This window comes from Sipha flava, unplaced genomic scaffold (assembly GCF_003268045.1).
Source record: "Sipha flava isolate LNK unplaced genomic scaffold, YSA_version1 49_pilon_pilon, whole genome shotgun sequence".
NCBI lineage: Eukaryota > Metazoa > Arthropoda > Insecta > Hemiptera > Aphididae > Sipha > Sipha flava.
In genome coordinates, this window is record NW_020273360.1 from 344662 (window position 1) to 416750 (window position 72089).

At 28.6% G+C, this 72089-nt stretch overlaps 1 protein-coding gene and 1 long non-coding RNA gene across 3 annotated transcripts; one reads left to right on the forward strand and one right to left on the reverse strand.

Moving 5' to 3' along the window:
• Window positions 1-14776: 14776 nt before the first annotated feature.
• LOC112690293 lies at window positions 14777-15399 on the reverse strand. Its single transcript, XM_025564273.1, has 3 exons — window positions 15317-15399; window positions 14982-15250; window positions 14777-14853 (listed from the first exon to the last, which is right to left on the reverse strand). Exons 1-3 carry the CDS (start codon window positions 15397-15399, stop codon window positions 14777-14779), a joined length of 429 nt encoding a protein of 142 aa, XP_025420058.1.
• A 3920-nt stretch (window positions 15400-19319) lies between these two features.
• On the forward strand, window positions 19320-45824 carry LOC112690347. Of its 2 annotated transcripts, none has more exons than XR_003149206.1 (3): window positions 19320-19469; window positions 44883-44954; window positions 45724-45824. It is a non-coding gene; the product is annotated as an uncharacterized LOC112690347 (long non-coding RNA). The 2 variants fall into 2 exon arrangements; XR_003149205.1 differs by lacking the exon at window positions 19320-19469 and adding an exon at window positions 43613-43733.
• The last annotated feature ends 26265 nt before the right edge of the window (window positions 45825-72089 follow it).

The window sequence follows — 72089 nt, forward strand, 5'->3', positions numbered from 1 at the left end:
GAAACCGACTGGCGCCAGTGGCGTCGCGACGCACCAATTACGACGCCACAGTTTGCCCCTTCAGTTATTATTATACATACGTACTGATATGGAGTTTTATGTATATGTAGGTCTGTCCCGGGCGTATATTACTCATTGCTTCTCCACTGACCCCCCCCCTCCTACCGGACCGCCCTTTGCTTGCCATACGACGTCATCCCTTCACGATCAGATGATATATCCAAACTCCATAAAAACCATGACTAATACTACTAGCCCCTTTTATCGGTATACAACGGTAATTCTTCCATTTTTCCCTTTTTTGAAAACCTTTTTTTTTTTTTTTTCAGAACAAGAAGTCACTCTGTGATGTCGCGGTCACGTGTAGTGGTAAAACTGGAATTATACGTTAAGTGTGAAATATTAACATTAAGCTATAATAAAAATATATATCGATTTATTTAAACGGTTTCTCAAGAAACGGTAATCGCATAAAAAATAATTATAACTTTAAACATTTTTTTTTCCTGCAAGTTATATTTCTTTTCGGATTTATTAAATCTCGATTTCAATGGCTAAACAAATGAAGAAACACACGTCACATCATGATTAGATAACATCTCAAGTTTTGAATAAACAATGAATAAACATAAACATTTGTATACATTATATTTTGTTATTAACATATGAATCAAAATTCGAAATAAAATAAAATGAGGAACAACTTTAATAGATGGTTCAAAAATTACATGTTCCTTATGTTTTAGTATTTTATTTTAATGAACGTGTAAATATGTATTAAATACAAGAAATTTTATTTGAACTACAAGCATTGTAATTATAATGTTATTTGATTATTAAAAATTTTCATTTTTAATAATAAATAGTTAATACATTATGATTATGATTCTAATGAATAAACTATGTAAATCTTGTAAGCCTTTATCTTTTTTCAGTTTTACAATTTTGAAATCATTTTTTATTATTAATATTATAAATTATTATTTTTAATTAAATTAAAATCAAAATAAATATTAACTACTGAAAATAGTTATTCATGTTCTGTAACATTTATAAATTCTTAGAGATTTTGAAAAATAAAGTAGAAACATTTAATTTTATTATTCCAATAATAAATGGTGCATGAAAACTAATTTAATAAATTAAATAAATATTTCACTTCAATATACATAAAATTGTATTTGTTTTTAATGATAGTGAGAATTTTACAAAAATAATTTATTGAATAGCAATCTCCATCGTCTTATGAAGTTTCTCTAAAGAATTAGTTTTGATTTTTAAATCAGTATATTAAAATAATATTGCATTTTAAATTTAAACTTAAAGTCTCATTGAAACACTCACGTCAATTATTATTATTCTATTATTAAAAAGTGTAGTTTGTTTGTTTCACGTATAACGCGAACGTGACCGGGACGTGCCTGCCCTAAACAAAACTAACTTCTTGATAATTATTTCACAGACTCTAATAGAAATTTCCAATTTTGACTTCATTCAAAAGCATTCCAAAGAGATAATAGTTGAAAGTTTTTAGTATAGTCATTTTTCCAAGTAAAATAAATCACAATGAAGTTCACATAACAACGGAATGAAGTGTCCCTCGTCTATAGTAGTTATGCTTTTTTCCCAAGACATCGTATATACGAAATTTCCCCACAAGTGTGAAATTCCACAAATTCGATAAGTCGTTTTAATGAAATAGCTTTACTGGTATAATTTAAAGTGTAGATATATTCACAAACTCTTAGGGAAAAATACTATTGATCATGAATAAGTAATTTACTTTTATATTTTATTAATTCAATAACTTTAACGAATAAAACGTTTATAAAAGTATATATATATCATTATACGAAAATTAATTTGATTTAGTGAAGTAAGTACATTCCACTTACCCATAGAGTAATATTAAATTTGAATTCTTCAATTTTATGTGTTTTTTTTTTACGTATATTAAAACAAAAAATAAAACCATAAATCATTATTTTCTTTCCATCATCGTTAAAAATATCCTCTACATTTATTTAATGTAAATATTATACTATCAAGTACAAAACGGGAAAATTAAAATTCGATAATTTGTAGTAACATTCTACAACAATTTCTTTCTGCAAGTAAAATTGTATTAAATAATCATATTATATATATAATATATGGCGACTACAGGTAAATACAATATATATAATATAATACAATAGACAATAGGTTAAGTAAAATTCAAAGAAATTACTAAAACCAAATTAAAAATATAGTTCAGATATTATGTTAAAGAAACCATTTTATAAAGGTAATACAAATAAAAATAAAACTAGTAAAATTAGAGAGCAATTCCTTCCACATTTAAATAACAAACATTACAACATATAATGTAAACAGTAAACAGAACTTACAATTTCTATTTTTAAATGTCCATGTGAAAAATAAATTATATGGCAGTTTTAGTATAAAAATTCAGTATTCACAGATTAATTTTAAGACGAAACACACTGACGGATATATATATATATATATATGTTTATTCACTATCAATGTTATTAGAGCAGTGATTTAGTAAGCACGACCAACCCAAACAAAAATAGTGAATTTGAAAAAATTAAATTTTACCGTCACTAAAAAAAAAAAAAATGATCCCTCATTTTAACTTAGCCTCTCTCCCTATTTTTTATGCGATATATTTACGTATAAAAATATTTAAATTTTTTTCTTTAAATATGTTTAAAGACCTAAAAATAATTTTTATAATTATTACTCAATACCTTTCACTATTGCTATCGGCATTCGCGTATACATAACTTTTATATGGTGGGGGGGGGGGGGGGGGGGGGGGGGGGGGGTGAGATCAGCTGCAAACAAATCGTTATGAAAGGAAAATTCGTAAACCTAAGTACCTGCACATTTAAATAATAAAAGATACAGTTCCGTGTTAAGGGATGGCAAAGGGGGCAGTTGCCCCAGGTGGCAAAATTTTAGGGGTGAACATTTTTTGACGGCGTCAACAAAAGTTTTGAAATTTTCTATAGTATATACTACTTTTTAGGAAAATATATTAATTTATTATTGAAAAATATTAATAATAAATAAATAATATTATATATTATTATAATGTAATATATATATATTATATTTATAAGAGTTATTTTATATTATATTAAACTGCTAAGTTATTTCGTCGATGGGCGTTTAGCATATTAAGGGTAAACCATATTATTATTATTTAGCACTCGAACCTATTCATTTTTATTTTCGTTACACTAACATAAAATTGTGTTTATTGTATTTCTTATATATCTCTATGTGTGTATTATAATTTATGGTTATAAATTAATCAGATTATTAAATTTGATATTAATAGTTTCAAATAATTTATTTATACACTGCCAAGCAATTGTTTTTATTATCTCTCTCTGTCTCTCTCTCTCTCTCTCGTCTCGTGGTCATAGTTGTCGTCGTTGTTGAGTTCGATTTACGAATAACGATTGACTGGAAAACAAATATGCCTAATATTTTATTTTCAATGAATATGAGTGGAAATCGCATACAAATGAGTTGTTTGGTTTTTTTTTTAAATTTAGAAGGAATTGACGACGATATTTTACGAAAAAATCAAAGCAATTAGTAAATATTTATAGTGTTTATTACCGGAACTTGAGAATGACATTATACAATATAAAACAACAATGAAGTATTTTTTAGAAGATGAAAAATTATCCATGCAAAGTTTTCTTGAAGAATTAACAGTATCAAAGTTAAATGATTCATTTCCTATTGTGGAAATAGCTTTAAAATTTTTATATTTATTCCATGTTATAATGCTAACGGAAAAAAGTTCCTTCTCAGTTCAAAGAGTCAAAAACTACCAGAAAACATAATTATCTAAGGAAAATATGTCATAGTTGTCTCTAATATATATTGTAAATATTTTCCTAAAAAGTATAGGTTGGAATGATATTATTAAAGAGTTTGCTGCACAGAAAGCTAAAAAATAGTTGTAAATGTTTTATATTGAATACATTTGTATTAAAATGTTTATATTTAGTACCTACTAGGTCTATAAATTTAAAAACTACCGGTGTTACAATATGTTTATAAATATAAATGAATTAAACAATCTCAACTATGTTATTACTTGTTGTATACATATATATATAAACATGCACTATACATATTTATATAAACATACATACATACATACATATATATTTTGGTTTGTGGAGGGGGTTAAAATCTGCCCCCATGTGGCAAATTTGTTAATCCGGCACTGTTTACAATAAATCTTTGCAATATTTTTTTGTTCCCTTATTTCCTTACAATTTCCTTACATAAGAACACTATTTTATACAATTTTAAAAAGGCTTATGGGGCAGTGGCGTAGCCAGGATTTTTAAATGAGGGGGGGGGGGGGGCTAACCACTTTTTTTGGATAAGAAAGGTAAGAGAGCATATGAGAATTCACCCTTAACCCCCCCACCATCTACCACCAAGCTTCTAAACGTAATTCAAGCATTTTAATATAGTTTTAAAAATATTTATTAATATATAATTTATAATTATAATAATAATTTTGGTTTCAGTGTTCAGTCACTTGCTCCACTCTGACAGCTGCATCTTCTTAGGCGAATTTCTAGCAAATTCAGTTATTATTTCACTTTCATCGAATTGCTCTTTTTTATTTATATTAGCCATAGCTAACCCATTCAGTCTGTTTTCCGACATGGTGCTTCTTAAAAAAAATTTTAAGCGATTAAGTGCTGAAAACGTTCTTTCCGGAGTAAAAGAGGTAACTGGTAACGTGGCGAATAATTGTAAAAGTATTTTAATGTTAGGTCGAAGATTGGTGCGAAGAGAGAGTGAATCAAGAGCAGAATTCAGTTTTGGAATAGTATTTTGACTCCATTGTTGCCTCCATATGAACAGGTCAGCTCTGATTGTAGATGAGGTATCATCATGGAGACCTTGAACATATATTTTAGCACCTTTTATAATATTTTTATCGTTATACATATTTAAATTGACTGGAATAAGTCCTTCAAGTGGCATACCATCAATAAGCCTTTGATTAAAACGAGCATTGATTCTATTAAATAGTCAAGATACATTATACATATAAACACGGCCCATGGGGGAGGCTATAGCCCCCTTAGCCCCCCCTTGGTTACGCCACTGTTATAGGGGATCTGACCCCCATATCCCTCCTTGTATACGTACCTGGCTATCGCGACTATCGGAAATCACAGAAATATGGTTATTTATATTTTTGGAATAATTGAAAACGCCCAGCATAATAGGCCTTAATATAAATTAATACAATAACTTTAGAGAATATTATTTTATTATATAGATAAGTGGTTTTTACGGATACATTAATTTTAACATTTTTCTTATAAATGTTTCTTATAAAATTTTTCTTATTTTATTTCCGATAAAAATAAAAAAATGTACAAAGCAATTTTGAAAATGCCATTCCTACTAAAGTGCCGCTCTAGGCAGGTGCCTAGCTCACCTATACCTTGAGCTGGCTCTGATAGTAAGCCATAGACAGTTGATGAATGACACATAGAAAAATAAAAATATTCTTAATCAAGACCCTAAAAATAACAGTAACGCTTGAAAAATATAAAAAAAAACCATAAAAACAGCTAGTTACACAAAAAGAAAGTTTTATGGATATTTTTAAGGAAAAAAAAGATTATAAGAATTGATACACAATTATAGTACACTTACTCAAAAAAAGGTATCATAAGGAATCATAAGAAAATTTTACATAAAAAACGTCAACAATACAAGTACAATAATACACAAACTACGAGTTTCAAAAATGCTATGTTAAATTATAGCCTATCAGAAAAATTAATTTAAATACAAATAAAATAACACTAAAAATATATAGATTTTAAACAAGATATCAGAATGAAAAGACAATAATGAAAATTCTATGACCCAAAATAAGAAGAAACAAATTATGGATAACGGAAAATAAAATCTGAGAATATCCGACAACCTATATATAAAATAAATAATGCGTGGAAGCAAAATTATTCACCAAACAAAAATAAAAGATGAAACGAATCCCATCGAAACAAAACTAACAATATACCAGATACAAACCATAACAAAAGACACAAGTGCAAATTGTAAACATAGAAAAGAAAGAACAAAATACACCGAATGTTTTTACTATAACTATATGTTTCTATTTTCAAGTATGTGTTTTAATATTTCTGGAAATCAAGGTGAATGACCTACAGAAGTTTCACAAACAAAAGAATAAATGATCGACGCTTATAATCACAAGAATATACCTTTTTTGAAGCTATTAGTAAAGTATTTAATAGTATAACTAGTAGTGTCTATTAAATAAAGATAAAAGACAAATAAAGTACAATACATTCTGAGAATGAAAATGTCAGCACATTATACTGAAGACATGCATGTATTCAAAAAAATATATATAATGCAGACGATAATTATATATAAAATCAATCAATGAAAGATTAAACCAATTCTATATTTTTGAAGTATCCGATGTGTTCTAATACATAAATTTTATTTCATTAAAAAAAAAAAAAAAGTAGTGTAGTAGAATAGTTGAATTTCACACATTAAAAATAAAAATATGATTATTTTATCAAATACAGGAAAAGTAAATTTACCTGGCTGTCTGTTTGATGATGTATTATTTTTATCCATTTGGGTGTAAATATTTTTTCATTAAACTTTAATACTACTTGGAATAGAATATTTATACAACAATGCATAATAACATAGCTTTAATAAAAAAAAAACCAATTCTTCTTCGGACTATGGAAACAGTTATCGTATTGACAGAAATGGGTCAAAAAGCCGTCAGTCGAACGGTAGACGGACGACAAGTTATAATAAAACTATACATCACATAGAGTGGACGACATCTCATTGGTCGATTGTACGAGATAATTTATTACACATATATAATATGCATTTCTATTATTCGATCTACCATTATACTACATTGAAACACTAATATGAACATAATCGTTTCTTGTACACTGCATTTTTGTAGACGGTATATAAAATATTAATTGCTCATAATTAATGAATAGTGAATAATCGCTTTCATCGTACTAAATAAATTTCATTCATTCATTCATTCTTATTCATCATTATATTATTATATTATACTCAAGTAAAAATAAAATTTACCGGAATAAACTTTTAGTTTTCAACTGGAATAATATATTATGTAATTCTTACGACTCATGACTCATGGTCATATTTAAGTTGTAATTCGTTTAACGGAAAACGAACTTACCTTTGCATTGAAATACATTTTAAGTGTCTTGCAAATGAATTACGTTAATTATTAATCATTCCGTGTATTATTATTTTATAACGAATTAGTAAAAAAAATAAGTACAACGTATAAATCTACTGAATGTGATAATATTGTACAACAAATCAAACTCTATCTCCTCTAAACGCATTGATATTAATCGCTGTTCCATATGCAAAAGTAACTCTCTTCAAACTTTAACACAGTCACACCAATAATATGTCCCATACGATGAACAATATCGTAGTAAACCAAAGCAGACTGAATTGTGAGATAAACCTAACGAGTAAGTAGTACTTATACATGCACTATACATCTGACGCATTGGGAAACGGCTTTTGCGTAAACATTTTCCCTGACCTTTATTGTTTTAGGTACGAAAAGAAAAATGTGAAATTATTAAATGTCACTGGAATAGTGTATAATTGTGCACTGCCTATATACCTATGTATACCTATATAAAAAAATTTAATGTTTTATCAAGTAGTGGACTGCTCACATTTAATACTCTAGGTACTTTATATACCGACTCGTATACTCTAGCAAAGATATTTGAACTTAAAAACTTCAATCTAGCGAAATTATCAAAATATAATTTGTCAAAAGTTGAATACAAAAAGTTCTAACCGTTAAATATAATGTATAATTCATTGGTTCGTAACTTTTATATATATTCACATGGTGACTTTGTACAACAAACGAAACCAAGAAATCCCATTACGGATTAATAATATAAATAATATTATTATATTATATTTACTTGTTCTTAAAATTAAGCTCACCTTCGTAAACCCTCAAATTTGTATGGAAGTCAGAAGTTCTACATATTATATCTAAACTATAAAATTATATACGACGAATAATACAACAAGTTTAAAATATGTCGTATAGGAAATAATTATGCGTTAGTTACACTTAAAATGAATGCGCACACAGACTCGCAAAAAACAACCAAGCGGTGATATATTATTGTCAAAGATATTAGCTTTTATTTTATGTTCGTGAATCTGGTTGCTGAATCTTATGAAATTATAACCACAGTCGAAAAATATTATAGTATCCTTGGTTTTGGTTTGGTATTGAATTGGTATCTATCAATTATAACCAGTGGTTAATCTAACCTAACCAGTGTTACCAAACTTTTTTTTCGACGGGCCACGACAGGTAAACAATTGAGCGGACTACCAAATATAAAGTACGAATTATCACTATTACATCGAACAGTTATTTAATGATCAAATTGAGTGTAGTGACTTAAGAATTTGAAAACTACCAACAATTAAAAAATTAAACACAATTCTATGATTGTGTTTAATTCCAATCAATTGATTTACAGAAATATTAAAAAAAAAAGTTGCAGAACTGTACGGAAAATTTTCACGTTTAATTAATGATTAAATTATATTAATTAATGAAAATCATATCAACACTTTCACTTAAACGTGAACCCATTGAGCTGAAAACTATTTCCTTTTATATTGATAAATTTAAAAAAATGAAGAAAATTGATATTTTACAATTTTTTTCAAAACATTCCACCAAAATTTTTCTGCATTATGAAAAATTAATATAAACTATGTTTAGCTCAACGTATATGAGTTTATAAATGAAACATACAAAATCAATTCATAGATTGTGATTAATAAATGAGCATCTTCATTTGATTTATAAGAGTTAGGACAAAAAAATGTATAACAGACTTTTTATTATTAATAAAATAAATAAAATAAAAATAAATAAATAATTATTATTATTATTATTATATTATTATTATATTATATTATTATTATTATTATTTATATAAATCTACATTTTCACATTAAAAATAAGTGTAAAACATATTTATTTGTAAATATTATTTTTCTTTTTCTTACGTATAAATAAAATAGTAAATAAATTAATAAAAAAAAATGTTTTTCTTAAATAATTTTACATTATTAACATACCTATTAATAATTATTTAACATGTCCTAGAATTAGACACACATAATCCATGTGGTAATTCAAACATTTTTCTTTTTCGAACAATTTGTTAGTGTTTAAAACATAAGCTCACTACAAGTATTCAATTAATCTTAACAATCTTTTTAATATTGGTCTATACTAGTTTCCTTTTAACAATTTTTGAATTTCAATGTTTTAATTTAATTTATATTATTTAGAAAATAAATAAGTTATGAACATTAAAAAAAATTTTACTGTTGTTACAAGGAAACCTAGAACCAAATGTAGAATTTATTACATTAAATACCTTCGAGGCCAACATATCTATATTCTAAGAAAAAGAGTTAATAAAAATAAGTTATGGTTAAATTAATTTAGTAAGTATGTTGCTAATGGAAACTGGTCCTAGGTTTCCTTATAACAACAGTAAAATTTCTTTTTATGTTTATAACTTATTTATTTTCTAAATAATATAAATTAAACTAAAACATTGAAATTTAAAAATTTTTAAAAGGAAACTAGTATAGACCAATATTAAAAAGATTGTTAAGATTAATCGAATACTTGTAGTGAGCTTATATTTTAAACACTAACAAATTGTTCGAAAAAGAAAAATGTTTGAATTACCACATGGATTATGTGTGTCTAATTCTAAGATATGCACCTTTGAGTTCATACACCGAAAGAATAATCGCCACCAATATACCAATAATAATACCTAGAACAGATGAAAAGAAAAAGAAAATTATAAAAGATATTGCCGTTGTGACCGTTAGATGAAATACTACATCCAACAAACATTAGAAGTTTTATATTGGAATTAATTTCGAAGATCTCATTTAATTTTATCATAATATTTTGCAGAACAAAAGTATATTTCAGAAGTATTTGCGAAATCTCTAAAATTTCGAGTCTACAAAACACTTACGTTCAATTTGTTATAAAAAATTTTGATAGTAAATGTTGTTTCCTCTTTTAGACAGTGCATCGTATTCTTAGTTTCAATTCAAATTGAATTTTTCTTTAATAATATAATAATATAATATTTTATTATTTCCTTATTGTTTAGCTGTAAAATGTACGGGTGGTGTTGGATTTAATATACTCGAGCCCATATTGAAACATCTGACTCCTAATAAAATATGGACAACAGAGTATCATAATGAATATTTGATAAAAAAATCTTGGCACACTGTGAGAATAAAATTGCAATAACATTTTTTGCAATGAAACCCAAAAACAAATGAATAGTGGAAGATGTTTACATAGTATTGATATTAACTGTTTTACTCTGGAAAACTCGTTTTTCTTAAATAATAATTTATTTTGTTATGCATGAACTGAAATTTTAATTTTCTATGGTAATACAGATCCAATCAAAAATAATTTTTTTCGATCAGAAAATATTAGATCACCGCGCTTGACAAAAAAAAACATTTTTCAAAGTCATAATTATTAATAAATGACAAACAGTTACTTGTTACTCAGTAACATATTATTTATGAGATAGTTTTGATTATGAACAAGACTACAAATTCTGATTTGTTATAAGTGAAAGATATTACAGCTGCAGTGGCGGATCTGAAGCCTGGTTAAGGGGGGAGGGCGAATAGGAATATTTATGAGTGATATAGAGCAGAATGAATACTTGGACTTTATTTAACCAATTTATTGAAAAATAAATACAGTGCATAGTATAAATAATTAACTAGATATCTTTATTTACGTACCTATAAAAATTCACTATTCAAAAATATTAATTACAATAATAATTTAACATCTCTTTTTTCTTCATTTGCAAACTTATTAATGATTTCTTTTATATATGCAATAATGTTTTCATGTGTGTGGTACACGTAGTACAGTACACGGAGTATTTCTTGTGTGATAAGCTATTGATTATACAAATCTACGTTTGGTTATTGATGTCTATAGGAATTACATAAATCTAAAACTACAGTTTTCAAATATTCCTATACCTTATCTATATATTATAAAACCAATCGTTATAGCTAGGTCGCTTTATCACAACCTCGGTTGTATATAGAACCGTGGTCACAACTATTATTTATTATCATGAAACATCCTAATATTACAAATATATACATAATTTATAGGTATTTATAAAATTATTATATATACCTATATAAAAAATATTAAATAAATCTGTAAACAAAAAAAGCCCAAGGGGGGAAGCGATCGCCCCTCCCCCCTAAAGATCCGCCCCTGTACAGCTGTAATATTTAAATTCAAAAACAAATTACAATTTTAAATAATCATAAAATGATTAACTTATAGATATTATAATAGTACTAAGAATGTATTTTTTAAAACTCAAAACTACACCAATAATCAGAAGATATAGTTGTGGTAGGGGGTGTGCTAAGAACTTTTTTTTTGGGAGGGTAATAGGGGGATGGTTACAATTTCCACTTGACAGGGGAATACAATAGTCAATATACATCCGAAATATTATCCGTGATCATAATCACTTTTATAATAAAATAACCTCGATGAAAGTTCATGAAATTTGATTTTAATTTTATTAAATTTTTAAATATTTATTTAAATTTCGGGGGAGTTTCAACGCTCAAAACCTCTCCTTCGGCACGCCTCTGGTTATGGGAGAAGATAAAACCCAACTTATCAATTTAATATGTTTTTTACACTTTGTTGTGAATATGATACATTTAATTACATTCTTCTCTGCCGTTATAATTTAAAGCCACTGTGGGGGTATGAATGCAACTGCAATGGACTCCTCAATACGATGACGTAATTAATGAAGAAAATCCATTACATCGTAGTGAAGTAATTACTATTATTCAATTGAACAACTCAATGTGTGCTCGTTTTTTGTGTTCCGTCTATATACTAGTGATGGGAAACATCTAGATTTGCCAAAATTCGAATTCCGGAGTTTTCTCTAAAATTTTATTTTAGATTTTGAAATCCAGATTTTATTCTAAATTCGAATTTTGAATTGTGCAAAATATTAAATATTCTTATAGTATGACATAATAAAGTTTTGATAATTACACGTGTTTTATAATTAATTTAATTTTTAATTAGAATACAAAATTCCACAATGTTAAGCCCAAAAATTCCCATCACTACTATTTACAACATGCACGAAACTCTTATCAATTAATGAATAACAATGATAAGTCAACGACCACGAACTCGTAGACGTCAACAGCTGCAGTTTGACGGATGTTTATGAGCGAAGCTTGAAAATCTCTTTGCTGGCGGAAAACGTGATTCTCTTCGAGACACGGTCCAACTATGAATCAGATGTTTAACGCAACAATAACGTAATATTTCCCTCGTTACGTCCGGCACGTCTGCTCTCCCTATCACTATTTCCACTATTTCACGGTTGACGACTTCATTATTGTATCACTCTCGTTTCGTCGCAGTCAGTGTACCTCATGTATGTTCTCGGCCCTTAGTCAATTATTGCACGCGTGTGCGGACGTCACGTAAATGCACGAACGTACAGTTATTTTATTATTAATAGACAAATCATTGCGTTCCGACGTGTTAATTTTTAATAACATGTATGGACAGATGTTACGAGGATAATTTTTGTGCCCACCATCGGGTTCGGGACAAGGTAGCGTTAGCAAAAGAGGTACATTGTATGTACTTGCACTATTTTTTTACCTCTGATACAGTATAAACAATATAATTACTGTGGTTTTTGACGGGATGTTATTTTTTCTTATGTACAGTTTTCGATAATGTTTGAGACATTAAATTGATCAACTTGATGCTATGCTATATTACTATTGTGTCGTACACACTACCATGATTTATAAATTAATACGTAAAACTATACTCGTGTACATATATTAGTTATTTTATTTTGACGTGCGTTCCTATATTTTTTCAGTCCACGTACTTGAAGGATTCAACGTAGGCATTAAATGCTAAAACGCGATGTTGGATACTTGTACAAACTTATTATAATATAAAATGTTTTGAAGTATTTTATTTCATTTATATTCTATTATAAATATAAACAAAATAAATTTAACAAACGGCGATCATTCAATTTATCTATAAACCACAGACGTGTATACGAGCCGTGTCTCTTCAACACAAAATCGGATTTAATTTAAATTATCAATTTATGATAATTTAAAGTTATGATTCTAACAAAACAACGTTCAGAATTATAGTGAAAATTAAAAACAATTTTAATTATATTCGTATTAAAGAGCAATAATGATATTTTCATGATTTGAAGATCGTATTTTCTTTCCGTTCTCATAACCCAGTATTACATTTATATATTTGTCTTGTGTACTACCTGTTATTAAAGTCTGATCACGCATATAGTATAACGTACATTGATGAACTGTTATCAAATTTCCAATTTTTCTCCTAACAATGGTATATACTACGTATTTTAATTATAACAGTTGATCTAGATATTATATACAGGTTTGCCAGATATTAAAATCCCTAAAACGGGACATCATATCTTCTTCTTGTCGTATCGGTCTTTATATTCCCTTCCCTTCCCAATAAGCCGCAATATGTATTGTCTTGTCTGAAATTTCATGAGTCAATAGATCTTCTTTTTTACAAAGAATCTTCTCATCTTCTTTCAATCCCCATTTTTTCATATTACTCGCAGTTCTTCTAATTTCGGTTTGTAATCTATTTAGTGTCTTCCATATCGACCATGGTAGATGACTTCTGGTTGGTAGGCTTTCCTTCGAATTCTTCCATAGCAGTGAGTTATGGTTTTTCATTCCCTCCTTCCATAAGTTTATTATTGTTGCTTCAGATTTTTGTGATAGGCTAATTGTTGTCTTCAAAAAATATTTCCTTGACTTGAATCGTCTCCCCGTGAGATTACTTCCATTAGAGGATGTCTTAAATCTAATTCTTGTTTTGTTTTCTCTACCCTTGCTGGCACCTCTCGTCTTATGTTAGGGGTGCTATATCGCATAGTACTTGTACTTTCTGAACTAGTGTTGGCCTCAGACACCCCGTAATTAATCTGTTAGTTACATTTGGGGCCACATCTACCTTTTTGGCATGTGCTGAGTTTTTCCATGCAGCACAAGCATATTCACCCGTCGAGTAACATAATGATAAGGCTGTTCTCAAGATATGAGGGTCTGCGTCCCATTGAGAGCCAACCAGTTTTTAAAGTAAGCAGTTTCTTGTTCCTATTTTATTTCTCATGTTTTCACAATGACTTCTATATGTCAGGGCTCGATCAAGTTTAATGCCTAAGTATTTTGGTTCTTTGTAGTGCTCTAATTCTGTATCTTACCAGTTAATTCTCAATTTTCGCTTAGCGTCTTTGTTTTGTAAGTGGAAAGCGGTAATTTGTATTTTTGCTGGATTCGGTTTGAGATAATTATCATTATAATATTCCTTCATAGTATTAAGTGCGACGTTCAAACTCTCTTCCACCTCCTCGAATGTTATCAGCGTATATAAAGTACTTCGTTTGGTTTCCAATTGGTTGATCATTAGTATAAATATTAAATAAAATTGGTGCTAAAACACTTCCTTGAGGTAATCCATTGTTTTGTATTCTTCATCTGCTACTTTTGGTCTACAGTGATACAAAAAAACTAAAGAAAAATAAAAAGACTAATGATTTTTATAAATTTCGCATCTTCAGTTAGCTCATATATTTTCTTAAACAGTAACCTAAGATTTACCGTATCATATGCAGCGCTGAAGTCGATAAAAGCTGTACCTGTTATTACATTATTCTCATAACCTTTCTCTATTTCTTCAACAAGGTTGAGTATTTGCCCTGTGCATGACTTACCAGCTCTAAAGCCAGCTTGTTGCTGATTAAGCTTCCCATCTATCTTGTGGTTTATTCTATTCAGTACCATTCTCTCAAACATTTTATATGTATGACATAATAATGATACGAGTCTAAAGTTATTTGCATTTGTAGGAGCTTTTCCAGGCTTCAATAATGCCAAAACATGTGATTTGAACCATTCTGTTGGAATACTATGGGTTTCGATACAGCTATTGAACATATTTAATAGCCATTTCTCGGCTCAGGGGCCTAATTGCTTGATCTGTTCTGTCATGACTCTTTCGATGCCCGCTGCTTTCCTATTTTTCATTACTCCGATGGCCATATTTAGCTCATCCATCTCGAACAGTTTGTTGATGTCACTTGCATTATTTTTCATATCATTTAAATTTTAACTTAGTTTTCTTCCCTTTTGTTTTTGTTTTGCTATTCATTAATAATTTGTGTGCAATTTGGTCTGGTGTTATATTTATGTGTTCTTTTGGTTGTTGTTTTTCATTGTTCATGCTTTTTATTAGTCTCCAGGCTTTGTTGCTGTTATTGACCATATCTAAATCTTCAATTAATGTTATCCATTCTTTTTTTGCGTTCTTCGGCTATCCTCTTCATAATAAGTTCTCCAGCTTCAATTGTTAGCTCAGAAAAGGTTAGCAAATGGAGGTTCCTACCATGTCCCCGGGAAATCATATTAAATAACTTTTTTTTTTTTTGTAATGTCCATGTGGAAACAAAAATAAGTATATAATTTCTTAATTTAAATATTTTTTAGCTAATACAAAAATATATAATTATTATTTATACCCATATAATAATATAATAACATAATGTACAATATTATTCTATGTTTTATTATTAAATAATAGAATATTAAATATTATTTTCTCTCAGATTCTATTAACCGGGAGAAACTGAATGATCGGCTGCAACACCAAGACATGATTTTAAAACCGGGACAAATGACAAGCCTAATAATATAGCTTACTTGTTAGTTACTATAAAAGATAATCACTTCAGGTTTCTAAATTGTTATTTGTCTTGCGTTATACCTACTTATTATTTTTTAGTGTTATTAAGTGTGTTGTTTTATTCGTGTATAATTACCACAGTTTATTTTATGAAAATGCCGCTAGTCTGTAGATACTACAAATGTATTAATACTAACAATACAAATTTGTAGGTACTACAATATATATAAAGTTTTATGACTTTAAAATTAAAGGTACAAAGGTACTTACACAAAAGTAGATTACTCAAGAATGGAAGTGGCTTCATACCTATTAAATTAAATTAACACCGATGAAGTATGATTTTAATAGGAAATAAAATTTAAGGGTCCAGGGATCAGAATAATTTGATTAGATCCTTCAAATATTGGCACTAAGTAGATTATATTATAAACCCTGGCTTTCTGTTCATTCAATTTTGATTATAATGTTTAAATGAACTTCATTATATTATTATCGACATTTGCACTATACTTACTGCTACTTAGTATTACATTAAATTAATGTTCTAAGGGTGCGAGTTAAAATGATATGAACAAAATAATATTCTCTTGATATGTATGTGTTTGTGAAATAATTAAATTTTCTATAAACAAATTATTCGTTAGTACAATTAGTAACTACTAAATAGTATTAAAACCAAAATATCGTAGAGTGCATTTTTTACTTATATTATTTTCAATGAACAAATTATGTATTTGGAAAAAATCACCTTCTGATATTTATATAAATTTCTTAATTTAATTATTTGGAATATTCTGTAATTAATTATAACTTAAACGTGAATAAATAGTAGTAACTTTCAAATATTTTAAAAATAATCAATTTAAAAATCACTCCAATGAACAAAAGCTTTTATCACGTATGATTTCCAACGGAATAGTTTTTTTATGTCATATATTGGATTTTAAGTAGTGTAAATATTTTTTTATAATGACATATTTTATACCATTAATGTACTTAATTAAAAAACAAAATTACTAGATCTTAATTTTCAAAAACAAGACGATTTTTAATCTTTAAACTATTCGACACATCACTTATATGATTTACCTGATAAATGATTTTCCTAATAAAAAATTTTTCTTTTAATGTGGACCTAATATGTTCGATTGCTAGCTCCTACATCAGTAGATATTACAGTAATAATTTGTTTTTAAAAACAGTCGTTTTACATTTCCATAACTATCTGATCACAAGATTTTTAATTAAAAAAATATAATTCAATTAATTTTGAATCAATCATTTGGATTATGGCTATTAGCCATGAACAATTTTATTACGAATACCTTTTTAAATACATTTTTATTTTCAAATTAAATATTAATTAATCAATTTGTTGAATAAAATTTGCATCTTTTTTGTCAAATAGTATACTTTGATAGAAAAATTTAATTAATATGATGCAATTTATTTTACAATAATATATTTAATGACCTACCGTCTTGTTAGTTTATAATACATAATCATGAAATGCAGTTCATTCTATACGACTTCAAATTAAGTTAATTAAAATAAAAATCAAATTGAGGTTGGTTTAAGCGGTATGGAGGTATAGTTTTTGACGATGTACAAAAGCAAGGCATAAACAATAATATCCCGACTATATAAAATTGGAGTGTATCATTTAATATTGGTGATGTCTAATGCAAAAGTAACTGTCAACAGGCATCGCAATAGCTACCTTATTGAGTTGATAAATTATAATTGGTAATCCAAACACATTATGTTGTGAAGTACTGAAAATGCATTAAATATTTCAGAGTTTATCGTGGGCACCTTTAGTTGAATACATGAGCTCATCTTAACATCCTAATTATACTCAAGTCTCGTAGACGACTGGGCTGAGTAGAATCCGGTAATCGTTGTGCGATAAACAAGGCGCTTGTAAATATACCCTTCTGCATACATTTTTAATGATTTGGATAACTTGTATACCACGCTACAAATGTTCATGTAGGTGTCAGCGCTTTAAATAATCTTAAAATTTAAGTTTAATATATTTATCCGTAGAATCACGAACCTACTCCAAACATAAAAAATGTGAATTTCTTCAGCTGTTATACCAATATATCACGATGGTGATTTTTTTTTTTTTACATTTTTAATATATGCACTTTTGATTATGGTTTGGAATGGTTTCGATCTATATTAGAAGCTGGATTGGCATTTACTGCGTTATGTGTTTAATGTGTGATCTGTAATGATAAAGAATATAATCAAACAGATTGATTTCGTTAGTCACATTTATTTGGAAAAATGTAGAACTCCGTAAACAGTCAAAACACGAACGCCTAACAATATGGATATAATGCCTTGCCTTATTTTTTTTTTTTTTGTAAATTGGTGACATGTTTCTTCAAAAACTCCATTAAAACTGACATTGATCGAAAGCCCTACAAGTAGTCTTCCTTTGGGTGGTATTTCGGACAATCAATCTCGGACTCAACTGTGGGCTAAGTCGAACGTTGTTTCCGGCCATTGTGGATTATTATAAATTTTAACGTAATGTGAAAAGGTTAAGTTTATTAAACCATAGTTATTCTGTTGAAGTAATTTCAATAATCATTTCGAGAACTTTCTGAAAATGATAACGACAAGAGCATTGGCGGAAATCGGAGGGGGGGGGGGGGGCGTGGGGGGGGTTAGGCCCCCCCCCCAAAAAAAAAAGCCCACCAAGCCCCCCCAAACAATCTTGCAAACATAACAATTTTTTAGTTTTATTTTCTTAGGTATATTATATTCTTAAAAAACAAGAAATATAACACATAATAATTTTTTATACTATAAATTTGTTCGTATAATATTTTACATAATATTTTATACGAAAATTAAAATTATAAGTTGTTTTTATAACACTTCGAATACTGTCCTACAGTGATTTGTTTTATCGCCCGTCGAATAAAACAAAATATATAAAATTACCTATATTAATTTGGAAAACCAATACTGCCGATTGTCGATACAATGATAGTGTTGATTGCTGCATCGCAGCAGTAAAAATAATACACGATAATATTTTATTTATAGTTTAAATTAATTGTACGTTGTAAGTTATAACCATTTATCACTCATCATTATTTTATTTAGTTCATATCCGTTCGTCGTACTTGTATATAATATTATATACTATTTATTATTTTACTATTGTCTATTGAGTTTTGTGTGTAAAGTGTTTAAGACAGTTATTCCGCATAGTATATTATTATAATATATTAATATGTTTAGTATTTTTAATATAAAGAATAAAAGTAATACTACTAATACAATTGTGAGTTAAAATGATAAAAATTATGAAAGTATTGTGACCGTCGAGCCCGTCGAAACAGAAACGTCTGCAACAACCAGTGAAATACTTAATGATTTAGGAGACATAAATTCGGGACCGGCTCAACCTAAAACTAAAGTAGGTACCTATGATTTTATTATAATATTTTATTTATCTAAAAAATATATTAATTAATTATACAGGGTGATTCTTTTATCATAAACCACTCATTATTTCAAAAAGTTATTCATGTTTTTGAAAATATTTTTTTACATTGTTTCAAGTTGTTAAAAAATCTACGTTTTTTTAAAAAAAAAAATTATATTTTTAAATATTTTTTGATTTGAACATTGACGATTTGAAAACAACAATAAAAAAAGAAATTTTTCCAAACATTTATAAAATGTTACAAGTAGCACTTACTTTACCAGTCAGCTCTGCAACATGTGAGCGATCTTTTTCGGCTATGCGAAGAATAAAGACGTGGGTCAGAACTTCTATGCATCAAGAACGCTTTACAAATCTTTCTATTATTTACATAGAGAAGGATGTAACAAAAAATATTGATACTGAATTTATTTTGAACGAATTTTCTAAATCCTCAAGGATGATAGTTTTAAAATAAAGCATTTATTGTAATAAGATACATTTAATTATTCAACAAGACTGTTATTGTATAGTATTTTTTTTCTAATACAGTACCTATACTACATTATTAAATTTGAAATATAAAAAAAATATAATTGAACCGTAATTTTATATTTCCGTTTAGTTGTTTAGTAAAATTTTTTTCAATGTTAAATTTTAAAATTGTGTAGGATTATTTATGGGGGGTGTGGGGGGCGTAGCCCCCCGCGCCTTTGGTTTATGAGAAAAATCGTAGCCCCCCAACTTTTTCAATGGATTTCCGCTTATGGACAAGAGGATTAAACCTTCTCCCCAGCACGATAATTTCAGTCATTCTTGACACCGTTGATATAAGATTAAGTTATTGGTTACAATGATAAAGTCTTGTCTTAATTATTTAATAATTTATAAGTACTTGTTGAATATTTGTTTATATATCATTTATATTATTATTATTATTATTATAATTTCGTTACCATCAAACACGATGCTAATAATCCGATTTTTAAATATTTAATGCTGTACAACAGAAGAAAATATAAACGCTAATCAATTAAGAATTCAGCAAAATACTGGCATACGACAATACCCTTCATCGTGTTAATAAGTTATGGTTATTGTAATGTATAATTTACTGAGTCCATGGTCCTTGTCATCTATGGATATGACGGCACAATGTTAGTAGAGCAGCTTCGGCCGTTATGTATTCTTTGTCCTTGCTGACTTCAGTTTATGATGTACATTAGCATAAATTCAAGTTATGCCACCGAATAACTGCGATCCGATAATGCTCTGTAGATCGGGTTGGTCCGTCGCGTATTTCGAGAAATCCTTTAAAACACTGACATTTGGTAGTTGTTCAACAATAATATCTCTCGAACGGACACTTGCTGCGTTTGTGATATTCCTCAAATTATGTTCAAAGGCCGTGTACATGTTTGTTGGCACGTTGTTTTAAATAAACATGAGTACGCGCGTGTGTACAATGTCGACGGATACGAAACGGTCACGTGAAAAGATCAACCGCAGTACAACGCTGTATCGTTGCCATACAGAACACACAAATGACAGACGCGATGATTCATGTTTATGTACAATTAACTAGAACTGTTGTTTAGCTAATTAATTCGATTGGAAGCGATGACGAAAATATACGTATAGACGTGGATCAACGACAATTAATACCGGACTGCTAATATTATTCAGCTCATCATTGTGTTCACGCAACTGTTGACCTTGCATGCTATAAGACGATTTGATGATTTGAAAACAGTTATTAGACTAAATAAAAAATAATGCACGCTCTCGATTTAAAGTTATACAAAAACTTTTTCATGGACTTTTTCGAGAGAAAAAAAACATTTATCTACGATGACGAGATAATTGTATTGCATTAAAATTTTTTTGTATCTAGTCGAATACCTGAACCGACGAAATTTCAACCACCAATCGAATGTGATCTATTTTGATAACGAGGTTAGACCTATCTACGATGAAACACATACGACGGCATGCATAAAAGTCAATTTCGAACTATTTTCCGATCCCACCGAGTTTCAAATCTTTCAAGAACCTGACCATTTCAGTGGTTGTATTTTTGCGTGATGAAATTATGAAAAATATTGGTGCATATATGATCGACTAAAAATCAAACGAAACAATGATTGTTCGAGAACTTTTGTGGAGACGATTTCGTACAATATTTATAACCAAGAACCGATTGCACACGTATTTTTAATAGTTTTCAATGGTTTATCGTTAATCTTGCATTAAAGTATTGTGAATACCTATAAATATATTATTACACTGTGTACCAGTGGCGCCGAAGTCCTAATCGTTTAGTCAAGCGAAAAATATTTCAAAAGGCCACAATATCTAAATATCAATCCCGTCGGCATACCGGGTAGGGGGATGCGATAGTGGTTTTTACCTAAAATATATTTGATCTTAGGCTTTAAATTCGTAATGAAAATTTCATACAGTTTGACAGCCAAACATCAGGTCGATATAAAGCGACCCCATCCTAAATTTTCAAAAAATGTCAGGTCAAGGCCCGACTTCAACATAGGGTTCGGCGCCATTTCTACGTGCATATTACAATGTAATACACTAAATGACCGTTTTAAAATGGTGGCGGCGCCAACTATATCGGCAGCGTTCGTATATTTGAGCCCGTGTAGGCTCACATTTAATTAATTGACGGTTGATATTGATATTTTTTTTTTTTCTAAATCAAGAACGATTAAATCATCATAAAAACATATTATAATATTATCGACTTCAATTTTATTGGCCAACACGTCCGGAGCTGTTTAAATATATATATACACCATGCATACCAAAACAATATATTTAAAACTATTAATGATAATAATTAATATTTTTGTATAGCTACAGGGAAGACGTGGTAAGATTTATTCCCGTCAAGATAGAAACAGATATATGTATCTCATTTTTTTTTTCTTTCCTCAAAGTTCATTTGTAGAGCAAAAGTAAATAAGTTATTTCTTAGTTTCTGACTCACTTAAATGACGAATATAATATTGTATCTTATTGCCTGTTAAACTTGTTGGATATTAAATTTAAAATAAGTTTCTTATGTAAGTATATTTATATTACATATAAATACACTTAATTATAACAAAAGTATTATTATTCTTATAAAAACTATTTTCATTATTATCGATTTAAAAATTATCTATACAATTTTCATTACTCATATAATATTACAATACAATGATAGTTATCAAGGAAATATTATGCTGCCCATTCTTAATTTTTTAGGAAATCATAAAATCGTATCTATATCAAATTAATTATTTGTGTCCATTATAAAAACTAATATTGAGTGCGTAGAAAGGATACTTAATAATAACATTATATACATATTATATATATTATATTACTCCTCATTTGTTGTATACGTTCTTTAAATATAATTTCTTATTTTGATGAATGATTAAAATAACTCATGCTCAATCTTTGAAGGATTTTTTTACATGTTGTAAAATACATCTACTAAGGTTTAACATTTTAATTGAAAGTATCGGTTCATTGAACAATGGTCGATAGTTTAAATAAACCTTAAAGTATTTGAATCCGGTAAATTTTTGTATACTAGAATAATTTTATGTGTTCGTCAAAAATGGAAGGGTTCGCACTAAGAAACGTACTGTCACTTACAATAGTGTCATACGTAACTTGATAAGAATTTTAAAAATAAAAATACAGGCATCTTTTCATGTATATGATTTTCTTTGGAAAATTCACGATTTATTTACACGATAGCAGAATATATCTCATAAATAAGAGTGACTAAGAATTTTTAATGTATAACAATTCTAACACTCCAGAGTTTAGATAGAGCATCCTCGAACTTGCTTTAAATTCGTTCAAAACTTTATATTATATGATATCGACTACACGTCTTTAGGGATCTGTTTTAGCTATTTAATAATAATCAACAAGCGGAGCTTGATGCAAACAAATATTCAAATATCTTAACGTATTCACGTGTATTCGTGTGTTTGTGTGTTTGAACATAAACGAGTAAATTTCAACTATTATCAATGCGCACATTTAATTAAATACCATACTTAAATACCATCCTGTAGAGGAAGGAACAATTATATTTAAACGTGGTATACGGCGGTCTTAATTTACTCGTATAGGCTGCGGAGATAAATTTGTTCCAATTATGTAAGTGAATATTTTATTTTATCTTAGTTGCGTTATATTTTTTTATCATATAATACCAGGTACAGGAAAAATAATTTTTTTATAGAATTGACACATTTTAAAGGGACAGCTAATAACAATAGTTTGCCATTTTACGCTGATAAGACATTGCGTTATTATTATTTTGTTTCTCTGTTTGCCGAACGAGTTCATCGCTTGCACAATACACACGGCGTTACCTTACTGCTACATTAATTAAATTAAATTACAATATTATGGTGCAAGCATAAAGCCCTGATTAAAATATTGTCGGTACCGTGCATAACTTTTCAATAAGGGCCCTTAATAAAAACAAAAAACTTGTGAATTTCGTATTAAACTTTTTTGTAGTACATTATATGTCAATAAAGAGTTAATTTATTATTATTTTAATACTTGAAAAATACATTAAAATCTCTCTCTTGTTTTTTTTGTTTGATAATTCTTATGAACCATTCTATGGTCTATGATTAATATATTATTTGCATTACATAATTTTCAGGCACCTTGTATGCTGGCTGTTCTGTGTTCTAATTTATTATCCTCCTAAATTTAGAAAAAACACTTTGAGCGGAAAAATCGGCACTTGGAAGTCGGTATATTTAAATATATTTTAAGTGCCATATGTGAGCTGGGAAAAATATTTATTAAAATTTTTCCGTAAAAGTATTTCCAAAGTTAATCTTTGTAAGTATACTAAAATGTTAAATGGCATTAAATATTGATAAGTATATTATTGGGTTATGTTAAAATATTCTAACTATTTAATTATTTTATTTTTTAACTATTTAATTATTAATAGAACTATTCATATCTTTTTTATGTGTAGAGTTCTATGATGATCTATATGTAATATTAACGGCGAGGCGATGGCCGGACGGAAGATCGTAAGTTTTAAATACTTGGAAAATAAATTTCGGTCAAATGACGCATTTTTCAATTTTTAATAAATCATAATTCAATACTTAAACTAATTTAACTTATTACTAATTTAGAATTTAGAAGTAAACTATTGTAAAACAGGAATCCCTTAAGATAATAGCAGTCTAGAAGCACTTCTACACGCTTTAATCTTGGATTTTTCAATTTTAAGTTTTGTTAAAGAAACTTAGTATTCAAAAACTTATGAAACGTTCAAATATTTCACAAAGACACATGGTTTTTTCACCTGCACATTCGATGACCTTATTTTCATCAATATTTATTCTTGATATCATACATTACATTCCTTATACAGTCTTAAATATCTATACATATTTTATGCAGGTTAGGTCAATAAATATAGATATAGTTACATACAAATGAGTTCCATCGTTCTTGGATTTCTTTGCGACTTAAAAAAGTGTATAATATTATGTTAAAAAAAAAAAGTTGGGAAAAAATGGATGTAATATGATATACTAATTCAGAAGAGTCCATTAAAGAAACTGGAGTTCAACATTTAAATTTATTTAATAATATGGTACGTTTATTTTCAGAACCAACTGTTTTCAACTCTACTGAGATCATATTTTATCTTAATTCATGCCTAAAGGATAGGGTCAGATATTTCCTACTCAACAGTGCTTTGCAAAAATATTGCATATTTTTAGTTGACTTGACCTTAATTTGACAATCGATATCAATTATTATTCGATCTGAGATGCAATGAAAACGAACTCGAATTAAATTTTTAATAACAATTCAATAATATATTTGGATAATTATTTAAATATTCAACTACTATACATAATATATGTAAGAATTATTACACTGTTTATTTATTCTGTAGCAATTTTCATTCAAAAATGTGCATGCTTTCTAATTTTGAAAAAATACTTGGCCTGGTGAAGCTTTATCACACCGAAGATAATAGTTATTATTAGGTACTACCTTTATAGTACAAGTATTTTTTTTTATTTGAAATAAATGTGATTCGACAGGTGGAAATATTTCCAATAACTAGTGGTAGGAAAATTGTTCGATATCATATCTCCTGACTTATAATGCTTTTGTATAACATGCTTTATCCAATATAAACCTGAAATGTAAAGTAAATCTCTAACTCATAAATTATTAATTTATTAGTTATTATTGACTTCATAAAAGTTTGGAAATATTGATGGTAGTATTTTTAAAATTTTATCGATAATAACAATTTATTAATCCATACAAATTCATATAAATTCTAAGATTCTTTATTTTTATTAGGTTTATTTGGTTTAGGAAAAAATATTTATAATTTGCACATAAAAATGACTAAATAACTCAATATTAGCTAATAAAAGTCTGTCATCATGATACCATTTTTTAATAAATGTTTTATAATGTTTTTGTTTTTATTTTAATTCCAATAAGACGACTAAACAATTAATGGAGGTAAACTGTTATTATAAAACAATTTTTGTTTTAAAAAGGGCCTTCACACGAATCTGTTCAATGGGACCCATTATCTTTTAGAAAAAATAAACGATAATAACAATAAAATAACGATAGAAATTTTAATAATGTAATACAGAATAGGCCTCTATGCTTTTCCATTTCCTGCACTTACTGCGCTTATGGAACTTTTGTACAAATCCGTAATAGATATTTAAAATTGTCTTCAACTTACTATCAAAAAACTGTTTATAAATTGCAATTTCGAATGATCCAGTTTTTAGAAGTAAGTACTATTAATAAAATCTAATGTTATAATAATTTGTATTTTCAAGGTTTTATTTAAATTGCAATACCTAAAATATTTGCCAACGGTAAATAGACCGTTTTCAAATTTTAGTTAAATGTAGAATGAGTAATTATTATTTATTTGAAATTTGTTTTTATATTATAATTAAAACTTTTTTCCTGTTTGGCATGGTTTGATAATTATAAGAAACGTACAACTGGATTTTACCAAGTTTCAATAATTTAAGATAATTTTTAAATATCTAAAAACTTTTTTAAACTGTTTTAGCAAAGGGAAAACTTTTAATTATTATAAGTATCATTTTTCATTATGCGATGTCAACAATAATACGGTAAACAAAGATAATAATTTAATTCGGTCTTGCAAATTACCTTTAAATTATGCGACAGAGTTCAAGGAAAAATGTAATATTTTTTTATTTTTGAAAAAGATTTCGTCGTGTATACATAAAATATTAATTATATGCGTATAAGAACCTCAATATGAAGTTTTCGAGTTAACAATTGTACTTTTTTCTATAAAATAAATAAGAGTACACGCTATTTAATTTCGTTCACATTTTAATGACCTCTGAAATCATAATTTCATTAATGTTTAGTTTTTGTACGAATTTAATTGAACTGCATTTGGGGTTGGATTGAACCAAATGCAGTAGTAACTTTTGTTCTGAGTGACATAGTAATAAATAAAATATTAATAAATGGTCGTAAATATATATTATACATATAATATAATATAGAGGGTGACAACATTTAAAAGGGCAAATATATTACAATAATACCTATGTATTTAAAATGAATTAACTGAGGGGGTATGAGGGATGATGGCAAACGTCCTACTGCTCTTCGGCATAAAAACCCGCGTTATACTGCGAACGAAAATACGTTTTGTAATAATTACTTTCGATGGCTATACAATAATATGAGATGACACACGTCTCCACTATTCGTTATTATTCGTTATTTCATTCCTCGAGTGAACAAAAGACAAATAAATAGCCATTCCCGAATACTTGAATATATATATATAAGCAGTTCATTGTACTGGAAATACGATTTTCTTGTCCACCCTTCGGTAACTCTTATTATAACATCACTCACATATAGTATACAAACTATAGAAATAATAGAATGTAATACGAATATAATATTTTAAAACTAATGGACCATGCATGCTTGCGTAGGACGTGAATACGCTCTGTGCGAAAGAATAAAAAATGTGTAAAACGCTGATTTTTTTCAACTGTAGAAATTTGATAATCTAAGTACAAATAATTTAATATAAACATGAAAGATCTTAAAGATGTACACTCAGTATCCGTCCCAACAAGGTGTGAGAGTGCAAATCGTAAGTAATGCCAAAAAATGAACATTCGTGGAACACACCTTTGAAGATCTCCATACACATTGTTTGTAATGTAACGGTCTGGTAATATGCGTGCAATTTTACTTGTTTGTTATTTGTTTTAAAAAATAAATAAATACATTTCCCGGTTAATAATCACTTGATCAGTGGATTTTTGATTAGATTCACTTATATTGTGGGTACGCAGTATACTACTATGATGATATTTCGATGGTTTCGATTTTCTTTTGTTATCAAACTGTATTACATTATAATACATTTAAAAAATAGTTCTAGTTAAAACGTAGACTGATTATCCGAAAATGATTTTTTCTAGAAAAACTTGATAAATAGCTGATATCTAAGGTTCTGCGTGCAATTCGATGAGTTTTATGAATTCGTGAAAAAGTAAAAGGTGTAGCGCTATAGGATTCGTCGGTCTTTTAAGAGTCTAAGAAAATAACAGGACGTACTGAGAAGAGGATGCTTCACTGCTACTATCCTCTCCCTTTTTATACATCAATGAATTACGCCCCAACTTATTCAAGTACAATAGTGGGGTCGTGGAAAGTACCTATATATCATGTATGTATAGTGCACGCTGATGCACGCAACAAAAATATAATAATTATTACACTAGTCTTCGTGTTAAATTCATTATTATTTTAAATGGAAGGAAAACAGTCACTTTCCGTGTAAACAGGTATTATCCACTTGGTGTGGTGTATATAACAATATTTCGTATACATGTTACGGGCAATATGAAATACTGGGCAATGAACAATAATTGATATTTACGATTAACCATTCAAGTTTTCGTGTTTTTTGAGAGAACGACCTTTCACAGGTGTCTGAATTTATAAGAATAGATAAAGCCACTTGTAAAAGTTTAGAAAGGTTTGGAAATATTTGTTTTTCGACTTCATTAATATCATTTATACTGAAATTTTTTTTTTTACTATTTAAGATTAAATACTACTCTAATTTCTGCTTCTAAGCTACTCTTTGAAATATGTAGTAATTTCTATAGTTATAATTATTATAATTAATTAATTAATTAGTTATCATTAATCTCTTATACGATTAAAATGTATTTATATACATATTACCAAATTACCTTATAATGATCAACAAACTTCATTGAATCGGTTGTATCTAATTTACAAAATTAACTACAACCGAACTGGCCATAGCCAAGCTTTCATCAGAAAACCTATATTTAAGTTTGAAAATAACACTGTCCATAATAAAAAAATATGTAAAAGTTTTCCAATAATTTTCTACATAATTTGCTAATGACGAATATGAATCATTTTTTGCCGCCATGGTATTTGTTAATACATAGTCATGAAGGCTCTCTTTGACTCTCTTCTGCGATACTTTGATCCTATATTTGTATGTGTTATTTAGGTTAAAAAACATAAAACAAATTATCAAAATCACAAAATATATACACCAGTTAATGGAGTTTGTAACCATATGTCATTTTCTTCAGCAAATATTTTTATTTATTCCCATATTTTCTTAAATTTATTTTCAGATCTTAGAGTTTCAAATGTCGTAATTATACCAAAAATTACATTTTTAGAAAAACCAAGAGTTGATGTTTTATTTTGTAGTGAAACTGAATGGGCTACGGACAAATCTGGGTGAGCTAAACCCACCCAAGCCTCCTCCACTTAGTTGCGCCTATGATGCAAGTGCATGTTTTTGTGTGTGTGCACATACCTAGTGTACACGCATGCACGGTTCATTTGTTCGGCCAACACCTTTACGAATTAATAATTGTACTCTCGTAACGGAAAACGATATAACTGACTGGTATGTACATATACGTAGCAGCTAGATTATTTGCTCGATAATAGCTCGTAGTCTGATCGAGCGTTGTGTATATTAAATTATAGCCATATATTAAGGTTAATTACTGATTTTATTTGTATTTCTTTCTACGCAAGTACAAAATAGTATATGCCTATGCTTCTGGCCACCATCGAATTTATAACATCGGGTCAATTTGGAATTGTGGCATAAGAGAAGAGGGGGAAAGGAGAGAGAGAGAGAGAGAGAAAGTAAGAGAGCAAAAGGTAAAAAGAAGGCGAAATATTATTTTTCGTTTTAATTTCTATATCTGCTCCTCTATCCTGTACCGTTTAAAATAGGTTATCCCGTCACGATATTACTGCGTTTGTCGATCTCTCGCTATGCTGCCGTGGCAAGTGCTATATATTTGTGAGTACAAAAAATAAAATACATAATTATATCGCACACAGCGTTCGTGCGCGCAGACATTTTTTCCCCATAAAACTAATATCAATGACTACTGCTGATTTGTGTGTAAACCATTTACACTCATACATTGTACCTATATATATATACATACATATATACATTTTTCTGTGAGCATTTACGTACAGTTGTTCTATTTTAAGTTTTAATTACATGTAACACGAAACAAAATCATTTTTGTAAATTTGTAGTCAACGCAAGTAAGTACTAATAAGTACTAAGTAGTAAGTACTAATAAATTTAATTTAAATTTCGCTTTTACCCATTAAAGACTTGTTCTCCGGGCGTTTATCTTATTTCAATCGACTATTATTAATATTTAAAAAGTTCTTTTATCGTCGTCGAATGAAAACATTTATAGTTATCGACCTTATATAAGTTTATTGTTTTTTTTTTTTTTAACACATTGCAAAATGTCATACTATATTTTTTAATAATAAAAATGCTTTTTTGTATAATGTGAACTCGTAATATTATTTATATATATTATTATATTTAGCTTTCACATGATCGCATATAATTTTCACTTCGAGCGAAAAACTTTTTATTATACTTAGACGATATCGATGTTATTTTATACAACATACAGCCTGCTGCAAAGGGGGTAGTTTGAAGTAATTTATAACGTACCAGGAATCATGTTTCTCGAGTTCGAATCTGACGCGTTGTTACTATTGAAATATCGAATAGCGTAATATTACAATACTTACAAACATGAATATAATATTTTTTTACATGGGTATTTTTCTTGAAAATTAATTTTCAACAATTATTCGGTGATCATAATTTGTACAGTCTGTACAAAACTAAACATTATAATTACAGTCTTTTTTTTTTTTTTAATTATCATTTAGCTTTCATTGAAAAAATATTGCGCTGCGCACTTCGATAATCATGTTGGTTAATTCGAATAATAATATAATGTAAGTATGTGATATTATAACATATTGCTATAGATGTACACGTCATATAATACGCTGTTCGGACATTTCTAGATTTATTTTTTCCAATAAGATATACTTAATTATGAATTTATATTGATATTGATTAAAATTAATGTTTGCGAGATCAGACCGTAAATGTTTATTGCTTTAATTTATAACGAATTATGTATACTCGTGGTAAATATAATAGACAACTTTACTCCTTATACACGGTCATAAATTTATCAATACGTTGTACGGTATTCCGTTGTTATCAGTTTTAAAAAATATTATATTATGTATTTAGTATATATAGATATATATACTATATATGTATATTATTGTTTTAAAACAAATTATTATTGTTTTCAAAATTGTTGTTTTTTAATACTTATATGCTGTTACGTGCAATGCTTTTTTAATGCTTTCCTACTTTTTATGTAAATATTCTACGTGTACACATGCGTGTGTGTAAGTGTGTATGTTTATCGGAAAAGTTTAACGTGTATAATAACTTGAAAATCTACCAAAATCGCGTTTGTAGAACTTTATCGTTTATGGTATTAATAAAAGAAAAAAAGTTCGACCATACAAGCGAAACACGATTTGATTGAAAAAAAAAATAAACGATTTTTATCGTAAACAACACACACACACACATTATATGACGCGGTCATAGCGACTTTTTCTCTTCCACACCACATGACGCAATGTCATTGCACTACTTACGAATACTTAATAAATATATTTACATAAGCACTCTGTACAGTAGCATAACTTTCAGTGTTTTTCGAACTTTTCACACTAGAAGTCAAGTTAAGTTATACAAGTAATCGACTGTATACTAGTTCTACTCGCAAAATATATACTTTTTTAAAAAAAATGGGTAAATACCCATAATTACAACATTATAAACGTATAGAAATAAAATTATGATACGTTATAATAACGAGCATATTTAAAGGAATAATAATCGATGTAAATAAATAAAATAAATTCGTAACGGGTGTACTAAGAGAATTTGCATTTTTATAGGTTTGAAAATTAAATAGATTTACGGCGCTTACGTGTACTTCGGTTGGTCGTATTGCTCTCGGTATTGTTCGATCCTCTGCGTTAATTTCTTTGGTGCAAATAGTTTATGTGCATGGGTGTGTCCCTGACGTTCTTTTATCCTTTGTTGTAACTGAAAAATGTATGAGTTCTCAAAAATGGGGTAATTTTGCTGTTTAAGTTTCCCGATCATGTCTTCGATCATAATGTTGTATAATGTTCTTCATAGTGCCGTATCGAATAAGGCAGTACAATGGTGAAGATATTATTTTGGAGTAATTGCTCCTTCAACATTTGGTAATATGGAAAGTGCAAGCCCCGTTAGTGAGCCGTTTCGTATGACCCATCACTACTCCGCTTATGTACATACGTCGTATCTACATTGAATTTTTCATTATACCGTATATGGTATTAAACTTAAATCTATTAGATTTAAAATATACAATAGGTTGTAATATTTTAACAGTAAAACAAAAAATGTAATTAAAAACTATTTGGTAGTATTTTGTGTAGGTTAATTATTTCACAGCCAACCGAAGTATAAATATAAGTGTAAAAGACACGTGATTATTTTCGGAATCCCTACGAAGACAATCAAACGCACGCGTTGGCACTTCAGGCGAAAAGGTTCTCTGCTGCCAACGGTTAACTTCAGTGTACTCTTGTTTGAAACTAGTCCAACAACTCGGAAGTTAGTGGTTAGTTATTGTTAGATAGGGCTAGGATATTAATGACCTAAACCACCAATAAAATTGGTCTTACACTTAAAAAAAAAAAAAAAATTCCTTATAGAATAAAAATGACCTATAAAAAATGGGCAGGAAAAATCATCTTAAAAAAAAAATTACTCTTAAAGCAACTGTTTTAAACATTTATACATGATATATTGTACAATATTATAATATAATTATATTAACTAATATTTATATAAGTAATTGGTATTTTATATAACTAACTACAGTGTAGTCTCTATTATTCGTGGTCTTCTGCAAAACGAACTATGTACATAACATTTTTTTACATATTATAAATATATATATATATATATAAATGTATCATTACGATTTGACTTGTTTTTGGAAACATTTCAATCGCAAGTTAAAAAGAAGTGTTTTTAAACAAAAAACAACTTGTTACTGATTTATTGTTAAAAAATTAGTATAGTATTAATATAATACTTCATATTATATGAATTTTTAAATAAAACTAAAATGTCTTCTTATTTCATTTTACTTAAATATTATAGAACATTACAAGATTAAATTTTTTCAACAATATAATTATTGAATTTTCGTTTCAACTTTGCGGACTACCCACGCAGAAGTGTTCTTAATATTTTTTATTGGGAGAAGGATATGAAAATGTATTAAAATGTGAACCATGAGGGCCAAGCCCCCACGCCTCATTTTTTATATAAAAACAACATACAACACTTTACATTGGGCTGCACAGACAATTTAATTTTGTCTACTTCACCTATACCTTTCTATATCAGTACTACTTGTAGGAAGAACAAACTTTTTTTTTTAAAAATTATTCAGTGTACTTGAATTACTTCGTTTAATTTTGATCAAAAATAAAAATACAAGTCAGTCGTAACTCGTCAATACACAATATAATTTTCGAAAAACAATTGATAAACATGGCCGTCATTAATGGTAGGCAGGCAAGGTTAGGTTAGCCTGGTAACCTGGCAATTGCCTAGAGCCTCGTGCTTGTAGGGGCCTTGCAATTGCCACTTATATTTGATAGCAAAATATTATTCAAAATTATTACATATTTTTAATTTTGTATTGATATTATTTTTTAATCAAATGATACAATGTACATTGCAACATTTGTATTTTGTATGGTAAAAAACATTATGCTGTTGAGTTTGAATTTATATATTGGGTATTGTAGTATAATTTAAATTTAATGCAGTACCTACCTAATACATTATTTTTAGTATATTATTATCATTGTAAACGTCTTGTAGACCATACTCTACCAGTGCCAGGTCAAGATAACATAATATTATCGCTGTAATTAATGACTAACCAGTACGAAAATATGGCGCGTTTTATGCACGTGGATATTAATAGCTGTTAGCTTTATATATTTATCTACATAATAGTATATTACTATAATATAATATTAAGTCAATAGAATTCGACAAGTTGTTTCACATTTCTATTTCGTCAGTCACTACAAATGGATCCGGGCTCATTATGTAAGCAAGGCCGTGCCTAGGGGATGCTAGAGGTGCGTGCCCACCGGGCGCCACGAACACTGGGGCGCCAAAAACGTTTTCATAATCTAAGTAATATTACTGAAAGTTAACTATATTATTTAACTCAAAATATTTAACACGTTTAACGCCATGGTATCGACGCATAGTCGACATCATTAACATTGACTTGATAGTTAATTTTTTAGTATTGGTATTTATTTTTACCTCGAAATCGGGGAGATAATAAATTACCAATAATATACAATTTACATTCTATTATTATTGTTACTTGATATAATTAATATATAAATATATAAATATAGCGGACTGCTCACTTTGTGTGTTGCCTTACGACACAGTTAGACTAGATTCCTACAATGGGGATTGCTAACACTCTTACCTCCTGTTCCTCGTTTAGACATCGAGTTCATCGACGTTTTAATAGCGTTTGTGCACTTACCACTTGAGAGCCCACCTTTTTTTGATACCCAAACGTTATTCGTGGTACAACTGCCATGCCATAGTACGCCTATTCCCCTTTGTCTCAACTCTTTTCACTTATTGAATTCATCGCACCTTAACTCAGTGAGAATCGCGCGTGGATTTAGGCTGGTTACGGGACCTAAGCGTGCACGAGACTGTACTTCTTCCTAGCGTAGATCGCGAACTACTAGCAGGTGTGGGTCTTGGACGAACGTTAACTTTTGGGCGATGGCGATATGTTGGATAGAAGCCTCCTATGTCACTCTTAATATACCGAGACCCCGATATTTTCTTCCCATGTTGTAGACCGGAATCAGAGTGTCAGCGGAGAAAAAAAATATTTAGAGATAGTTAATAATAATAATTAATAGTTAACCGCTTGTAAGTTTAACATTTTAATTACATTTTTTATTAAAGAAATTTGTTTTTTCTTTTAAATCTATATATATTATACATAAAAGATGTCCAGACTAATTGACTTATCATATTCAACTTTGCGTAACTACCCGTTTGACTTAATTCTCTGAGATATTAGGTATAGTTACACATTTTTGATCATATAGGCCGCAGGTTTATAATCAGAGGGCTATGCTCCCTAAATCCTAAACGCTATCCCCGCTTTTGATTTTCATAGTCTTATTGCTATTAGTGATAGGAAATCTTATTAGTTTTATTCTACAATAAATTATGGGGCCTCGCATTTCGCAATTTAAATATTGCCTAAGGCCTCGCAATCGTAACGACGGCCCTGGATAAACACAAATATATTATCATTTTGTTTAATCGATGGTATGTTGAAACTATTTTTTACACTTTACATCAATATAATATTAGATTGCAGATATTAATCTGTAACCCTGGTCTGTAATCTTTTATTTGTATACCGATTGCATATTTGCATGGAAAATTATAACGAATCGAAAAAATATTTAAATATATAAATAATAATTATTTGTTTAATTTTCATTAAAATATTAATATCACTTATCAGTAAATCAAGCAAATCGTTATGAAAATATGCGTAAAAATATGAACAAATAAAACAAAACGAACAATGCTTACCCCGAGAATCGAAGCGGGGGAGAAAAGAAAATAAAATAAAAAAAGACGGTCTCCAGTATGGCACATACCATATACGAGTGGGGGATACCTGCACGTTGTACGCGAGACGTGCGCTCGTTTAACACTGCCCCGACTATGTCATACATTATCGTACGGAGAGGGATTTGTGTACGCGTGCTCGTATGATGCGTTTTAAATAAAACGCTTTCTTTTTCCGAATAACGAAAAAACACTGAAATAGGTACGAACACACATGAACATATATGTGTACAAAATAAATCCGAATTTTCCGCCGTTCGCCCCATCCACCCAGAGCCAACACACCTCTTATACACATATTACATAATAAACATGATATTTCACCGCCACGCAGTTTATCCACGTCGCGTACGTGATACGATTTCGTCGCCACCGGAAATGAGAGTAAGCCGAATTCCGCGACTGCAGCGCACAGATTAGGTATACCACCGAGCGTACCTCTTGCGAACATATCGTATGGACTTATTAAAAACCGCGTGTTTGCGCGCCGCCAGTCGATCGAGCCAGTGGCGTATTTTCAATTTTTTCTGGGGGGGGGGGGGTACACAGTTTATACATAATTAATATAAACTATATATTATATTGTAATAGTTACGTCCTTATGCAGTTTTTGGAGGAAGTTGAACAAAATATATAATATAATAATCGTATAGTTTTATATAATATTATATATATGTACCTATATATTGTATTCAGTGTTATATATTATAAAGTATTGTTATAAAATAAATTCCAGTTGTCTCGATTTTTTGGCCAACTCCTCTATCACTTCATTAACAGTAATTTCAACTTTCCTGTGAATGTTTAACATAGCCAATTCTGCAAATATGTAAGAATTTTTGTTAATTTTTTATTTTTTGGAGAGGTTCTGGGGGGGAGATCCAGTACCCCTTGACCCCTCCCCCGTAAATATGCCACGGGATCGAGCGAATAAAAATGTAATGTATGACAATACAACAAACGCGTTTTATGGAAAACCATAGGAAATTAAATGCAAGAAGTGTATAAACGACGGGATGGCTGCAGAAATGCGTACGTGTCACTGATCGTTTGCGAGGGAAAACATTTTTTAACAACAGTATTCCGTCCGACTGCACAATATGTTACGTACATCCACATTTATCGTCGTTCATACACCGATATTATATCTATGTGTAGAAAATATCTGGACGCAAAACACGATTATTGTGATTTTGAAAACGAATTTTTGGTACAATCAATTATGCAGATGGATACCAAATTAAAATTTAAATACAGTTTTGTAATAATATTGAAATTGACGTTTCGGGTAAACACAAATTGAACAAAAACTAAAGCAATCAATTTTTTTTTTTTTTTATACCCCATAATAAAATGTATTTTCAATTATGTAATTTCGTTCACGTCATTTCCTCTCCTAGCCGTTGAATTAAAAACTATATTTATACGAACTCACATACAAGAATATTTACACTACTTCCGAACATACGAGAGGTATTAAAAACAATGAAAATCCTGAAATTTATAATAATTATAGTTGCGCAATATTTATGGTAGTTACATCCGTTGTAATGGTATCAAAATGATCTACAGATAATATACGACCTTCTGGATATAACTAATTACTATTACTAATATTTTTTCGCTGTAGAATCATATGCGTTTGAGTCAACGCTCAACACAATGCAATATATTTTTGTTGGTATTAAAATAATATCTGATTTTCGTGTACAACCTTGACACTCTCATCAATTTTCGTCAAAAGCTTGGTGTTTCTGCAACGGAACAACAAAAACTTATTATTACTTTTGGTAATAATATTTTATGCTGTTCTTAATCTTTCGAATGGTTCAAAACACTCAAAAATTGCCATATTTCGATTAAAGACGTGCCGCGTTCAAGCAGGTCATTGACATCTGGAAACAAAGTTTTATTATTGAAGTTCGTAAGAAACTTCAAGGAAACATCAAACGGACTGTTGGCTGCTAACGAATGATACTGGGATTTCCGTTAGATCTGACTTGGTCAGATAATAACAAAAAAAGTAGATGTACAATGAGTAACAGCAAATTCAGTTCCCCGAATAATTTCTATCAAAAGAATATTGATTGCAATTTTAGAGCTCAAAAACCAGATTTCTAAATATCAATTCTTAATCAATAGGATGATAAAACTTTGATATATGGTAATAAACCCGAAACCAAAACTAATTATTTGCAATGAAAAGTAAAAAAACGTCTCCAAGACCAAAAGAAGCACAAGTTCGTTTAAATGTTAATAGTTCTTTTTAATTTCAAAGATATTATGCATTCTGAATTTATTCTGCTCAGTAATTCAGATTTTTCATAAAGATTTTATATCATGATTAGATAGTTCAATGAAAACGTAACAAAAAGTAGTTCATTACAAAGATCACGGTTCCTTCATCCCCATAATGCACCTACACATTCAGCTCTTTCAATTCGTATATTTTTACCCTCCCCCTTTCATAAGACCTGTCTTCGTGTGAATTTTTCATGTTATCTCAATCAAAGACGTACGTAAAGAATATAGTTTCCAATAAATAAATTAAATTATATGGTACAATTCAAAACAATAACTTTAAAGAAAATGCATAGGTATGTCGGGAAAATTGCAAAACCGTTGAAGCCAATGCTTAGTTTAAGTATGGTAATAAATAAACGGGATTAACTTTATTCATTTTTAGATTAGTATTAGAAATTTTAAAAATAAAGTCAAAACATTTTGAACATACATGGAGACGTATAAAATATATTATTTTGGTCAGTGGGGTAATTATACATGAGAGGTCTGGACACCCCCCAGTCAATTGGTTATGATAAATTATATTTTATATATTTCTTCTTATAACTAAAATACTATGCTATGTTTTTTTTTTGTTTGTGTAAGTATTACAGTTTAAGACTTTGAGTAATAAATTATTGTCATTATTGCATTTTTGTCTTAATATATTGTAAGACAACGTAAAAAGACCCCCCTCTCAGAAAAAATTAAAAAAACCGCTAATGATTACGACAAACATGTATGTATAACGTTTTGACTACGTCCATCGAATGTTATTTATGGACACAACCACACAACTCAAAATGAAAATATAACTCATGCATAGGCGTACAGGATATGCAACTGCATACCCTAAATATAGAGCCTTCTTTCCAAAATTACATAAAATAAATAAAAATAATGACATATTTGGTCTTATGTATATTATGTGATTATGTATTACATTATGATTTTTATTATATTTTTATATTCAGTCCCAAACAGTTTAATTTATTTTTGAAAAACAAATCATATGCTATAATAACGATTTAATATGTTAATAAAATTATGAAGTACGATAATTCAAGCGAGATCAAATAACTATCAACTACAGAACAAGAAATGGCTATAAATTAAAATCCCGAAAACATTATTGGTGATATTAAAAACTCAACTGTACGCAGAATCTTTTTATGATTAATTTTAATTATTTATTAAATTTATTTTGTTTTTTGTTTAAGTATATAATTACGTTTTTATTTATTTACCCTATTTAAACGTTTTACTCAAACTATTTCAAGTGTTATGGATTTAATTTTTTTTTTTTTTTCGTAATTTATTTTAAATTTTAATTATGAAGACAGTTATAACAATTAAGAAATGGCTATTCAGTCTCTTTTTTCGGGAAAAAAAAAAAATTTAAATTAAATAGGTAGTTATTAAGATCAGAATTTTGAATGCTTAAATTAACTTTCAGTTTTAGTGGGTAAGGGGTAGGCAGTGGCAACCTTTTGCATACCCTGAAATAGAGGTCTGCGCACGCCTATGAACTCATGATACATGCAACGTTTCCTATGGTGTTGAATCGCATGACCACTACAGAAGTTCCTTTATTCTCTAGTTATCGTTCTTTTTCAGTGTAACTTAACCTAACTAAACATATTCATATTGTATAACATATTGTTCTGCTTAGTACTTCCTACGAGCATTATTTAGTATATTTAGTATATACTGCCGTATTTGCTAAATAGGTTCATCTTGATTTAGTAATTGTTATCCGATTTTTATTATTTAAATGTAGTCTAAATGTTATATTAACCTAGTTCATATTACAATATATTTAATTTATGGCTTATACTATAATTTTCAAAGAGTTTATCGATTAATTAGCCCTATAAAAACTTCTGCCAGACGACTTTTTTAAGAAATAATTTACCAGATAATTTACTATAGACATTCATAATATTCAATCGCTTTCACTACCTACTATACATTTTGAAGAGATCCACTGAGAGAGTATCGTGGCAAGTCGATTCGAATGAACTTGTTGAATGAAATTTAAATACATATACTATGTATTATTGTCGTTGGAATACGATGAATTTTCCGTGAATATAAATTATAAATATTAAACAATAGTTAATTAATAATGTTCTAATAGTGTTGAGTGAAATGGAATACAATACACTCTCTTTGAGGAATTTGCTTAGCAACCAACAGTTTATTCTATAACTACGTGTCAGCGTGTGAATTCTCTGTAATTTAGTACGTAATTAATATTCAAATGCTTTATTGTGTATGCTGTAATTGTGTACGGTAATCAAATGTGAGCTAAGCGTAAATTATTTATTACAGAAAACGTTATTTTGTAATATACCTAATAATATTTTACGTCTACCATATTTTCAAATTTTTAAATTTATTACCATTACGTGTTTAACCGCTAAATAATATTTGGCTTAATCATATTATTACTCAATAAATAGTCGTGTTTGTAAGTTCTGAAAAATATTTGCCAAGTTTTTAAATTAGATACATTCAGGTGGGTCATTTCAATATTTGCTAAGATAGGACATAACAATGACCGGTTCAATAAGAATACATTTTTAACATTGCAAAATAAATACCCCTTGATGAATCATCCAATTATAAATAAATGCTATTTAATAATTTATATTAAGCAAACTAAAGCTACTTTAGTTAACATATTCTATTATACATAATTCTCACTCATATCAACTTATATTATAACCTTCGGTAAACTGTACACTGAAAAATTAAAAGTATTAATAACAGTTTCCAAATAAAATATACATCAAACACCATTATTTCACTAATATAACAACTATAAATTATAGTCATTTCATTTAAAATTAATACATATGACAGAAATAAACAATTATGAGATACAGTAACCTTTATTTTTTTGTAGTACATTTAAATCAAACGAAAACAATAACCATATCTACATGCATAATATGTGTAATTAATAGGGCTAAGAATTTGTAAGAAAGTGCATTTTTTTTTGGTGATTGTAAAATGTAGCTTTGTAAAAACATAATTTAAATTATGTAACTGCGAATCCATTTATACAATTTTAATTTTGCATTTTTTTGCATTTTTTCATGTTTATAATTTTTTAGGTCATATTTTCCTTTTTTAGTTAATTTTCTGGTATTTTTAATCAAATTCTAAAGACTAAATAAGGTACCCGAAAATAAATATATTAAAGTTTTTTTTAATTATTTTAACAAAATAAATACTAAAATATAGTACATACAGAAAAGTCAAATTCGATTATTTTTCTTAATCATCGTTTTTTTTTTTTTTTTTATTAAATAAACATTTATTTACGCATTTAATGTACTAATGTATAATATCCTGTATCTAATATTAATATAAATATAAAAATTAAATTAAAAGCCATTTTATACTATAATTTTTGGCATTTTATATTAAATTTTTTTGCATTTTAAGTGTATATTTATTGCATTTTTTGGAAATTTTTAATGCATTTTTTAATGTTCTTTAGTGCATTAAATTCACAGCCCTAGTAATTAAAAGCATTATCAAATAATAAAAACATATGAAATCAGTAGTTTTAAAATGTCAATGGATATCGGCGATATTTCATGTTTGTAAAAATGTCGAGTACTTTGCTTAAATTAATTATAGATGTTTCATCACTTTCCACAGCAATAACCAATATATCATTTAGAGGATTATCTCCCATAGTTAGTCTGAAGTATGATTTTATTCGTTTGAGAGATGAAAAAATGCGTTCATTAGATGATGCGGAAACGAGTAAAGCCATAAGGATGGTGATTACTTTTAATGTTTCAGAGTAACTTTTAGGCAGTTGGAGTGATATTATTTGAAATAAAATAATGATTATGAGAGCCATCATCATTGTCATTATTTAAAATACCTGAAAGTAATTCTTTAACACTAAGATATTTAGATTTCAGTACTTATTTAAGGGCTTGTATTATTGTAAAAAGCCATCAAGAAATAGGCAATTGAAATTAAAATATTCATAGCTTATAGAAGGGAAAACGTTGCTAGTTAACATAAATAGATATTGTTATGTGTATCATTGAAGTATCTATTTATATAGTATATCTAGTTCATTAACAAATTAAGAAAAGAAAAAAGAAAAATATTTATCAAACAAACAAATTATATAAACAATTTCAAAATTTGAAGATTTAGGCATTTTTTACAAACCTACCTGGGAACTGCTGAAAAAAATTATTTTTAATTCTCTGTTCAACACTGAATGATTTGTCTTAAAATCTTAACCAATTTTTGATTCCATATATAATGCTAAAAGATTTTTATTCAAACTAATCTTTCTTTGATTAATTTTTTAATTTAAAATAATACAGCTAATATTATCATTATAATTTATTTGTTTTAATGTATTTCTGTGATCATCTTATGTGTTATAGAAGATTACTATTAAGATAAATCTGTACTCATAATGATTTGTATATAATATCATTGATTAAATATTTAATCAATGGTAATATATTGTAATATTGGATTAATCTGGATCCAGAAACCGGCTCAAAGCTACTTTAAAATACATGGTTGGGCAAATGCATACTCCTGTCCTCCTCCCGAAGCTATACCCCTGGTTACATTATATTATTGTAACTGAAAATTTAGAAACAGAAAGCAGAACAAATTTAAATATCATTGAGTCAGGTATTACGTAAAAATGTATTGTGAAATTGCATGAAATTCTTTAAATTTATTAAGTTATACTAATGTCTGTTTAAATATATTATATTACATACTAAACATTCATCTTTTTATAGAGTTATAGACGTTACAGCGTTATATCATTAGAACTACCCGGCATGTACTTGCTTAAAAAAACCATTATTTATGAGAATTAAGTACATTTTATAAGTATAGATACAGGGTAATTTTTTGAGAAGTAACACTAATCATTTTGGTCAGCTTATACAAATAATATATTATATATAATAATAATATGAGGTTAAAATAATAATTATTATCATCGTAGAACCTTAATCTCGTAATTATTACCACATAAATTATATTTTTTTATTTATAACTGTACTCGTTATGATTTCTTTATTTATCTTTTAAATTGGCAACATAATAAGATATTTTAATTTTATATTCTGCGTGTATGCATGCATATTATACTAAGTGCTTTCAAGTCAATTATTTGGTTAATGATCTATAATTTTATATATAACAGTGATATACATATTTATATATAGTAACGTCTCGTTGAGATCAATCAAAAATAATTGTATTAAAATAGCATCAGAACTCCATATCACAACTCTGCCCATTTCCCCAAGTATATATTTATATATACATACTCATTGGGAAGATATTGTTAAAATAAAGCGACTGTGAAATAGTAACGACAGCGATAGTTTGACTTAATTCGTAATCATAAACCACCTAGCCTCGCGCATCGCATTAAAAATAATTGACATGCTCTATTAATACGCTTCAATGCGCTAAATTTATCGCATAAGGATTAAAAAAAAAATTGGCTCATTTTATTGTGGTCACGGAGTATATTTCAATTATGATATTTCCTTTGCAGTATCGTATATACAACCTGAAGGATGCGAAATCGGATAACGCAGTGTGGTATACACACAGAAAAAAAGATTACCTATGCGCACCACAAAGCTTTGCACGTATAATCGTATGAACAGTTGAGCTTATAAAAGGTATTAAATACTCGCATGACTTATGGATGAATAAAAAATTGAGTCGGTTAAATGTGATGCTTGTATAAAAATCGTGATAATAAATAAGGAAAAAAAAATCGGTACCATTCGAAAAGAATGTAAAAAAAAAATTAAAAATTAAAGTAAATCAAAATGTCGACTGGTCAATAATATCAAAAAAAAATGATTTATCAGTTTTATTTGAATAAGTATCTTATACTTATAATGATATACACCACTTAATAATGTTATCCACAATTTTCCTTAATTTATGTTATACATATAATTTATATCTATAGTTTAATGAATATTGGCTGTTTCGGCACGTGCACACAAAATGCAGTTAAAATAATTAGGGCCCAACCTAACGGCACAGTTACTAGTAAACTATTGTCTTGAATAGGGATTTAAAAAAGGCCGCCCTCTGGTTGCAGGATCATTTCGCCGTCATAATCATTTCGACAACACGTGCATGTCGCCCTTCGAGAGTAGACAACAAAGCTGTCGATCGACAGTCACATGAGTTGCAAGTTGCGAATGCATTTACTGCTAGTTGCCGTACCTTTTGTAAATAATGGTTTGAAACAAATAATTCCGTCTACATACTGACACTGCATACATACTTAGCAGATTTTTTACTTCGGTGCAGCACAACTACAAACACAGTATATAAGTGCAATTTCCGTGAGATCAGTACTGTATTAGTACATCAAATCCTGCATCTGTTTAGCTTCATTTCGACCCTACATTGTTCGTATAATATTTGTTATAATTATTATCAGATTCGTAGAAATCTGGAAACCAACCATGAATATGATAATTACTACCTCAATCAGCTTCGAGAATACTCAGTTGTTCCGACCTACTCTCGAATCGTTGTAACCCCAGATATTCCTTTTTACCAAAAAAGAAAAAAAAGAAGAACAAAGAAGAAGATAAATTACCAAGAAATTTACTTCTCCTTTTGGGTTTTTTTTAATTTTATAATGATACAAGTCTGATTATATTGATTCTGTTTATATTTTCAAATTAACTGTCGATTTTTATTCGCGTTTTTCCGTTACCATAAAATAAACAAAAATTAATAAGATTTTAATTTTTTAATGATATTGTTCATTTGAAAATTAAAACAATTGGGTATTATTTCAGAAGAATGCTGACACAGGAGATGGATGAGATACAGTGAACGGACAAAACACAGATGTCAGATAGTTGGAGATGGTATGTTTAAAGTATAATGATCAATCATTGCAAGCGAAAACAATTCTGAGCTGAGATTAAAGTGTCATATTATACAATTTCGGTTTATTGATTTTCAATAGGTTTAAAAAAATAATAGTACACCAATATTAAAAACCAAAAATCAAACATTGTATGTTGAAATTTACAACACTAGAATAAAAAAACGAATGATAACATTTTAGATTTCTTGTTAATTTTTTTCTGAATTGAAAAGATTGAATCGAAATCAAACCTTTGCCAAGGACGTTATGTAAAGGCGTATTATAAGCATTTCACGGTTTTCACAGGTTCCAAATATTTTTTTTGTAAATTGCTCTAGAAAATCACAAAAACATTATTTTTTCGTCCGAGGAGGTACAAAAATAAACTTTTAATATTGGCATAAAAAATATATTTACAATTGAATCCATCCCCCCCTCTTAAGAAAATTTAAAGTACGACACTTTATATATCTATATATATATATATTATATGTAACGTATTACGTGTTCGTTTTTCAAAAGATTAACACAGTCCCGTGAAACTATTTGAATACCCTTGTTGTTTGTTACGTGCACTTCATTACCGTGTACATAATGTTGTAAAGATATGAAATACATACGAAAAAAAAAAATGCATTAGCCGAAATGAAACACATGTTCATATCATAATAAGAAACCGATAAAATTAATCAGTCGAATTGCTCGAATTGTCGGTTTCGTTTTCGAAATAATCTCACAGAGAAAATAACATGATGCGTGTGTTTCAGAACGTCAATATAACGAACATTATGTTACATACCAGAGATGGGCAGTTCAAAGTAACTGAAGGGCCAATTTATAGAGCTTTAAAATTTGGAAGGTCAGAACAGTGCTCAAAATGGAAAATTATACGAACCGAAACGCTCATTAGATTAATATGCTGATATTATACATTTTTAATTTTAATTATTTTAATTTGTGTTTAATTTACAATAAAATATAATTAGTTAAATAGATATTATTATTAATAATGTATAACAGATTAATAATATAAAAACAGTAAGCTTAAAATAATGTAACTATACGATTAAAATTGAATATCTTATAATAATTTCCCCCCTGCGTATTTTTGTAACTTTTTTTTCACGTTTGTGACTTACAGTCATCAACAGAATGTTTACCTTTGACTAATCGTGAGCCTACGTATTTTTCAGGACCAATTCAGTGAGCGGAGGACCAAAAAAATTAACAAATAAAAATACCGAGAGTATGCTAATATTTAATAAAGATCTTAGGGGGGTTTTATATCATATATTGAGCTGAAATTTTGCTTGTACTCACTTGTTGAAATATAAATAGTAGCTACGGTTTTAAAAAGTATTTTTTATTTGTCCAAAACACCTTCTTATCCTCCTTCCAACCTTCCAATTTGTATATTCGAAAACCCCGAACAATATATACATTTTTTTTTTAATTGAAAGTTTCTTCACAAGTGGTGTCATATTTTATCATATCCAAATTGAATACGTATTTTCATCTTCACCATAATCGGAAATATCCCATTTATTTGGAACAAGTATGCTAATACTATCGAGTAAATCTATATAATTATATATGTGTTCCTACTGATATTTTTCATTTTGACTCCTTACTTATAATGAATTGGTTGTTATTATCCAATTTCTTAAATGATATGCTAAACCTCTGTATAGTTGGTTTTTAATAATTTGTTTTGCCTTTCCATTTTTAATGGAAACATTTTTATAAATATTAAATTCAATCGTTTGTAAAGTGACTGTTAGCTTATGTCCAGGATTGTTCACCATCGAATCAAATACTCTTATTGTTGTTCCAATAACTTTATAATATATTATAATGGCTATAAGAGTTACATTATACCTTTGCAAATTACTCCGATTAATCTCCAGGTTCATCTAAAGTGTACGACATTGCATTAAGATTACTGACAAATTCAACGCTAGAGATCGTTAATTTTAACCCGTTGTATTTGCTTTTTTTTTTAAATATCTAGTTAAATCTATTGAAGCAGATTTAAAATGTGTTCATAAAAAATCGGAAAAATAATTTATGATTATTATTTATAAGCATTTATAGTTTGTTTACTAGATGCAATCCAACGAAAATAAAATTATTTTTATTTTTAAAAATTCGTTTTTCTAAAGAACTTGTTATTTGTCTTAACTCATTATGCATTTTTGGCGAATGGTGATATAAAGAATACAATTTTTTCAAAAATATTTCAAAATGATTTATTCTAGTAACTTAAATTAGAACATCATTAACGGCAAACCTTCTATATAAATATAACTTATATATTGTTAGTTATATTGTTAGTTTGTAGAAAGGAAATTTGATAATTTTAAACCTCTTGATTGTGATACTTTCAGAAATGTTTTACCGCATGGAAATTTATTTTTTAATATTTTTTACGAACTTTTAGATTTTAATTTTAACCAACCGGAACGGATGCCATATTGCGAATCGGAAAGCCGTGCGTTTCAATCCATTTCAAGCAGTGGATCAGAGTAAAAAAAAGGAAAAAATAAAATAAAATACCATTATAATAGACATTTAACATTTATTTTATATAATTTAATTTTAAAACTGAACCACTATAATAAAATAAATACCTAAAACCTATAGATATGTTAGCTATGCAGATATGAGTATTTATGTACGGATATTATATTTAGACATTTAATAATTTACCTGCAGTTCAATACTGGATAAGAATATGTGATATCTACATTTTACAATCAATTTAATAAAACGAAATGCCAATAAACTCTTAAATCTTATGAAGTCATTTGAAAATGTATCACGGGCCAGTTAAAAAAAGTACGCAGGCCGGACGAGGCCAGTTGCCCATCCCTGTTGCATACGATAACAACAAAATAAAAAATATTTTGAAAACCTCATTATAACGTACCTGCCTACAATAGCTCTCGCCACGTCTAGACTCTACATGTATGACAATATAATCGAGGCACTTTTGGATAACGAGGACGGTGTACCCCTTACCCACCCGGGTAAAAGATACAATAATGTTATGTGGTGTGCATATGGTGTTTCAGCACCGAATTTATTATTGTTGTTAATCATAAACAAAACTATTTGTAAACGACATACATCTGTCTCTCGTGTACACGTTAAAATATTTCTGCAGAGGAAATAATATCAACCGAACGGAACTTTGACGTTTTTATCGCGTAATGTGACATTTTTCCATACATTATTATATTATATCGAACTCAAATTGTAATTACGCGAAACGTTAAAAGTATAATATTATATTGTACATTAATACATCCCGTTTCACATGTTTCGATGATTAAGTCATGTAATATAACAACATAACTATAATACAACATAATTCTGTACTAAAACGCATAACTGTTAGGTATACCTGGCACCAGTGGCGTCGACTTGTATTTTATTTGGTGGGGCAAGTTATAAAAATTTGTTAATGCCACCACCTAAAAAGTTAGAGCAAAATAATGACTGGTTACATGATTGAATGATTATATTGTAAATTTAACCATCATAAAGTCGCTCGCTTTGCTGGCAATTTATCATTCCAGTTTCATCTATTAGGTAGATACTATTCAGCAGTGGCGTAAACCGAGTGGTGCAAATGTGGTACTTGCAACACTACATCTAAAATGTGGTGGTACAAAGATATGTTTTTACACCAGAAAATTATTAAAATTTGTTTACCTATAATATTATTTTCAAGAGCCAAGGATATCAGCATACTAAAAAACAAAATTCGATTGTTTTTATTTTTATTAATATTATGATAATAAAGGTTTTACTGCTAAAATAATTCAAAATATATTTGTTATTTAAAGATATATGTACTCGTATATGGGAAAATATATAGTTTATTAGGAAAAATTTTACTTAGGAAATTGGAAAATTTGTGTGTTGGAAATTATAAGTTGAGAATATGCCTCTGCATCACCAGAAATTGGATCCATTTTACGCCACTGAAGGGGATTAAGGGGGTTATAACCGACATCCCCCATTATTAAGTCTGTTTTAGAATACGATTGTATTTATTGTTAAATATGTCGCTTAAAACTGCACATGATAATAATAATATAAATTATGATCGAGTAAAATACATCATATTTTATCATAAATCAATAATCATGTAAACTGAAAATGATAATTATAAATTAGGTATTAATTATTACCTATTTACCTTACATATTGCTTACCTTTATTTTAGAAGAAAACACTTAATACCAATTTGAAGTGTATATAAATATAGGTTTAATTATTTAAATATTAAATACGTTATTAAAATTAAAAAAATATAAAACAAAAAACAGTTTATTTCATTTTTTCAACAACTATAATTTAAAAAAATATGTTTCAAAAATGTTTCACGAGGCTATTGGTAATTTAAATAACTATCTTAAAATATATAAAAGATGTATTTGCATGCTGTATAATCACTTTTAAACACTGATAACTGATAGGGGTTTAACTTCATCATGTGTGCGAAATATATAATATAAATGTCAATGTACGTCTTTATACTTTATATGGTATAAAGAGCGAATTGCTCTATCGCATCATAACATCTAATCATCTACAGATCGACTGTCACTAATTTGTACATTCCTAAGATTTATTAAGAAGAGTTTAAATTTATCCACCCAACTCACCCCACACCCACCCAAACACCAGACACCCACCACCATAGTTAAATGAAGGGGCGAACTGCCTCAAAAAAATACGTGTTTGGTATCACTGCCTGGCACTAACAGCACTACAGAAACGAACACATGGCTGGTACCGAATTGGTTCCCGTCTGAAAAAGGTATTTAATTAGGTATGGCTGAATTGGTTCCCGTTTGAAAAAGGTATTTTATTAGATATAGCCGAATTGGTTCTCATTTAATGTGTGTTAAAAAAAATAATAAAATATATACAATTTTAAATCGTCGATTTGGAAGTCAACTAGTCATCTCTTAGGTGTACGAAATACAAATAATAAAATATAATAAATGCAATTTAAAACCATTGATTAACAAATTTGAAGCTAACTTTATTTAAATATTAAATTCTCGTAATCTTCTTATTAATGCAGGGCATGAAATTGATTTTAAATATCAATAAAAATCGTTAAAAATCTTTTAGAAAATTAAAATCAATATCAAAATCGTTAATGGTTGGTAATAATTTTCATGATTTATATTAAAATTGAAAAAAATTAAAATCGATATTTTATATCAAAATCAAAATCATTTTTATAATTAAAACGATTTTAAATCAAATTAATTTAAAATTCAACAGCCAACAGGTCTATTTATATTTTCAATTCGTAGACATTGCCTATATTATTTGGCAATAATATTGATTATACCATTGATTATAAATAACTAGTACCTATTTTGTTTTCGTAGAATATTTACGATAAGGAATCAGCGTTCAATGAGCAATTATTGTTTTTATACACACGATTTATTCCGTATAATATACTATATATAGACATTTTGTACTATATTATTATGGATAAGATATTAATATATAATACTCCGTTGGCTGTGACCCATGAGTTATACTTTTTTTTTTTTTTTAAATTTACTATCTATATAAACAAAAACACAATAAGTAAATGTGGTAGTGTTTACAACAAAACAATATAATAATATAATACAATATAATAAACAGAATAGCGTGATAAGGGAGACTATCCAATAATAGAACCATTCAGACTTTTTTTTTTTTCTTTATTTAGCAATCTGTTACAAATTAGAACAATAAGCTTATTTGATATAATAATAAAAACAACAGGAATGACGGAGTGAAGAGACCTCCCATTGGAGGTACTTCATCAGGAAAGTAGTTAGTCTATATTACACGTTTATATACAATTTATCACAGCAGGTCACGACACCACTGTCATTTTAATCTTCTTTGAGGGTTGCCTGGAATAGTTGCGGATGAGAGTTGAGTAATAAGAGGGTTTGGATGTTGGGTCAGTCGGCTATTGAAACGCTTGTAATGGAGTTTGGCTAATTCGGTGACAGTTTGTATTTTTAAATCAGAGTGGAGGGATTTATTGGAGATGTAGTATGGAGCTTTTGAAACTGTTCGAATAATTTTGGATTGGAATCTTTGAATATGATTGATATTAGATATTTTTGCTGCACCCCAGAGCTGGATTCATTCCATTATTCATTCATTCCATTCAGACTTAAATTAAATAATTTATTGATTTTTATTTTTTTATTTTATTTTTATAATTATATATATCATAAAAGATCTCGACACCAGCGTCTTTTCAGATTACAAGGGGAGTTGTCAAGTAATTTAAGTGAGGACAAATGGGAACTAAGAGGATTTTGATGCTACTGCAATTTTTTATGAAATTTAATGTAATATTGTTTGGTTAGTTATTCAACGGTTTGTATTTTTAAGTCCTTGTGGAGTGCGTTATTTGTGACATACCATGGAGTAGAGACTATGAGGCGGAGAAATATGGACTGAAATGCTTGAATGGTTGGTATTTAAGATGGTTTGGCGCTTCCCCAGATTTTAAAGAGCTATAGGTTCAGATGGGTCTTAAAGGAGATTTGTAGATTGTTAGTTTTGAATTTATAGAAAGTTTGAATTTAAGTACTGGGCGAAGCTTGTGTAGGCGGTAATTTAGTAATTTGCGTTTAGATTTTAGGTGTGAGCCCAAAGTTAATCGTTTATCGATTATGATTCCTAGATATTTTACTCGCGATGTAATAGGAATATCAACACCTTGCAGATCAAGGGGTGGAGAGTTTTTTTTCTGAGTGTGAATGGAACATGAAAAGATTTGTCGGGGTTTATTTTGAATCGCCATCTAGTTGCCCAGGTACTTATTAAATCAAAGTGGTTTTAGAGAGAGGAGGAAGCTATATCAGGATCTATGTCGGAAGTAAGAATGGCTGTATCATCAGCATAGGTTGCGATAATTGTGTTAGCTGTTATGGGAAAATCAGATATATATATATATATATATATATATATATATATTAAACAGTTCAGGGGAGAGATCACTTCCTTGCGGAACTCCAGCAAATATTGAAAAATATGGAGAGGTTGAGGTGCCTTACCTACACGGTCAAATGCCTGGGCTAAATCTAGGAAAACTCCTAGGCAGTATTTTTTATTTTCAAAAGAAGTTGCAATTTTATCAACTAACCAAAAGCTAACACTTTTGAGTGCAAATAGAGACGACGTGTGAACACAAGGAATAAAAAGGATTTTACAATTTTATCTGGTTAATCAAAAAACGTTTAAGTACACATACGTTTGGGTACGCGTGATCTACAATGGAGTTGTACTCATTTATTACACAATATTTTGTCTCCAATTATATTACTGAAATATTGCTGAAGTTTCTGAAACTTGTTGTGGTAAAACGTGTGTTATTATTGATCCTTTTAAATTTAGCGAATGTAGAATAAATAAAAATACCAAAATGTTTCGTTGTACTAATCGTACGATAGTAAGCGAAAGTATCTCAATATTTTAAAATTTGTTACTTCGATTCATGGAGATCACAATCATGAAGCTCTTCAAGATGAAACCCTAACAAAACCAAAAGTAATGTCGGTTTTAAAAATTAAGACAATTACAGATTTATATGCGAAACCGAACAAACATATTAGACAAGAACTCCGTAATTTTCAGTCTCGATCATTCTAACGTGCGTTAATTTCGTTAAAGTATGTATGAAGCTCTGAGGAAAATAATTTCTTAGGTTCCAAAGTATTTATTAGAAGCAATAGCTATGATGAATAAAAGTAAAACAGGTATTTTTTTTCAAAGGATGAGCAAATTTGTTTCGTGAAATCTACTGAAAGTACTACAATTGTTAGTAGCATAGGCGTGCGCAGACTTTGTCCGCAGTGGGGCCCTTTAAAAAAAGTGTACCAAAGATTCTTGTACTAAAGACTACTAGTATAATCAAATATTTTAAATTTTATTTAAAATTAAAAATTTATTTTATTTTAAAGTTACACTATTTATATCTAAGAAATTCTTATTTACATATTATTATACTATTTACAACTCCATACTTATGTCCACGGGAAAAAGGTTTTTGAATGTATCAATTACATCTTCAATTTTTATATTATATGCAAGTTCTGATTAGTCTGATTAATAACTAATAACTTTATTACATTTATTCACATATATCAATTCTATACTATAAGATTAAAACGGATTTTACTTTATTCATGTAAAATGTAAAAAAGTTCACTATCTTGTAAAGTATAGATATACATTTATTAAAGAAAATTCCAGAGTCCACAGGGGGGCCGCGGCCCACCCGGTCACCCCCGTGAGCATGCCTATGGTTAGTAGTAACTTGTCATAATTAATGCGCAACGTGTATTTTCCAACAGTACATTTTTATACAAGCTTAAATATTTCCTAAAAATGTATACGATATAAGTAAACAAATGGATTTTAACTACCAATTATATATGTTTTTATAGAAACAAAGACTCAACAAGCTTATATTAATGTATGAATAAAAATAAAACTATTTTTTTCGATTCAATGAAAAACCTATGGTATTAGAATTTTTCGAAAATCATTTGTTATCTGGTTATCATTTTAATTTTAATAAATTTAAGTTTCATAGAATACAAAGTGACAAAGAATTATATAAGCATTACATGGAAAAACCCGAAATATATAAATGGCTTGAAAGTTTTTTTAGTCTTCATTGTATTCGTCTAATGAGGTAAGGAATGGTTTTGTACTTCTAATGGCAGCTGTAACATTTACGGATTATATTCTAGAGACTTTCGTTGATGGAAATAGTTCTTTTTCACTATATTTATGGACAGAAAGTCTATTATCTGATCCTAGGACAACAAATGGGCCCGAAGCATTTCATCGAAACTTTAACAGTCAATTTTATACAAGGCAACCAAATTGTTTTGGTATAATCAATACTTTGATACAAATTGAAAAAGAAACGTTTTTAAAGATATGCAGTATTAAGGAAAATATTATAAGAAAAGAGGATTCAGATAATGTTGAATTTATTAAAAAAAAAAAGTATAATTAATTTATAGTTGACAATGATATAAGAAATTATCTATATAACATCGGTACACATTTTATGGGGAAAAAATATATTTCAATAAATAAATTACAGTTTTATATTATTTTTGTAATGAATGACCAAATGTTTGAATGTAATATGACAAAATGAAATAATAATAAACATTTTTGGGGGACTATAAGATCCAAATTCCTTGCCGGGTTTCCTGGTAACGCTAATAGGCTCTAAAAAATAAAATGTGAAAATATAAATGTAGAAAATGTGTACCCAAACGTTTATACCCAAATATGATATTATTTTAAAAATTCGTTATACCCAAACGTTGTATTGATTTTTGGAGTCTTAAAAAATATGTACTTAAACATGTGTTCCCAATCCGAGGTAAAAATATCGGTTTGTGTCAAACATGTTACGACTGTTTTTAAGGGTTCATGGTCGGTTTTCTCTAAACAACATATCTCCCACAGAAATAATAATTTATACTGTTGCAAAAATTGCATTATTTTAATAATATATTAAATGCAAAATCAATGGTGTATACAAGAAAAAGCTAATACGATCAAAGTTTCTTTATGCACTCAGTGCTTGAATGGAAAAATAGAAGTAGAGAAAATCCTAAGCTTAAAAAATGAGCATTTTCTAAAATTATTCATATCAATTATCATACCACAGGAGGTTCCTTGTGTTCATCAGACCCTAGGTTTTCTAATTAGGTTAATTAGGTTTTTAAAACTAATCTTTTTGATTTCAAAAATTTTTAAAAAAAGAATGTTCACACTACGAATAACAACTTTGCCATACATAATTCTCTATATTAATCAGTTTTCAGAATATTCTCCTGAAGTAGCTAACAATCCTTTCCTCTACTCGAATAATGCAAATATATGATACTGAATTTCTCATCTTTCTGGCAACGTCCGAATTTTATTAGACTAACAGAACATATATTGTATAGTATACAACAAAGTATACCTAACAAATGTATACAATGTATACATTTGTTACAGTTTTATTTTTCGTCTTAGTCTCAAAAAAATCTCACTAATACTCGCACTGTCAAAAATCAATTGCTTTTACATTTTTATCTATTATTCCTAGCAGTATTGGGACTTATCTAGATAAATTATCTAGATAGATTTTTTGTCATCTTTTATCTTATCTAGATAAATAACGCTAAGTTATGTAATTACTTAACTAAGATAAAATGTTTACTTATCTAGATAATTGTCTGAATTCTTACCAAGATTAGAGTTATTTTTATTCTTGTATGGAGACGAATCCAATAAATCAGAGATCATCAAAATCGGTTCAGCCGTTCTTGAATTATAAATTATGTAACTAACCAGTCTTTTTATATGTATATATATAGATTTTGTATAATTATAATTCGTATATTATTAATAATTAATTATTATTTCTTGGTATGACATTTTGTTTGTATTTTCATGTCGGAAAAATGTCTTTGGTATTTTTAAACTTAATTTCTTATTTTTCCATGGAAGTTCTAAATATAGTTATTATTATTATATATATTTGATTTTAATATACACACGTAACTCATACACTGAATAGTCAATACTTCACTCTTGGAACCCGTAAAGTCGTAACTACTTATAGAATAATGAAGATCATCAAATTGAGATTATATGGAAAACAATATTGTTAACTTAAAATAATCTCTTATGTATTCTGTATTCATCCTGATACTAAGCAATTTTCATTGTTTTTTTTTTTTTTTTGTATCACATTTTAGTGATTAATTATCATTAAATACTGTACTTTATATATAAATAATGTTTAATGGTACACTACATTACTACAATAAACGTTAAACACTTAGGTACCTATTGATAATAATGATTATAATTGTATCTTCATAGATATTACAAATATTTGTAAATATCTTTTTTTTTATTTGGATAAAAATGAAATTATCTTTTATCTTTATCTAGATATTTTAATTTTTTTTTATCTATTACCTCTATCTAGATGAATTTGGACATATTATCTTTCATCTTTATCTAGATAAATTTTGCATTATCTATTCCCAACACTTTTTCCTAGTAATATCGGTTTCTACTTAAAGAAAGTGTATATAAAAAATGTAACAATCACTCTTGCTATGAAAGATAAATTAAAATTTGAATATTGAAAATTAACATATAATCGCCTTATTAGAACTGCTTCATAATATTTACAATACTTATTATCGATTTAATTCCTAGAAAAATGATAAAAATATTGTCAAATACAATCCTACGAAGGGGTCAGATAATTACAATAATTACAATAATTTAACGATTTTTTTATTTTATTTTAATAAAATGTTATATACGAGTACACAACCGCTGAATAGTCGAGCACGTAATATTGCAGCAATCTAAAAACTATTGGTCATCGGTTTTTTTTTTTTTTACCGTTTTGCTTTTATTAAGGATTTTGTAACAATGAAAATATAATATGTTATATGATACATATACTTAGAATCGTCTATTATCTTATCAGAATTAATCCTGTTGGCAGTAATATTGATAATAACTCTCCAGTTGAATAATATAATAGTTAATTAATCCGAGGCAAATACCTATATAATAATGGTTTACGAGTTGATATGCATTCAGTTGAAGAAATATAAAAATATTATTATTATTATTATTATTCGCTTTTTGGGTATTGATCTCTCGTAAATGTGTTACTTGTAAGCTACTATTAACAAAGTTATAGCGTGACTTTTGAGAATCATAATCCCAGCTAAATCGTTATTTTAAGACATTATTTTCGGCAACAGTAATTTTCGGCAATTTATCGTCAGTTTATTTTTTCTTCGTGGTTTAATTTTAATACCTGAAAACAGTTCATTCGGAAAGTAATCACCAGGTATACAAGTTTAAGTATGAGTTCGGAATCGAAAATTTTAGATTACTGCAGATTACAACACTATTACTGTAGTCTGCAAAAAACGAAACATTATAAATACTTTTAATAGGTTGAACAAATAATATACATGCAGCGTGATAGATTTATGATTAATAATGTACTTTTAATTAATTATACAAAAATTATCTAAATTAATTCTACTATATTTGCAAATAATTGGTAAAATTTTAAAACAATACTGTTCAATGCCAATTGATAAAAATAAATAACTATTATATTATACATGTGCAGACAATGCACAAAATACAAATTTTATAATCAAATACTCAAATGATTTTTTAAATATTGGTTTTGATACCGTAGGAGCAAAATAATATTTCTGATGAATCAACGAATTTAGAATTAAATTTAAAACAATTTGTACTAGAAATATCGGAAATCATTTATTTATTAATTAGTAATGCACAACATTACCATATTTCGATATCGAATCAATTTTACCGATATATATATATATGACCAAATCATCGACTATTTTATCGGTATCGATGTTGAAAATCGATATAAATTCGTTAAGATTTGAAATTTATATTTTATATTAAATTAAGTATTTATAATGATTTTGACAGCGATTCAAGGTCAAAGATTGATGTCAAACACTTACGATAAGCAATACGGATAACGTTTGTTTTGTGAAGCTGGTCAAGTCGTTACCCAAAGAAGAAATCGATTATCACCAAAGTCAATGAACTAATTTTTTCTTAATTTGTATTTAAAAGAAAAAGATTGATCAAATGACGAAATTATATGAAAACTATAATTAATAATATATTTTAGCTAAATACTTATTAATTTTAATTATATGCATATTTTCAGGAAACCATTATAAAATCGATGGTAAGTGAAAAGTAAATAATGTACCTGTAATTTTAATTCAATATTTAATTTTTTTTGCTTATGATAATGTAATATGAAAATTATTTTTTAATGTAAGAAGAATAAATTCCAAAAAAAAAAAAAAAAAAATTGACAAAAAATGTTGTGTTTAGTATAGCTTTTAGTTTTATAAATTATGTCGATATATCATTTTTTGATATGGATAACTGAAAATATATCGTTCTACATCATTATTATTTATAGTTTTAATCATGCTTTCGTGATGTGTAATTAAATTACATTCTTAATCACCCAAATTGTCGTTAGTACATTGATTAAGTATATATATATCTCTTATGCTATCTTATATAATCAATATATGTTGGCAGGCCCGTATTTAAAAATTTGGCGCCCCCGAGCATATAATTTATGCCCCCCCAAAAAAAATAAATAATAATAATATAACACTTATTATTTCATCCATAATCAAGATTCTTTAATATTAAAATATAACTTACAAATTAAAATCGTTTAATACTTTTTTTAATTAACAAATAAAATATATTATTTTTTTTTTTTTATTAGGTACATCATTTTTAAAATTAATTTTGCTAAAATATTTTTCCGCCTCTGAGACTTGACGCCCCCGGGCATGTGCCTACCCGTCCCCTCTAAATATGGACCTGCCTCCACTTATACATATATAGTAACATTTTATACCCATATTTCATAATTTGCATAGCATACCTATTATATAACTAAGCAAACATGTAGACAACAACTATCAGTGCCAGATGAATTAAATATTTTCAACTCAACATTTCTTGTCTCAATCATTAGTAAATGTACAAATAGAAATTACGCCACTATATTAATATAAAATAAGTATATAATTTGTAAATTGATTTATTGTTTTAATGTGATAGAACTCAAATACCATTTAAAAAAATATATTTGATTTTAAACACAGATACTCTGGGAACTACGTCTAGACATTTTTTTTTTTAACTATTTATGGTAAAATACGTATTTGAGTACTTGAAAATTGTTTGAATAATTTTACTCAAGTAGTTTACAAGACTGCATATAGAGTTATTTTACAAAACATTTACATGGATTTCAATGTACAATATTCAACATTATTCACTGTTATCTAACGTTAAAATGAAGTTATATTGATATATAATTTTTATGAGCGAAAAAATACACATGAGTCAAAACAGCATGAGTTATGTATGACTTGAATAATTTTGAATAAATCCAAATTGTATTATTATTTGTATCATTATATATCCTATATAATATATAGGATATATATATATATATATATATATATATATATATATATATATATATATTATTTAAGTAGATGGCCACAATAAATAAAATTAAACAGTTATATATTTCGTTGATTGGAAATAAATATGATTGTTATTGATTTCAAGGCGTTTGAATAGTTTGATTTTTTACGACTTGTACGAATATTATACAAAACTCTAACGAGATTTTTACAATATTCTCAATCGTTCAATAATTATTTACTGTTTTGATATTATTCTGTTTTGTGCTCTTTCATTTAACGCCATGGATTCCAGCAGCATGTCTTGCGTAGAATCTGCCACCACCAAATCGTTGAAGGGAAACATGGCCAAATATTGCTTAAACGCGATAAGAAAGCACATTATCGATGAATAGCTGAATGATTTTTCAGCGATTATGGAATGTCCATTTGACCTGAAAATCGTATACAACCAGACCGGATTGGAAGTTAATTATTGCGTTGGACCGCTTAGCTCTTCGGACACCGGTTCGGACGAATCGGTATGTACGCGTAAAGTCGTTGTACAACGACCACCGAAACCGCTTACATCGGCTGTTTTACGTACTCAGTTCGTTTTTTTTTTTGTCCAATCTAACTAACCGTTATTTCAATAGACGTGTGTTCGCCAGTGCAAACGAGACGTATTGTACAAGCTCAAAGTGTTTTGCGTCTATATCAATAACAACGCACGGCAATCGTCTTCAGATTGGCAAGTTCTAAGCGACAACAGCCCCGAATCGAGTAGCGGCAAGAAAGACGTTTACTCCAAGATCGGTGAAATAATTTACGATGCCTAATGACTAAGGTGACCGACTCATGGGGAATCTTCGTAACACTAAAATGTCCAGTTTTCAGAGAGTAGTAAAAAATTCAGACGGGAAAATATATCACCCAGGCCACATATCAATGTTTAGCTTTATTGTTACTAAAGTGGTGGGGGAGGTAGAAGAAGGCTGAGCTTGTGTTCTACTCCCCATCCCCCAACAACACTACCAATTTATTTTATAATTATTTATTTATCTAATCTTATAGTCTTTATTATATGTAAGAGGACATAAAAAAAAATAAACCTTCAACCAATATCAATATTTTTTTGTTGTCTATTCATGTCAATTCAATTTCGAAGGCCTATCTCTGTGACTATGTATTATCTTTAAACAATTGAAAAAAAAGTTCAACTAGCCATTGATTTTTAAAAATAAGCAATACCTACTTACTATATGATTGAATTTTTTATAATATAATATAAACGCTTAATAAACAAACCAAAAATGATGTACATTAATGAAGCTTTATTAATTAATTTTAAATTTCAAATATAAATAATAAGATATTTTAAAGACATATTCAAAGAAGCTTACTTTTTTGTAACAATAAATCAATAATTAAATAATATTTAAATAATAATAATATTTATTTATTTTTGATCAAATTTTGATAATTATCAAAATTTTATTTTAAACTGACATTAACATTAACGATTCGGTATTTTCATTAGTAAGTTTACTTCTTAACCTATTTTTATATAAGTACTTTAAAGTAGAAAAAGCTCGTTCACAGGCAACTTGGGTAACAGGAAGACAATAAATACTTATAATCAACCGTTAAGACTTGTTAAGCATTACTATATAAATTGTATTTTATTAATAACTTGTAACAACACAGTTTACAGTTTTTACGACTATTACACATAAGTTGACTTAATTTCTCCTTATTATATTAACATTACTTACATATATTTTTAAAATATTAAATATCAGCAAGTGAAGAAGATCGTTGATTGAACTTTCATATAATCAGACTCTAAAATAGTAAAATAGTTAAATATTCGGCAAGAATTTCTAGCAATCTCTAAAATTGCACTTAGAATCTTGATTGACTATATTTCGATAACCTGTGTGTCTGTCTGAACGAAAAATCACATTAAATTGTTTAATTCTTGAATAATCTGGTTCAATACATTTTTTTTTTTTTTATTTGATAAATAATTGTTTTCTAATAAACCGTAATAACTGACGTATGTGCGAGCATACTCCAATGAGCAGCCAAGGACATCTAGCAATATCCTTGAACCGCATGAGATAATTAGAAACCGTCTATTATATTATTTATATTATTTATTTATAATTTTTTTCGTATTTTTAATATTTTATCAAATACACTTGAGTAAATTTAAAAAATCTATTTTGCAAAATAAATAAAATACTTCGTACTTTACTATTTTTTTTGGAAAATTACAAACTTACGACGATTTTTTTTAAATATATATTTTATGAGCGACTTTCAAATATATAATTAACCTTCTATACATTTTTTCGCTAAGTACTCTAGTTTTTGAGTTAAATTCACAAAACTACAAAACTATCCTCTATGACAAATTTTCAATCCTATTGAGGCCGAACTGGGCTCCGGTCACTAGCTTAACGACAGGCGCTGATGGTCACCACAAGTAACGTGAAACGTGAGAGACAAGCTCGGCAGGAGACAACTGCTGAAGAAGGAAATGAGAAAAAGAGTAATGTGGACGCGGCTCGTCCGATCCAGTGCTTTTCAATATTTTTTTTTGTCATGAAGCTCCTTAAGTTAAACGTGTAACTCTCAATGCCCCCTTAATTAAAATCATTAGTTATGTATTTAAATTCCATGCACACGGATTAATTATTAATATGTATAGTAGATTAATGTATTTTAATACATTTTTGAAAAGACTAACAGTTTTAAACTTTAAACAAATACAAATAAATGAAGGTTTAGAAAAAATAGTTGAAATAATATGAATAATTCATGGTCTTCCGGTTTTAAAGCCACGGTTCCCAGCATTTATTGAAAATCACCGGTCTAACTTTGTTACATGGTTAATGGTTCAAAAAAATTAACCTAAAAATAAATAGTTACAAGTAAAACTAAGAAACAATTTATTTAGGCACTGGCATAGGTATTTTAGACAAATCTTGACAATAGGCAGACCCGTATTTAAAAATTTGGCGCCCTCTGGCTTATAATTTATGCCCCCCCCCCCCAAATAAACAAATGATAATATAACACTTATTGTTTCGTTCATAATCGAGATTCTTTAATATTAAAATATAATTTATAAATGAAAACCATTTAATACTTTTTAATTAACAAATTATATAATGATAAAAATACAATTTTTTTTTTTTTAATTTAAAAATTATAACATAATAAAATATATTATATTTTTTTTTATTGTTTTATTTTTTTTCTTCATTAGATAAATAATTTTTAAAATTAATTTTGCTAAAATATTTTGTCGCCCCTAAGACTTGATGCCCCTGGACATGTACCTACCCGTGCCCTCCCCTAAATACGGGCCTACATGTAAGTAATCAATTGTTGTGTTTTAAACGCGATGAATAATAATTTAAATATTAAATTTTATAACTATTACATATATCTTCCACACGCGTAAAATATTGTCAGAATATATTGTCTATATTATGTTTATTACGTAATGACACTTTGAAAGATGTGATGGTAAATTATTATATTCTTTAAAATGTTTATAAAGTTTGTTGCAGTTATCGCTGAAGAATAATGATGAATAATAATAAAAGCTCTATACATCAGTAGAACTTTCTCACATACGACGTTCATATTACTTATAAATTCGTTAGCTGCCATATAAACAATCATAGTTTTACGGTCTTAAATTGTAATTGTAACAATCAAAAAATATGATACTACTGATATCGAAAAAAGTTGTAGTTTATTATGATAATAATTATTGTAGGTATCAAAAAAAAAAAAAATTATTTCATAGATAAAAAAATACAATCATACATTTTAACAAAATTCAATTATTTTTATATTTATGTAAATACGACAGTAAATATAATCAATGTGTAAAAATGCATTTTTACGAACGGCTAAAAACATATGAAAGTTAAACTTATTTTGTTATTCTATAAATATTTAAGATAAAATAATATATTGGCTACAAAAATATTCCTTCAGTTAAAAAATTATATTTCTTACAAAAGTCAGCCTATACTAAGGCATCTATATTCTATACTATATTATAGTAGTGGGAACCATTTCTAATGAACAACAACACATACTAATAAATATTTTTACCTAGGATTGTTTTGTCAAAATTGTTATAATAAATCTGTTTATTTTTGTATTTGGATTGTTTTCAACGTGAAAAAATACTACTCAATTTTACGAGTTGATTTTTTTTTAAACAACGTGCTATGAACAATAAAACTGCCTCTTGGCTGTGTTCCCGACCTCCTACTCGTCCAGATCCTTGTAACTACCGCGCCTCTGTAACATAAAATAAAAATATATTTCTGGAAACTATAGGATCATAACGACTGTGTGTATTTATTGTATTAGAGTTTTTGTTTTCATACATATCCGCCTATATGGGGTAAATATTGTAAATTGACCAACTTGAAAAGGCCCTTGATGGTGCGATGAATACCTACGTTAAGACAAACAGTATGACAGTACATCTTCTGTTGTTTCCTACCATTCAACTGATTTAATCGAGTAATAATTGTGGATGGATACATACAGTATTTATTTCAGGGTTAAGTCGGGTGATGGGGTATTACCCCCCACTCCAAAAATAGATGTATACCCCTCCATCAAGAAATGTATTTATTAACTATTTACTCCTATGGCATACCGCATACCACATAAGCATTTGAAAATATACGATACCTCCCAGAATAAAAGATCTAAAATAAACACTGGTTATAGACTATCACATGACAGTAAAGACTATTCATTCGACATAAAACGCATTTAAAAGCGGTGAAAAGTATTAAATTAAATATCTTAAATTATCACCCGAGCTGACTTAAGTATAAAAAGTGTTTGAAACTCTTAAAACTACTTGCAAGTTCTTTACAGCAACTTCACAGGTAGGTTTCTGCATAATTTGAACTTGTGCACGAACAATATAAAAACTGTTAACCCCACACAAGACACTTTTAAAATTTGTATAATTTTTCTTATTAATATACGGTGGTTGTGTTTTTATAGTTTGAAGGCGTGCGCACCAAAAAAATTCTTTCATCACGGAATCTTCAAAACTGTATTTGGCATGGTACTAAAATTCTAAATATTTTTTTTTTTTTTTTAATTTTTTTTTTTTTTTTGTCGACGTCGAGCTAATAAAATATATTTTCTGACGTAAAGAATTGTCCACTATATTGGGATGGGGCTTAGTGCGTCGCAACATAGCAATGTAATAAGGTTATAAGTTATAACATTTCAAGTTTTACGTATTACACTAACATTTTAAATAATTATTTGTGGGCTTGTAGTGCATACAAAGACAAATATTGGCTACCTTTATGAAAAGTGATTTTCTTTTGATGTATAAACCAATATCACAATGTTTGCATTGCAATAGTGACCGTTTTAGTGATTCCGATAAACATTGCGTTTTAAGTACATATGTTTTTAAATTCTTTGAATATTTAATATATTTCATTTATTCCTTAAAATTGGAAAATTTCATTCTAACCAATGAAGAACAACACACTTAGCAACTTTCATGTTGTATTTTTCAATAAATTTCAATAACATTTTTTCAACCGACTTTCCAATTTCGTAACTTATACTTCACTTGTTGTACTACACATAATGTGTCGTAGTAGCGGTACGCACAATGTCATTCCATTATTAAATTTACGTTTCTGCTACCTACTTGCGTCGAGTTAAACAAGTATTACGTAGAACTTTTCTCCGATAATGCGTAACGGACTGGAGACGTAAATGATATATTGTAATAATAATTGTATGTACTCTTATATTGCACTTAATAACTTTCTTATAATACCATATTATGCGTCAAGGGCGTACCCAAAAATAGAGTTTCGGGTTCGGACCCCACTCCCTCAATTGAAATTTCTACACACTCAATGGTTTAATAGTAAATGGTATGATATAATTATAGTAAATAGTGTATTTTAATTTCCCATTATCTTCAATATACAAAATTTATAGATTGTATAATATACCTATAATGTATTAACCATACTATAGTTTATAACAATAATTTATTGATATTGAATTAAATTATAATTATAATTAGAGAACAGGTAAAATAAAAATTTTGGACCTCCCCCCCATATAAAAAAACATAAAACTTTTTTGTGTATTTCATAAATAAACTATACAACGTTCGGAATTAATCCATAAAAATTGTGTTTCGTACAAATAACTGCTCGCGCCTCCCAAGCAATGTGTACACACCCCCCAAAAAAGGGCACATCCCATAGTTTGGGACCCAGCGACCTAGGCAAACGTGTAGTTTCACATAAAATTTATACTATTACGACATACGCTTTTACGGCATCAAGCGCGTAATATAATATAATTGACACACGCTTATTGACTAGAAAGGGAATGTGTATTATACTAAAATATATCACAACAGTGTAACTGCATATTGTTATTACCGTGTTTTCAGAGCTTCGACGCGCGTGTAACTGCCCCGTGCCGTTATTATTGTTTTAAGTCGTTCTATACATATTATATTCAATAACAGAGGTACTGCGCTGCGTCCGATGTACATTGTATACAATAATAATAATAACCGTACACCATACATAGTAATGGTGGTATGAAAATTACCGCTTGGCGGACGATACGCGCCGTTTTGGAATTTAATAACATCTATACCTCAATGGCTCCATTGTGTACACACGTAAGTAGCCTGTCGTAGGGTATCCCTCGAAGGGTTACTGCAATAGATGCGCGTTATATCCTATCGGTAATGATATTCGAGTGCTTCGTTGGCTTTTTTTTTCTTTCCTTACCAAAATTATCATTACTCGGCTCACGAATCGCGTGTTTGTGGAGGAAACGAAACTGTTTATTACTATGGCCATCGCTGTTTATGTTCAGGTAACGTTGTGATCAGTAAATAATCGCGGTACACACCCTGACGTAACGAGCACGTTTCTCGTGTATAAATGAATTATAAAATTACAGCACTCCGCCTACCGGGGAGCGGTAAGTTTAGAAAAAAATCAAATAACTCGCGTCCAATATACGTACCTACACAACAACAACAACAGCATCAACATGGATGAGCGCAAACGCGAGATTTCGAAAATGAGAAAAGTTTCCACCGTCGAGAACCGTTTACCACGGGCCTCGACGATAGTGCCATGTTATTCGCTACTACAGGATACGTACAACGAAGTATCCAACACACGTTACGGGCACTGTATAAATATATATACATATGCGACCCCGGGTTAGTGCGCACTTCAAGAACTCAAAAGTCAACACACAGCGTGCGCGGTATATGCAAATGCACCAAGTTCGTACGACACGCACTTAATCCACGGTAAAAGTAACCAAAAATAAGTCGATAATCAACCAGGAAGATTAAAAACCCTGCATTTAATTAAAAAACACTTTATGCACAGGGTCCTTCGCTCCCGTCCACCGTTTTCAAAACCGACTTAATCTTGCGTCATCGTCTTCCGAAGGATAAAATAATTCGAGTTTCACTAATATCGTTCCGAACCCGACCAGCAGTGAATAAAAAATAAATCGTACTTCGTTTTAATACACAACTTTTTGATTTTACTGTCATAATAATTATTATGTTTGGTTTTTCTAACATTTAACGTCAGTTATTACCGTTAATATTACCGATAATAAAATTAAATTGCTTTTGTAGTTTTATATACGTGAGTACTATATAATGTATATCGATTCTAGCGCACATGATAAATAATTCTTAAAATTAATTTTGTGAATGATTTCTCTTAAAACTCATTATATAATTGATTTTAGTTTAATTTTTAAAACATTAAAAATTATTTTATCACAAATTCCACCTTAAACGAATATTGTAATCGTTTTTTTATAGACCTAAATATAGTTTTAAATAATAAAATAAATAATACATTTTACAAATAAATAATAAAATAAATAATAATAGTAAAATCATTATTTTTTGCGTCCTAAATAAATAATTATTTAAAACAAGTTTTTCAGTTTGATTATTTTTTAAATACTTATTTTTAATGTAATCATTAATTCGATTAATATTATAAAATAATAAACATACATGCATGTTATAAAAAATTAATAAAAAAAATCACCTTTTATTGTATACATTATATAATAACATATACATGAGTTCAAAATATTAAATAGTTAAAAAAAATATCACAGTATGTTAGAAAATTAATTTGATCAATCCTCTATTTGTATCATTATAGGTTAGGACAATATAGGACTCAATAAAAATGCGATTATCGATCACTCCTAAATTTCAATAAGAAATGTAATATGTTACATGTACGATATTTCTCATTTTTATTTTAATTAATAAATTGAAAATTACAGTAATTTTCCCGTAATTTTCTCCCATAGCTTCCCTTGTATCCGCGCCTTTATATATGCATCAACAAAAACGAGAATTAACGCGTATCTTTACATTTAATTTTTTTTTATATTTTTTTTTTCTACAATTCAATCAATGGATAATGCCTATATAAACACTATTTTATATATTGCGTATACCTTGAATTCATCGCTTAAAACTCTCGATGTTCTATCAGATCCAATAGTCCAATTGTGAATTAATATACGGGATGATGTAGAGTTCGCGATCCCGGTATATATGTAGACTTAAAAACGCTACGTCACGTGACTTTAAATGATTCCAAGTCCTTTTAAACTTGATGCAGTATTATATTATGCGTAGTTTGTAAATTATGTAAACAACGCAAGAATTAACCAAAACATTATTATAATATTATATAATTTCGTATACTCGGGGTACAAAAGTTTTAAGCAAATATTAAAGTGACGTTACACGGCGCGGTCAAAGAGCAATCTGCTCAGTATTTTTTTTCCGAAGAGTTTCGTTAAAATTTATTCGGAGTACGCGCGCGCCTATATTATGAAAGTATATAAAGATAAAGCTAACCTATACTAGCTATACTCATTACACTGCTAAGAAAGAAAAAAAAATACATCAAGTCTTTAATTTATTTTACAAGTTGTAGCACGACGCGTCGTTTCATTATTCATACGCATAATACACTTTTTGTCGTTTATTTTTCTACAGTGTCAAATTTAAACAACATTTTCCGGTGTTTTATATTCGGCACACGTTTTCCTTCCGTCCAGAGATCGAGAAAGAATAGAATGCGCGCTGAAGTACCTACTAGAATAGCGGTTTCGTATCCATCGGAAAAATCAAGTGTGTGTGTTTTACTAGTGCATCGTTTTGCCGCGGCAGATTTTATTGTTCTAACTATAATAATTGTTGAGAGCGAAAACATCTGGTGAGGTTATAAAAAGCACACTTATACAAAAATCGGAAACCGAAAAGACTTCGGTTTGCGAAATTATTTTCATGATGAAAAACCATATTCTGCTGCGGTATATGTTGCCTTGACTGGCGTGATTTTATAGGTAACGCTCGTTGTGTATCCGGTACGATTTAGAATATTTGTAGAGAATAAAATAATTTAATCCGAAAACGTAGTATTATGAAAAAAAATTGTGTAAGGCAAGAAATAAAAATATGATAAAATCCAAAGTTGGGGCTGATACAGGAATGGGTGAATGTTATTGCTGTATTGATTTTTTTAAACTTGAAACAAATGTACCATTGCTGTCGATGATTCTGAATTATCAGAATGAAATAGATCGAGTGGAACAATTTATATTTCTAAAGATGGTTTATGTAGTTGTAAAAACCAAATTTCTTAATAAGGTAGATTTTTTTTTTTTGATTTATGATGAAAACAAAAATTATTTTTTGTTAAAAACCAGTAAGCCGTAAATTTATCTTTTTTTTTTATAATTTTTCGTTAATATTATGCAAATATTAAAGAAAACTGTCAAGAAATTTGTAAAATTACCTTTATCAAAGTATCAACTAGAAAAAAATTTCTATCAGAAATCAGATGATTATAATCATTTCAGTAGCCTTTGTGGTAGAAATCGTGTGCAAAGACTCATAAAAAAAATGTGTGACAAAGCATTACGCCATTCTTAGTTGTTCGAGTAATATGTTTCGAATCTCGATTGAAATTGAAATGATTTACAATGTTTCTCGGTTTTTTTTCAGTTATTTGAAAAACTATTGATAAATTCAAAAATACTGCTCCCCCCCATCAGAATATCAGCTAAAACCTATTTTCTTATATCTTCATTTTTGATTCATGTTTATAAACGAAAATTTGGTGAAATTAATGGGGGACTAAGCATTATTTACTTATTACACCTATAGGAACCCCTGTACGCAATTATTTATTTTAACAAGGCAATTTACAAAGTTTGACAATTTAACATACTCAACAATTTAACCAAAAAAACTATTAGGTGCCTTATCTTAAATATTTTTGGTGTAGGTATTCTAAACAGAAATTATTAATTAATTAAATTAAATAACTAATGCGGGTATTATTACATATTATTAATATTACATTAATTACGATCATTCCAAGTCATGACAATAAGTTAGTAAAATTTTACGAATTTGATATAATTTTTATCACAGAATATTTTTTTTAATTCAGTTATTAAAAATGCATTTTACAATTATAATAATTATTGTATTTTTAGTCACTTAACAATTTTTAGGGCTAGAGGGACTAAGACCTGTACTTTACATTTCTGGGAGGAGCTTAGTCTCCTCAGGCCCTCCCGATTTCCGCCTATGTTCGTGTTGATTATTATACAGTTAATTTTTCTAAAATATTTGATGGAATATACTTAACAATTAGAGCCATAAATAATTTGCATTCTTAAATTTAAAATAGTATATGATAAATGTGACTGTCATAGAATACTTACATTTTCCATAGATCAAAATTAGAACAAATGTATAATTTAATCTTAAAAAGAAACGAGTATACTTAAAATATCAATATTGTATCATAATATTATTTATATTGTACATATATTATTTATAGACCATCGCACTTCTTAGGATTGGAACACTTATTATACATTAATTTATCACGTCTACGATATGACTTGCAATATATAATACAATAAGCCGACAAAGTGCCGTTTCAATGAGAGTTTTTTCTAAAGTAAACATCTTTTAATTTTGGTTTTACATTTTTCACGATAACATTCTATATTTTTTAATTTTAATTTTTTTATTTTATTAATCGCACAGTAAATGCGCTCAATACAAATGCCAATCTAAATTTAAAGCTTAATCCGATATTACGTAATGGAATTCGTTAGATATGTTGTTTTTTATATGTAATATATGCACCCACTATTCATGTATAAATCTACATTAATAGAAACCTCAGAGCATATACTTTCAAACATATTATTCGTGTATAGTCTATTATACATTTATAAGCTTAATATTCTTTAGGGAGGGAGTTCGGGACTAACTCGTATTTTATTTTAAATTATAATACCGCGTTTTAACTCTCGGATGCTTTTTGATTACTATTTGCATATACACGGTCATTAAAATAATATAATACAACCATTTGCGCTGTGATGCGTGCACAATCATCATCAACTCTTGATTATTTTGCGCGCACATAGTTACCTATATTAGTTTGCACTGCTTAGCATTTATCAATTTAAAATGAAAACCTGATTGAAATCTATTATGAATCTAAATGAGTAACTGATGGTCTAATATAATAAACACATGCGCTAGTTGATACGAAAACTTGTAGAACGGCGGTGCATTTTTAGGGAAATCTAAGAATACACATTTATGATGAGTTTATAATAAAAACAATCTATGCTTACGCTATCTATGTATAAAATGGTAGACCATTTTTTAAATTTTAAAAATATAAAATTATCCACTTATAAAACGTAATAATTTCAAATGATTTATAATTTTAGTCACCTGTATATAAACATGTACGTTGAAAAAATAAAAACAAAGTGGTAGATTAAAAAAGTAACAAACAGTGTGTTATGATATAATATATCTATATGATATAATATATATAATAATTCATCGATACATATAATTTTGGATAACAAATGACGTTAGAATTTAGAAAATTTATAATTGCACCCAAAAACTTACAATTTAACTAAAACCAATTGTAATTGCATGTCCACTTTTACGTGTATACTCCTAGCGTTGACGTACAGTACTCAGTTACCTGCCTTATCTAAATCATTAAGAGAATCAACATCGTCGTTATTCAAGTAATATGATTATATTAATTTTCATGATTGACCCACCGATATCAATTTACAAATCAAAAATTCGGACTGCATTGCATGCATTGCTTTGTGGGGGGGTGCTCTGCTTCAGGCTTTTGCCTCTCTCAGAGTGTGGATTATAAGATCTGAAGGTGTTTTTTGGAGTTTATCTAGGGTAGGGAGTTAGAAGGAGATGGGGCGATTTCTGTGGCGAGGGGAGATGCGGGGTATGGTCGAAATTTCGCGGATCATGGAAATCGGGGAATTGATGACGGAAGATTTTAGATTGTTTGTTTCGACGGAAATTTGTTCAATGAGAGGGATGACTCGGATTGAGTTGCGGATCGTTTGGTTGGATACAAACCACGGGAGACCAGTGATTGTGCGCAGAGTGGTGTTCTGGAGGATTTCTAGTTTATTGCGGTTGGATTCGGATATGTTGGAGGCCCATATGGGACTGGCATAAGTTATGATTGGTCTCAGATAAGTTTTGTAGACGAAAGTTTTGTTGGAAAGGGAGAGGGGGCTGTTATGGGAAATTATTGGGTAGAGGAGGTATCTGGCCTTTTTGAGTTTTTGGAAATGTAGTCGATGTGTTTAGAAAATGTTAATTTGTTGTCTAGGTGAACACCGAGGTATTTGACGGAGGGGGACCAATTTATTGTGTTATTTTTGATTTTGAGTTTGTTGGAGACGGATTTGGGTTTGTTGGTAAAGATGATGCCGGATGTTTTAAGAGGGTTTATAGTTATTTTCCATTCGTCGAACCACGGTTGGGACAAGTTTAGTTGTTGTTGAAGTTTACGAATTGCGGAATTGTTGGTTCT

Excerpts from the sequence above, each read along its gene's own strand:
- LOC112690293 (XM_025564273.1), bottom strand. The coding sequence starts at position 15,399 with ATGGATGAGCTAAATATGGCCATCGGAGTAATGAAAAATAGGAAAGCA. Across the intron at positions 15,251-15,316 it reads GTCATGACAGAACAGATCAA|TATTCCAACAGAATGGTTCA; the intron begins GCAATTAGGCCC and ends CGAAACCCATAG. Across the intron at positions 14,854-14,981 it reads TGAGAATAATGTAATAACAG|TTTTTTTGTATCACTGTAGA; the intron begins GTACAGCTTTTA and ends ATTTTTCTTTAG.